The sequence below is a fragment of the Pinus tabuliformis genome, chromosome 5_2 (genome assembly GCF_031772625.1).
Source record: "Pinus tabuliformis cultivar Carrire ecotype Pingquan chromosome 5_2, CPIR1, whole genome shotgun sequence".
In the NCBI taxonomy this organism is placed as follows: Eukaryota; Viridiplantae; Streptophyta; class Pinopsida; order Pinales; family Pinaceae; genus Pinus; species Pinus tabuliformis.
The window spans coordinates 524,861,570-524,933,658 of record NC_142306.1 but is presented as its reverse complement, the minus strand read 5'-3'; positions in this window follow the sequence as shown (position 1 = coordinate 524,933,658).

Here is a 72,089-nt window from a genome sequence, read left to right as displayed (position 1 = left end):
TTGGTGCAGAACTTCTTGAAAGGGGTGATAGAGTTGAATCAGATGTAGATGTGGAGTTTTATTTAAGAGCGGGAGGTTAGAAACCTTCTAGGATGGAAAGGATTCCATATAAGATTGGGATTCGAAGGAAGGATATAGAGAACCAAAATGTTGATGATCCAAAGATGGAACCATAGAGACACAGTGTAACACTAAAATAGCCAAAATGGAAATCCATGAGTCTTACACACCACATGGTAGAATTGATAGCCAAGTTGAGCACAATCATAGTGGGTCAACTCTGTTGGAATTATCTAGTTATGAAGGAGACCACTCTCATGAGCCTTCACATGGTCCTAATGAAGGAGTTGAGGGCTCTTTAGTTGCACAATATTACTAGAATTGATGACATCCATGTTGCAGTAGATATGGGCTTATTGAATGTTAAATAGTGTTGAATGTGAAAGATCATTGGATTATAAGAGACCACTTGTCATATGAAACCAAGGGTCACTACACTCTTATTAAATTGTATATCGTTGTGAATAATATGCATTCACATTTATATTTTATATTTGGTTGCACTTTCCAACAGTGCTATCAAAGCGGGTGAATTCCTTCTCTCCTCCAATTTTGAGCCACTATATTTTGTGGTCATTCTATGCATGTCAACATTTTCTAGAGTCTTGAGATAGAAAAACGTGCAATCTCCTTGTATTCAATGTGAAGCTTGGGGAAGCCAGCAAGAAAAGAATGGTATGAGTGGAGCTTTGGCTCGTTATATGGATGATTGAATTCCTACACAGTTAATGCTTCATATAATGCTTCTTGTACCGTGCATTGAATGTTATTTATTTTGTCAGTGACTTTGTATTTTGGGCACTCTGCCTCTCTTACCCATTGCTTTGTATACCTGGTCTAGTGGTTTTGATTGGTGTGTCATTCCCAATCATAGAAAGACATGAAAGGCATGGGATAACATTGGATCAGTGAGAAGTTACCAAGGAATCATATTATAATTTCTGATGAGCCCCAAAAATGGACAAATATTTGGGCTCATCCAACCTCCTAATTTGGCTTAGTCCACCATTCTCATTTGTTTATTGCATGTTTTTGATTATTTTTATGTTAATAGAGTGAATTTGGTTAGTCATTATGCCAACAAGTCTAATGGGTGCTTTGTGTAGCCTTGTTGGTCAACTTGGAGACAAAATTGAAGGGTTTAATGAGCACTTGGCAGCCAAATTCGTGGGAGAACAAGCTAGAGGATTTGTAGGAAGGTGTCCCCCTCATTTATGGACCCTTACCTCGAATTCTCCACCATCAGCTCGGAGTTCAAAGGCCACCAAATTAATGAGCACAAGGGCAGCCAAGAAAGTCAAGTTGGACTGCTGTTAACTCCAAGTCTTGGGCAGCCAAGTCCCTAACTTTTAGGAGGACTGTTGGGTCCTCAAATTGTATAAATAAGAAGGCTTGGGGCCTCATTTGGGTTAGCTAGTGGTTGGTCATTTTTGGTAGCTAGTTGGTAGTCATTTTTGTAGCTAGTTAGTCATTTTGTTTTAGCCATTAGTTAGCTAGCTTGTAGTTCGATTTGTAGGCCATGGATTAGCTTTGCTTTCAGCTCATGTTCAAGCTCTCCTTATGGACAGTTTTGATGTACTTTTCATTTCTTGATTAATAAAGATGGATCCAGCTTTGCACCAGCTCTAAATCGCTCTTGGGAGGCTGTAGTTCTTGGGGTTGGGCCCATCTCAAGCGCCCAGTACCTCCCTTGTGTATCTTTATGTGTTTGTTGCGTTCTTGAAATAAAAATCTGCTCTTTAGATCTTGCTTTGCTATGGTAGTTGGTTTTGATGGGTAACGTAGCTTTTTATGCTTAGAATCGATTGGTAGGAGTTTGTTATGCATTTAGATCTTTTGGAATGCTCTTTCTCACGTGAAGTACATGGTTCTCTTTCCAAACAAAGCTGTTGTTCATTTATTTCATTGACAATTAGATTAAGTTAGCTAGGACTTGGTTTGTTTGCAAGAATTCATTGATTCATTTAAATGAGCATTGTGCAGGGCATCTCTATCATCTTCATCACCTCCTTGTTCATCTGAGCCTCGTTCAGATCAGCTCCTCCATCACCAAGTCTGCTCCCTCATCTCCCATCTTCTCTTTTGCCAAGTAACCTTACCTTCTTCTCCATTGTTGTCTCAACTACCTTCAAGCCAAGTCAGCCTTCCACATCATCTCACCACTCCATCCATCAGCTCCTGGATCACTTCAGACCCCCATCCTACCTCCATAACCATCCATGCATCTTCCATCAACCATCCATCCTCAAACTTCCACTTACAGCACATCCTGTAGAAGAATTACAGAACATCCTGTAGAAGACCTACAGGACTATCCTGTAGAAACCCCTGCAGACTTCCTGTAGAAGTTCATAAACACGGTTGCATGTCATCCAAACTTTGTGAAACTCTCAGAGAGAATGTCAGGTATCCCTTAGACCCTCTCTGTACCATCCCAACCTTTCCCAAAGCATTTCATCCCTTGATCCATCCCTGCACAGTGGAAAACTAGTTAGAAGCACATGCATGCTAATTTCAACAACTTAGTCAAAAATACAAAAAGATGTTTTCTTCAGATAGTGATAACGTAGACACATGCATTTTACCTTCCTAGAAGTAATGGCATCTCTTCTCGTAGTTTGCATTCTCATTCTTGCATCAGTAGGACTAGTTGGTAGAATTAGGGTTTCCTAGGTTTACATGCTTTGATTTGCTTTCAGTTCATTTTTGTCAAGTAAAGTAGCTTTCCTTTGAGCTTAGCTTTCGTCCATCAATTAGCAAGCTTCTTCTGAGAGCCTATAGAAGTTGGCTTGAGCCCTAGCGGACTTGTGCCAGCTGACCAAGTGACAGCTGCGACAAGAGCTAGTACTTGTGCATATAGCACCGCCGCTTCCAAGTTTGTACGAACTACCGGGTTGATAAAATTAAGAGACATGAAGCCCCAGGAGTTGTAGCATTATTGCTACAATACTGGATCTCACCAATTTCATATTTTTTTATTCATATATTTCACTTCGATTATGCTCCTCCTTTTGCTTCTGTATTGTTATGCTTTTTTTAGCAAAATTCATGAGATCCCATGCTACTATCCATATCAAAGAACAAAAACTTGAATCAATGGTTTGATGGGAAGTAATTGAAGAGAATATGTTTCCATTTAGAACAAATTTCACTTGGACATTGACTATCATAATTGTTGATTAGGGAATAATAATATAGGAAGACTCGCGCATCACCTTTATTATACAGATGAAGAACTCAAAGTAGTCCACATTGTCATCTAGATGCCTTCAAAGAAAACATAAGGAAACCCTCCCTACAAACATACAGGGTCACATTAGCCCGCTTTGTGGTTACAGATCCTCCCTACTTCCTCAACTACAAGGGTTTTGAGTTCCTTCTTATATTTTCCTCAAATGACATCAATGCAGAACTTGGATTGGATGTGAAAGTCGTACTTCTTGAAGGTTAACAACACATACTTTGCAGTCGTGAAATTTTATGTTGTGACAAAAACTTGAGTCTTATCAATGAGCCTCTATAGGTTTATTGTAATCATTTCATTGCATCCCATCTTCAGATAATCTTGACGGTTCACAATGCAATAGGTACCATTAATTTTTTTTCTTTGTTTCTCTCGTCGGGTTTTGATTTCACCTATAGTAGTATCAAGTTAACAAGTCGATATTACCAATAGGAATATTTTGAATCTTATTTATGACAATACAAGGTTTCACTTACAACCTATAAAGAATTCATGTGTAACTAATGATGAAGTGGAGGGTAGTTTCTCTTAGATCATTGGTCCTTTCCAACAGAAGGAACAAAGGGAGCCATCGCCAAGACTGAGCTTTCGAGGGATTCCTTGGTGTGGAGGAATCGCTTTGGCTACAATTATTCAAGCTCAATTTGGTATGAGCTTAATTATATTGAGGCCAAAAGACATATGTAACAAGGAAATCAGATTTGGAATATTTCATTTGGTAGTGGATTTAAGTGCAATGGTGTTGTTTGTCAAGAACTTCGAATAGTGAAACCACCAATTGATAATCCTTGGGCTAATTGCATTAATCAATACCTAGTAAAATTGATGATATAATAAGCAATGAGTGAAACTAATTGAAACTCTACTACATCTAATTCAAGCTCATATATGCATAATTTTTTTTTTACTTTAGTGTTCTACAATATTGGCTTTGAATTTCCAAACTTTACCACTTGGTGTAATTATAAATACTCAACTTCTCTACAAATTTGTTTTCAGATGCATGATTAGTAAGTCCAAAATCACTATTATATTTCTTCACTAGCCACATATTATGAAAAAATTGTTGAAATAGTTGATTCTCTTTAATAGTTGGGGTTTTTCTCTCCTTTTATAGCTTCCACTAGGACTATTGAGTATTTATTCTTGCTTATACAATGGAAAGACTTGATGATTTTTTTAATTTATTAAGCACTCTAATCATTTCCACTAGTGAATACATAGTGAAAATTAATAAGGGCACTCTCTTTTACATTTGAAACCGTTTGCAATATGAACATGACAAGATCGAGTTTCTGCTACTTGAGTCACAACTACAGTGAGATGAGTTACAACAGTGTTAGCATAATTTTGAACTTGTTTTGTTCCTAAAAATCCTCTCTTTGAGATTGAGACAGACTCCTATCAGCTTCCGAAAACTAATAAAGTCATTGAAAGAGAATATTTTCATGTAGATGTAGAAACTCAGCCTGCACTTCCCAAGACCATCATCATACCTTGGGATGATATTGTCAACAACAACAAAAAAAAAATTGGTATTGGATATGACAAGGATCTGCCCTTTCATATTCCAGATTATTCAAAGCCAATTCAATCTTAGAGTGTTGAATTTATTCAGAACGGTTTGTATTCACTTGTTCCATATCCCACTCCTTCACATTCACAGTCAAAAGTTGGCATATGCTAACATTGTGACAGAGTTGTCCATGTGAAATATCATTGTTTTGATCTTCACCCTTGTAATCATTGTGGTAAGAACACTCATCAGTAAAAAAGATGCCTCAGAATCAAGCCTCCTACAAGAAAAAAGATTCACCTTGGATGGATCACTTCTTAGCCATGGGCTTCAACAACCAAGAAGATATTTAGATCATATCACATAATTTTTTCACGAGTACTAAAAAGTCTTGCATTTTATTTTTCTTCATCTTCTCACCTTGTATATGACAAGGGGGGATTTATGGTCATCTATAAGTTTCAAAGATAAATCAAGCGATCCTGGACCATAACCTAAAAGCCAAAGACAACTATACCGAGATTCAAAATTATAGCCATAGATAACGTAATGTCCCAAGAGCATGACATTGGTTGGTGGCCTTCCTTAAACCACTGAAAGTTGAGACCTCCCTTTTTAGGTTGATTTTATCCCTTTTTTTCCATAGTTTGAATACCTCCCTTTTCCATGTTGATGGTCTCCCTCTTCAAAGCACTAAGGAGCACTTCCTCTAGCAAAGGACTTCAGCTATTTGCCAGATTTGGAGGACTTCCAAGAATCACACTAAGAATTGTAGGTTGAGACCCAAAGGTATCCATTTTCAAAACAATAAGGAGAAATTCCTCTAGCAGAAGACTTCAACTTCTTTCTAGATTTGGAAGAGTTCCAGGAACTACACTAGGAATTCCAGTGTTGGTGGTCATCCTTAAACCACCATCAATTGAGACCCCAAGTTCCCCCACCTTATACCTTCATTTGAGAGAGCACATTTAGCCTATTGTTTCCATACATCATTGTATTTTTGTATTATAGCTCTCTTTTTGGACTCATATACCCCTTTAGATTAAGGGGGGAATGTTGGACACCTAATCTGCTAAGGGTTATGGTGTCGAATTTGAAAGGTCATTGGAGTCCAACAGGCCACTTGGAATGTGAAACCAAATGTCACTACACTTGTATAAAATTGTATATCATTGTGAATAACATGCATTCATGTTTATATTTCATATTTGGTTGTACTGCTCAACATTTGAATGTTAAATAGTGTTGTCACCCAATGCTTGGAGGTGGCACTACTAAGTTGTGGAGATTCTTCTAGCTTATTCCAAGAGCTTTCATGAATGCAAGGATCTGGTGGGAGTGAGTTTCATTAGTCCAATCATAATTCTATGCATTATTCATGCGTAATATTTTTCCCCTTCCATTATCAATCATATATATGATTTGTGTGACTATAGAGTGGTCCTTGCTCTAAATTTTGTTGGTGGGTTGCAATGTCTTGCACACTCACAAGAGCATAAGAAATTGTTTTCTGTTAATAGAAGATGATAATAACACATTCCAAAAGATTGAACCCTCTGAGTTTGGTTCTCATATTTTGTATATAAAAATTGATACAAATTCTTGCTACTTTTTAGTGGTTCTTGCCAAGAATAAAGGATACAAACATTTTTTATTTATAGTTGTCAAATGTCTCAAAAATTATCACTTATCCAAAATAGAAACTAAATTAAAATGCATTGATACTCACATAAGTTTCAACAAAAATGGTCTCTTTTCTTGAAAAATATTTTGGATACAGAGAATCCTTGTAATATGGTTGTATAGATTGGTGTGGACTTTAATGTTGTAAAGAAAATCCTCAGTGTGGATACCGTCCAAGAGATTTTCCTAGCTTCATTATTGCTATCGAATATTTTTGTGACTATTCCTTTCACAATTGAAATCATAAAAGGGTGTCATGCTTAAAACCTGCAAACTCATAACCAACAAATGTTCACCAAAGCACGCAAAATTGTTAACTTATTATAAAAAAATAAGAAATAAAAACCTTGTTCATCACCACTAGATCCAATCACTCTAATTATGATGAATAAGTGGAATATGAATTGAATAAAATGGATTTAACAGGTGATTTTATAAGTATGGTGATAAAAGGGGTGTTTATTAGTGAAAAAATTAGCCCTCATAATTACCTCCCAACTTAAACATTTGCATGTCCCCTTTGTAACTAATCAGAATTGGAAGAGATGACTTGAGTATGTTGTTCATCACAAGCAGCCTAGGAGTCATAAGGAACTACATGTGTGCCAGTTTATTATGCATAGAATCCTACCCATACCTCAATCATTTACATTTTCTCCTTTCTCTTTCTTTGTTGAATATCAAATTTCCTCTATAATTTGGAACGGGATATAGTATTAAAGGATTTTTAAATTTAATACCAACTCATTCTAGTCCCTTAGTTCTCAGTGATTACACATATTATTTTCTCTTGTATATCATTTGTAACAACGTCGGGTTGATTTTCCATGTAATTGGAAGGACATTATAAAGGAAAAAATAAGATCAAGGTCATGGGACATGTATTCCAAGCTGAATGGAGGGAAAAACATTAAATTGGGTATCACTTATGGTTAATTAATGGCTATGGAAATTAGTAAAGGAAAAAGGCATTAAATGGTAATTAGATCAATGAATAAAGAAAAATGGGAGAAAAGGAAGATGAAGGGATAGGAATATGCATGCAAGGGAAATTAGAGAGAAAATAAAGGAAAATGGAAAAAAATGAAAAGGAAAGGAAGAGACACCAAACATCAATGATAAAAAGGAATTTGAGAAATATTTGATAGCTTGTGATCAGTTTTTAGATTTGCCAATTTTTAACTCATGTTTTGATCATTTTTAGAAATTGAACTCCAAGAAGAGAGAGAGAGAGAGAGAGAGAGAGGGAACTTGGACAAAAGAAAGCAGGCAAAGTAAACAAAGAGAGCATAAGGAAAATATTGGAGAAGTATCTACGGTAGGAAGATTTTACAGGTAACAGGTTACATGTGTGATTTCCTTGCTAGGATTTGAATGCAGGGTGCTTTCTTTTGGTTTACATTCTATTTTACTGTCATTGGCATGGGATTTTCCTAGATTGACAGTGGTTTCATCCTTACCTTTCCATTTCCTGGATAGCTATGGTGTGATGGGATTCATTCTTGGTTGAGCTTTGGGTTTCCAGAATATTTTGAATCCAAGAGAGGTGGTCTCAATAAAATCCCAAGGGTTGGGGGTGGAGATGGTTTTCTCTAGGAAGCCCTTGATAGGTGGGTGGAGATAGTAAAATTCTTCTAGGTATGGTGAAGAAATTCTTTGGAATCTAAGCTTGTGTTGGTTTGGTGATTTCTTAACCAGTTTAGGTGAAATAATTTTGGTTGAGGTTTGGGGTGGTTTAGCCTTTGTATTTCCTAGTTGGTTTTGTTTTGGTTTATCCCATGAGATCCCACATTCATGCTTGGAATATGGCATGGGGGTGATTGACTAAAAGAAATATTTTGTTCAGCCCAATATATGGCTGTGTGGTATGTGGAATTCCCTAACTTGGTTAGCATTCGCATATGTTATTATGTATTGATTCTTATTGAGAATAATGAGCACAAGTTCTGATTTTATTTATGATTTCATGATTGGTTTGTCAGGATTCTATTCTAGTTAAGCGTTGGTTATATGCATGGTATATTTCCTATTTTATGATGTGCTCTTGTTATGAATCCATTCCATGGTTTAATGATTTATTGGATACTTTATATGAATGAATAGGCTAATGTATGTTATTATAACTAGTAAGATAGGGAAGCAGGCCTTATTGGTGATTCTTTAATGAAACTATGAATTTATGACCTACAGATACCTTGACCACAACGTGTTTTTCTAAATGATGCTCGTGCATTTGAAAAGCTTGAGTAGGAAATGAGCCAATACCAGTGAATGAAGGTTTTTGTAGGTGATTAAGGAGATTCTAGAGAGTTATGGGTAGTTATGGGAAGATGGTCTAGAACTATCCCTAAAAATATGGAACATGGTTTCTAGTTACACCCATTGAACTGGGAAATTTCAACTACAATTACATAGAGAAAGGTATGTGTGTGCGCATGGAGCTTTCCAACCGCATGCATATCTTGGCATGCAGGTGGATGGAAGGTAGATTTTGGTAAAAAGAAAGTTCCATATCAAGGTTTGGTCACCAGTGGTTGTTGTCTGACACCTAAGTGATCTAGTGTCCATGTCAGGTTTCAGTAAGTTTCTGGTTAGTAGACCCCACTTCCATAACTAGAACTTTGTTGTCGAGTCATGTCATAGTAATTCTCAATGCATTTCTACCTAGGAAAGCTTGTGAAAGTGTGTAAATGTTTTAGGTCCCTATAATACTAGTGATTCCCCCATTACTATTGTCATTGTAGCCCTTATTATTATTGTTGTGACCCTATTGTCCCTATATTATTATTATTGTGCCTCATAGAAGCCCACTATTGTTATTGTTGTGCCCTTATATTATTATTGTTATGTTGACTCTGATTATTTTGTGACCGCTTAGACTCCCATATATAGAAAGGAGGTTTTGTCATTTGAATCATCCAAGAATTGTTCATTTTTGTAATGTAAAGGAGGTTTTCCCCTCAAACAAGCTAATTTTGAAGTCGCTGATATATCTTTTCTTCTATTTTGTGAGCTGATTGCATAACATTTGGTATCAAAGCTTTGGATTCTAGGGTTTCGCTACTCCAAATAGTTCATCATGGAATTTTCGCTACAATTTTTTTTCTACGATGTTTCAGAAGCTAAAAATAAAACCCATTTTAGCCGAATTCTTGATGAACCTCAAGTCTGAATTTCAAATATTTTCTCATGATATTATCGAAGATATGATCCAAGGAAGTTAGGGATTTTGCAGACTCCCGAATTACATCCCAAACATGTGACCTTCGGAAAATCGTCATAACTTTCTCTCTGAGCATCGGATTGAAATTTCATAAGAAGTTACAGAAAGAAGATGGACTGAAGTTTTATGTGTATCATTTTCAAGTCCGAAGGTCAAAACAATGACATGTGGTAGGTCGTACAAGTCCACTCTACTGAACCAGTCTATAATCAGGTCATCGTAGAAGATTTGGCATAACTCTTTCTTGAAGAATCCAATATTGATCAAACTAGTGGGGTAATTTCAGACCTTAGTGATCCAAAATTGCACAGATACAACAGATTCAATATTGATCTCCTACAAAGAAAAAAAAAGGTGTGTAGTTTTTTTTAAATTGCATAAGTTTGGTCTGAAAAATTAGTTTGAAGTGATTCAAAGGGCATAGTGAGGCATAATTACCATTAATTAATGCCCCAAAGAAAGAAAATGGAAACACCTAGTAAGCAACCTAAAATATCTACCATGAATCATGAAGAAGAGGAAGAAATGCAACATGATATATCAAAATTACGAGAACAAGTGCAATAATGTTCACTCTCACAAAAAGTAACAGAAGCTAAGATGGATGGATTAGAGAAAGGCATGGAAGGTAAGATGAATGGCATGGAAGCTAAGATGGATGGTGTGGAAGCTAAGATGGATGGAATGGAAGCTAAGATGAATGGTGTGGAAGCTAAGATGGTTGGCGTGCAAGCTAAGATGGATGGTATAGAAGAAAATCTTAAGGGAAACATGGACGATCTGAAGATAGATTTGACAAAGTTGCTACAAAAAATGCTTACTAAAGGTGAAAGGGTAGTAAAAGAAACTCATGATGAGAAAAAAAGAAATGTTAATCACGATTTCATAGACTCTAACATTGGATTGAAGACCCACCATCTTCCAAATATCGATATGAGGAAGTTTTATGGCAAGGAACTTGTAACATGGATACTACAGATGTAGCAATATTTCAATCTCCATAATGTGCAAAACACACAAAAGGTACGCATTACAACTTTATATTTGGAACCAAATAAGTTTGTATGGTATCGATGGCTTTTCTTTCATTAACAAATTGTCACTTGGACAATTTTTACAAAAGAAATGATAGCACATTATGATGATAAAAAAGCAACACCTTTTTTAGTCAATTGATAAATCTCAAAGAAAAGGGTTCAATGATGGACCACATTGATGACTTCCAAAAATTGAATATAAGGGTAAAATATATTCCACAGGAGCATAGGATTGATTTGTTCATAGGGACTTTAAAGAATAACGTCCAACATGAGGTTTGCCTTTGGGAACCTGATTCATTGGAGAAGGCATTCAGGTTGCAAGAAAAATTGAAAGCAAAATTATGGCAACAAGGAAGCCTACCACTCACAACTATAAATATGGAAGTGTTACTTCCCCTAGCATTCCACAACTTGCAAGGTTTTCACCACAAAAATTGGAAGAAAAAAGAGAAAAAGGGCTTTGTTACAGTTGTGATAGAAAATACACTAAAGGTCATAAGTGTGCTTAGAAGAAATTATTTTACATAGATTGTGAAAAGGATGATGAAAAGGGATAAGAAATATCAAAAGAAGAGGATATACATCGGGAAAAAAACCCTAGAGAAAGAAGAAATGAATCCGATCATATCTTGTAATTCATTTGTCGGAATTACCACTCCTCATACTCTCAAGATGGAAGGACATATCAAGAAGAAAAAGGTAATAGTGTTGATTGATTCGGGCAGTAGCCATAATTTTATTCATTGTAAGATAGCCAAGGAATTGAATTGCTTCCTATATCTAGCACCAGAGTGTCAAGTGATGGTTGCAAATGGAGGAACCATAAATTTCTTTGGAAAGTGCCATAATATCAAGCTATCCATGGGAGAATATTTATTGAATAACCCAATGCTTCCATTCCAATGGGTGTTGTTGATGTTGTATTAAAAGTCCAATGGCTACAATCTTTGGGTCAGATAGCTTTTAATTTTCAAGAACTTTTCTTGAAAAAAAATCGGAAGGAAAGGAAGTTGAAGTAAGGGGTATCACAGGGAAACCGAGAAAGATAATCATCTCTAACGTCATGAAAAAACTTATAAAGAAAGAACAATGAGGTGTAATTGCACAATTATGTTCGCTAGAGGTTCCCACATCAAAATCATCTATTTCTCTAGATCTCCAAAAAATCTTGGACAAGCATTCTGAGGTATTTGATACTCCCAAAGTCCTCCCACCTATTCGTGATCATGATCATGCTATTCATTTGATTCCAAGAAGCGTCCCTCCAAACATCAAGCCTTACAGATATCCCTATTCCCAAAAGAGTGAAATTGAATGTATGGCTGCAGAAATGCTAGAGGCTGGTATAATTCAACCTAGTCAAAGTTCTTTACTGCTCTAGTAGTATTGGTGCACAAGAAGGATGGATCATGGCGCATGTGTCTAGATTATAGGGAGCTCAACAAGCTCACCATTAAAGATAATCTTCGCATTCTTGTCATTGATGAATTATTGGATGAATTGCATGAATCAATTTACTTCATCAAGTTGGATCTTCATTCAGGATATCATCAAATCAGAATGAAGACTAAAGACATTCTAAAAACAACATTTAGAACTCATGAGTGTCATTATGAATTTTTGGTCTTGCCTTTTGGCATTACCAATGTACCTTCTACATTTCAAGGTTTGGTGAATTCCATTTTCAAACCCTTCCTTAGAAAATTTGTGTTAGTATTTTTTGATGATATACTAATCTACAACAAGTCTTGGAAGGATCATGTTCAACATGTTGACAAGGTGCTCAAACTATTGGAGGAGAAACAATTATATGAAAAAGGATCCAGATGTTTCTTTGGAGTACAAGGTGTGGAATATCTAGGTAATATTGTGTAGTATACCTGGGGGGATAATATGAGGTACAGAGGGAGGTACCCAAGGGAATAATGTAATAATGGAATGGGCCATAGTAATAAATAAGGTGGTTAACCCGTATCACGTAAGGGACCACAAGTAGTTAGCAATAATGTAATAAGCCCATGGTATTAGATAGATGGTATTGAGCGAACCATGGTAATGACCCATGGTATTGTATGAACATGCATATGGCTTGTGGAGTGTTCTCCTTCCTTAAGGAGTGAATGTATGGTGTTTCCCTACCTTAAGGGTTTGATTAATAAAGAAGCATTTCTATCTATCTATTTATATCTTATTATTTCTAGGTATATTTGTATTATCATATATTTTCATATCAGATCTATAACAAGTGGTATCAGAGCACTTTCTTGGGCAAAGCAGAGATTTTTTTTTTATTTTTTGCAGGAATTTTTTGGGCGGCGAGTTTTCAGATCATATCTGTACATTCTAGTGCAAAATATATAGAATCTAATTGTATATCTGAGTTTTTGATGAAAAAATACTCAATTGGAAAAAAAAATCAGTGAAATCGGAGTCCGGATGAAGGAGATATTGCTGATTTAAAAATTCAGTTGGGTTGCAGACATTTTTCGGGGTGGCGAGTTTGCGGAGCAGATATGTACATTCTGGTGCAAAATCTGCAAAAAATAATTGTAGATATGGATTTTTTGTGAAAAAATACCCAATTTCAAAAAAGAAAAATCGGTCGAATCAGAGTCCAGATGAGGGAGATATTGTTGATTTAAAAATCAGTTGGGTTGCAGGCATTTTTCGAGGCGGTGAGTTTGCGTAGCAGATCTGTACATTTTAGTGCAAAATATGAAAAATCTAATTGTATATCTAGATTGCTTGTGAAAAAATATCCAAGTTCAAAAAAAAAAACCAATCCAATCGAAGTTCGGATGACAGAGATATCTCTGATTTAAAATCAGCTCTTTTTTCAGAAATTTTTTGTGACGACGAGACAATTGAAGCTAGAATCTGTATTTCCAGTGCCTAGATCAGGATTTCTATCATATGGGAAGATGTAAAATGGTTATTCCATTTCAGAAAATAGGTCATAATAGGGATTCTGAGCAATATTGACTAAATTGTGGCCATTTCAAATTTTCACCAAGTAAGTGAATATTTTTTTTTAAAACACCCTTCATGGCGATTCTATATTTTACAGAAAAAGATGATGGTCCTACTATTGAAGAATACATAAAAGAAATAAAGTCAGTATGGGGAAAAAATTGGAAATTTTGGGTAGTGGACCAATTTAAAGATGAGGCAGCCACATGGTGGGAATTACTTAACAAAAAGGAGTGTTCCAACCTACCTGATGAAGAATTTGAAAAAGTCCTTTTAGATTGATGGTCTCATGCTAGAAAACAAGATAAGGAGAAACATGTGGGGTTATTTCCTACTGGTATATCCTTATTGTAGGTTCATGGATTGATTCTGAAGGAGAAAATCATTGTGTCTATAAATTTGAGTTGCAAGCAAAATCTCATAAATGTCAATTTGGCAAACAAATTACAAGTGCCACCAAAGCACATGGAGCACACACAGGTTAATAATGAGCAGGTGCAAGTTTTAAAGAGTTGAAGATTTCTATGAACAAGTATGTATTGCAATCTGATTTTTATGCTTCAGATATGGTGAATGAGGATGTTTTTTTGGGATACCTGTGGATGGAATTAGTGGGTATTATAAATATTAATATGTAGAAGAAATTCCTGAAGCTCTGGTATAAAAAGAAGAAAATTACATTACAGGATATTTCCATCAATAAACGGGTAGAGTCCAAGGAGGTTAAAGCAGAAGATGTTCCAGGGACTGACATATCAGATGATAAGCCATTGATGGTCGACAACCAAACACAAACATCAAACTAGGTACCAGAAAAACAGGTAGAGCCCAAGGCAGCTGAAGCAGAAAATGTTACATCAGATGAGGACTCAGTGGTTGAAGTAACATTGGAAGATAAGAAACAATAGTAGGCACCACAACATGTACTAGATACTAATCAGGCCCCATTAGGTGGTGAATTAAAGAAAGATACACCGTTGGTTAACACTTCAGCATATCACCACCCACATCACCCCGCAAGAAAACAACCAACAAGATGGCAAAGAATTAACCACATGGACAACAACCCCTGCATGACAGATAGAGAGGGGTGGCAATCCACCTACTACACATCAACACAGAAGAGCCGCCAGGGTCAACCTCCATCTCAAGCGATCGAGGCACCAGCTACATCGAGGGTTCACCTTTCTCTTGGATGGCTAGATGCACATGCATGGTACCAGTGGACTGCTCTTTTGAGTAGATCTTATTATTTGTGTTCTTCCCATGTTTCGAGGACGAAACATGTTAAAGGGGGTGGAATGTAGTATACCTAGTGGTATAATATGGGGTACAGAGGGAGGTACCCAAGGGAATAATGTAATAATGGGATGGGCCATAGTAATAAATAAGGTGGTTAACCCGTATCATGTAAGGGACCACAAGTAGTTAGCAATAATGTAATAAGCCTGTGGTATTAGATAGATGGTATTGAGGGAACCATGGTAATGACCCATGGTATTATATGTATGAGGCCTATATAGAGGCTATAGACTCCCCATTGAGAGATGTCAAGGATTATTGTATGAATAGGCATATGGCTTGTGGAGTGTTCTCCTTCCTTAAGGAGTGAATGTATGGTGTTGCCCTACCTTAAGGGCTTGATTAATAAGGAAGCATTTCTATCTATCTATATTCAGATCTTGTTATTTCTTGGGTTTATTTGCATTGTCTTATATTTTCATATCAAATCTATAACATATTGTATCTCATGAAGGTGTTAAGGTAGACCCTAGCAAAATTAAATCCATTAAGGAATGGAAAATCTCAGCATCCATAAAGCATCTATGAGGATTTTTGGCGTTGACAGGGTATTATCACAAGTTTGTTAAGAACTATGTGAGAATAACAGCACCTCTAACAACATTATTGACGAAAGATGCATTTCCATGGACTCTAGAAGAAATGAAGGCCTTTGAACATCTTAAAGAGGCAATGTGACAAGCACTGGTCTTAGCTACACCAGACTTCACAAAAACCTTTATCGTGGAATGTGATGCTTTAGGAAATGGAATTGGTGTTGTTTTAATGCAACAAGAAAGACCCATTTCTTTCGAAAGTCGTCCAATCAAAGGAAAGTATTTACAGAAAGCTATTTATGAGAAGGAAATGTTGGCAATACTACATGCACTTAAGAAATGAAACCCTTCCTAATGGGAAGACACTTAAAGGTAAAAACAGATCATGATATCTTGAATACTTTTTAGAACAAATATTATCTTCAAAAGAGCAGCAAAAATGGGTCACAAAAATGTTGGGTTATGACTTTGAAATCATCTACAAAAAAGGGAAGAAAAATGTTGTTGCAGATACACTCTCAAGAAAGGAAGAGGATGTGGAAGCATTGCTTTGTGCCATTTCTATTATCCAACCAGATTGGATAAATGAAGTAAGGGATGAATGGAAGAGTGAAGAAGAAGTGTGGGCACTCATTCAAAAGTTACAACAAGATCCCAGTACATCTGATACTTTTAGCTGGAAAAATGAATTGTTATGGCACAAAGATCACTTATACCTCTATAACAATTCCCAACTCAAAAAAAATATTCTTATGGAATTTCACACCTCTCCCTTACGAGGGAACTCAGGATTTTTAAAAACTTACCACATAGTTAAGAAGGAATTTTTTTGGGATGGCCTTAAATGTGATATTCAAAATTTTGTGGCGGAATGTTTGGTTTTCCAACAAAATAAAGTTGAAACAATTAAGACCCCAGGTCTATTACAACCTTTATCCATTCCAAGTCAACGATGGGAGGAGGTTGCAATGGATTTTATCACAAGTTTACCCAAGTCCAAAGGAAAGACTGTCATCATGGTGGTAGTTGAAAAACTTACCAAGTATGCACACTTTTGTGCATTATCTCATCCATTTAAAGTTAGTACAGTTGTTACTGCATTTATGGAAATAATTCAAAAGCTACATGAAAACCCAAAGATTATTGTACGCGACAGAGATCCCATTTTCACTGGAAATTTTTTGGACAGAATTATTTTCTTGTCTGGGTACTCAGTTAGCTCATATCTCATCTTATCATCCTCAATATGATGGGAAAACTAAGCTAGTAAAAGAATGTTTGAAAGGATATCTTCATTGCTTTGTATTTGATAAACAGATACAGTGGGTCAAATGTTTGCCTCTGGTTGAATAGTGGTATAACACTTCCTTCCATACTACAGCAAAAATGACCCCATTTATGGCACTTTGTGGATATCATCCACCATCCACCACATCATATTTAAGAGAAAATTGTAAGGTTCGAGCAGTGGAAGATCCTCACTTTGGCATATAATAGAATGAAACAATAGGAAGATCAACATCACAGAGAAAGAAGTTTTGATGTAGGTGACTAGGTATTTCTACGGCTACAACCATATAAAAAAATGTCCCTCAAGAAATTTAAGAAGGATAATAAATTATCACCAAAGTATTATGGTTTGTACAAGGTGTTGCAAAATATTGGTACTATGGCACACAAATTGGAGATTCCTGCAGCTTCCCGAGTGCACCTAGTTTTCCATGTTTCATGCTTAAATAATGTTATAGGTGACAAGCTCCCAGTTCAAACAAAATTGTTAGAACTTGACGAGGAAGGAAAAATCATATTGGAACCTAAAGCAGTCATAGAAACAAGAACTCAACAACTATGAAATCGATCAATTTCAGAGTATCTTATCAAGTGGAAGAACTTACGCGCTGAAGATTCCACATGGGAGGATGAGAATTTTATGCAGGAGCATCCAGAACTACTCAAGAATTGAGGACAACATTTTTTTGAAGGAGAGGGGCATGTTAGGCCCCTATAATACTAGTGATTCCCCTTGTTAAGTAACCAGCTCACAAAATAGAAGAAAATATAGATCAATGACTTCAAAATCAGCCTCTTCGAAGGAGAAACCTCCTTTACATTACACAAATGAAAAATTCTTGGATGATACAAATGAAAAACATTGTTTCTATATATAGGAGTCTAAGGGGTCACAATATAATCAAAACGGACATAACAATAATAATATAAGGGCACAACAATAACAATAGTTGGCTTCTATGGGGCACAATATTAACAATAGGGGCACAACAATAACAATAAGAGCTACAATGACAATAGTAATGGGGTAATTACTAGTATTATAGGGACCTAACATGTCCCTCTCCTTCAAAAAAGTGTTGTCCTCAATGCTTGAGTAGCTATGGATACTTCTGTATAAAATTCTCACCCTCCCATGTGGAATCTTCCACAGGTAAGTTCTTCCACTTGATGAGATACTCCAAAATTGATCGATTTTGTAGCTATCGAGTTCTTGCCTCTGTGACTACTTAAGGTTCCAATTTGACTTTTCCTTCCTCATAAAGTTTTGGAAATATATTTTGAACTGGGAGTTTGTCACCTATAACCTTCTTTAAGCATGAAACATGGAAAACTACGTGCACTCAAGAAGCTGCAGGAAGCTCCAATTTGTATGTCATAGTACCAATATTTTGAAACACCTTGTATGGGCCATAATACTTTGGTGATAATGTATTATCCTTATTAGATTTCTTGAGGGACATTTGTTTATATGGTTGTATCCATAGGAATACCCATTCGCCTACATCAAAACTTCTTTTGCTACGATGTTAATCTACCTGTTGTTTCATTCTATTCTAAGCCAAAGTGAGGTTATCCTTTAAGAGTTGGAGAACTTGTTGTTGATGCTCGATGTGATCTTCCACTACGTAACCTTAGAATTTTCTCTTAAATATGATGTGATGGAAGGTGGATGATATCCATAAAGTGCCATAAATGAGGTCATTTTTGCCGTAGTATGGAAGGAGCTGTTATACCACCATTCAACGAGAGGCAGCCATTTGACCCATTGTGTATGTTTATCAGATACAAAGCAACGAAAATATCCTTCCAGACATTTGTTTACTATCTCAGTTTGCCCATCAGATTGAGGATGACAAGATGATCTATGAGCTAGCTCAGTACCAAGACAAGAAAATAATTTTGTCCAAAAGTTTCCAGTGAAAATGGGATCTCTATCACTTACAATAATATTTGGGCTTCCATGTAGCTTTTGAATTATTTCCATAAATGTAGTAGAAAATGTATTGCTTTAAATGGATGCGATAATGCACAAAAGTGTGCATACTTGGTAATTTTGTCAACCACCACCATCATGACACTCTTTCCTTTAGACTTGGGTAAACCTGTTATAAAATCCATTGAAACCTCCTCCTAATGTTGGATTGAAATGGATAAAGGTTGTAATAGACCTCGGTTCTTAACTGTTTCAACTTTATTTTGTTGGAAAACCAAACATTCCGCCACAAAATTTCGAATATCCCACTTAAGGCCATCCCAAAAAAATTCCTTCTTAACCTTGTGGTAAGTTTTTAAAAATCCCGAGTGCCCTCCTAAGGGAGAGGTGTGCAATTCCATAAGAATATTTTGTTTGAGTTGGGAATTCTTACATAGGTATAAGAGATCTTTGTACCATAACGAATCATTTTTCCAACTAAGTGTATCAAATGTACTGGGATCTTGTTATAACTTTTGAATGAGTGCCCACACTTCTTCGTCATTCTTCCATTCATCCCTTACTTTGTTTATCCAATTTGGTTGGATAATAGAAATGGCGCAAAGCAATGCTTCCACATCCTCATCCTTTCTTGGGAGTGCATCTGCCACAACATTTTGCTTCCCTTTTTAGTAGATGACTTCAAAGTCATAACCCAACATCTTTGTGACCCATTTTTGCTGCTTTTTTGAAGATAATTTTTGTTATAAAAAGTATTTAAGACTATCATGATTCGTTTTTACCTTGAAGTTTCTTCCCATTAGGTAGGGTCACCATTTCTTAAGTGCATGTAGTATTGCCAACATTTCCTTCTCATAAATACATTTTTGTAAATACTTTCCTTTGATTGGATGACTTTCGAAAGAAATGGGCTATTCTTCTTGCATTAAAACAACACCAATTCGTATTTCCTGAGGCATCACATTCCACAATAAAGGTGTTTGTGAAGTCTGGCGTAGCTAAGGCCGGTGTTTGGAACATTGCCTCTTTGAGATGTTCAAAGGCCTCCGTTGCTTCTAGAGTCCATGAAAATGCATCTTTCTTCAATAATGTTGTTAGAGGTGATGTTATTCTCCCATCATTCTTAACAAACTTGCGATAATACCTTGTCAACCCGAGAAATCCTCACAGATGCTTTATGGATGTCGGGATTTACCATTCCTTAATGGCTTTAATTTTTATAGGGTCTACCTTTGCACCTTCATGAGATACAACATGACCCAAATATTCCACCTCTTATACTCCAAAGAAACATTTGTAGTTTTTTGCATATAATTGTTTCTCCTTCAATAGTTTGAGCACCCTGTCAACATGTTGAACATGATCCTTCCAAGACTTGTTGTAGATTACTATATCATCAAAAAATACTAACACAAATTTTCTAAGGAAGGGTTTGAAAATGGAATTCATCAAACCTTGAAATGTAGAAGGTGGATTAGTAAGGCCAAATGGCATGACCAAAAATTCATAATGACCCTCATGGGTTCTAAATGTTGTTTTTGGAATGTCTTAAGTCTTCATTCTAATTTGATGATATCCTGAACGAAGATCCAACTTGGTGAAGTAAATTGATCCATGCAATTAATCCAATAATTCATCAATGAAAAGAATGGGAAATTTATCTTTAATAGTGATCTTATTGAGCTCCCTATAATCCGGAAACATGTGCCATGACCCATCCTTCTTGTGCACCAATACTACTGGAGCAGAGAAAGAAATTTGGCTAGGTTGAATTATATCAGCCTCTAGAATTTCTGCAACCATATGTTCAATTTCACTCTTTTGGGCATAGGGATATTTGTAAGGCCTGATGTTTGGAGAAACCCTTCCTGGAATCAAATGAATAACATGATCATGATCACGAATAGGTGGGAGTCCTTTGGGAGTCTCAAATACCTTGGAATGATTGTCCAAGAATTTTTGGAAATCTAGAGAAATAGATGATTTCATTGTGGGAACCTCTAGCGAACATAATTGTGCAATTATGCCTCGTTATTATTTCTTTAGAAGCTTTGTCATTCCATTAGTGTTGATTATATTTCCTGGTTTCCTTGCGATACCACTTAATTCAACTTCCTTTCCTTCCGAAAAAATTCATGAAAATTTCTTGAAAATTAAAAGATATTGTACCCAAGGATTGTAGCCATTGGACTCCTAGTACAACATTAGCACCACCCATTGGAATGGAAAGCATTGGGATATTCAATACATAGTCTCTCATGGATAGCTTGGTATTATGGCACTTTCCAGAGCAATTTATGGTTCCTCTACTGCAACCATCACTTCCCAAATCAATCAACACTATTACCTTTTTCTTCTTATAGTAGCTCAATATTGAATCTATTATATCTCTATAAGTTTGGATCTCCAAGGTCTAAAATTACATCTTACAGTATAAATATGATTCCTCTTTCCAACCCCGCAAGTCTGATCCATATTGGATTCTCCAAGGAAGATTTGTGCCAAATATCCCACAATGGTTGGGTTATAGACTGGTTCAGTAGAACAAACTTGTACGAAGTTCCACATGACATGGCTTCGACCTTAGGACCTAAAATGGCTACACAGAAAACTACAATCCGTCCTATTTCGATAACGTTTTATGAAATTTCAATATGATTCTTAGAGAGAAAGTTATGACGATTTTCCCCAGGTCACTTGTTTAAAATATAATTTGGGAGTCTGCACAAACCCTAATTTCCATGGATCCTATCACTGAAAATATAGCGAGAAAAGATCTGAAATTCGGACCTGAGGTTCATCATGATTTAGTATCAAATTGGTTTTAATTTTAGCTTCTGAAATGGCGTAGAAAAAATATTATAGCAAAAATTCCACGATGACCTGTTTGGAGCAGCGAAACCCTAGAATCCAAAGCTCTGATACCAAATGTTAAGTAACCAGCTCACAAAATAGAAGAAAAATAGATGAACGAATTCAAAATTAGCCTCTTCAAGGGGAAACATCCTTTACATTACACAAATGAACAATTCTTGGATGATTCAAATGAATAAACCTTCTTTTAATGTATAGGAGTCTAAGGGGTCACAATATAATCAAAGCCGACATAACAATAATAATATAAGGGCACAACAATAACAATAAGGGCTACAATGACAATAGTAAAGAGGTAATCACTAGTATTATAGGGACTTAACACCCCCATTACTATTGTCATTCTAGCCCTTATTGTTATTGTTGTGCCCCTATTGTCCCCATATTGTTGTTATTGTGCCACATAGAAACCCATTATTGTTATTTTCGTGCCCTTATATTATTATTGTTATGTCGGCTTTGATTATATTAAGACCCCTTAGACTCCTATATATAGAAAGGAGGTTTTTTCATTTGAATCATCCAAGAATTTTTCATTTGTGTAATGTAAAGGAGGTTGCCCCCTCAACGAGGTTGATTTTGAAGTCATTGATCTATCTTTTCTTCTATTTTGTGAGCTAGGTGCATAACAAAATGTGGGGTGGGGTTTTTGGAAAGCGCCAGTATTGCAGCAAGGATGCTGCAACTCCTGGGCTACTAGCTTTACTTTATCAACCCGGGGTTCGTACAAACTTTGAGGTGACAGTGTTGTATACACAAGTAAAAGTGATGGTTCTACCTATTGTCACTGTTCAGCTGGCGAGAGACCATTGGGGTTCCATTCCAGACTTCTATGGAGTCAGAAGAAGCTTGATTCTTTGATGGATTAAAGGTAAATCTACTCTAAGAGAGAGTTACTCTACAGCAATAATGGAGAAGGTCAACATGTAATGCTAAATCACACCATTTCCTAAGTAACACTAAGAAACTATGCTTGGTAGAAATGTTGAATCAACATGAAACAAATTCTACTATCTAAGTCACATAAGTAACAAGCATCAAGCATCACTAATGTGTAAGTAAAGAGACTGAACTATATCTATTTTTGTTTTTTGTCTTTTTATGCAAAATCAAGTATGCAAACTAATTTCTTTTGTGGATGTGGCAGGTGAATTAAGCATGGTTGAGGATGGCTGGAAGGGTTATGAAATGGTTGGATGGTGTGGAAGACCCTTGGGAGGCTTTTGGGGACTTCCTAGAGGTTTTCCATCAATTCGGCCTTAAAATAGGCCATTTCAGGAAAACCTACAAGATGTACTAGAAACCTACAAGATGATCTTGTAGTTATTATAGTGAACCACAGGATACAGCCGAGAGAAAAATGTGAGGTGTTAGAGGTGATCGGAGGCCTAGGAAAAGTATGTGATGGGTGGAATGTAGTGGGAGAAGGTCTAGAATCACTCAGAAGTCAATATCCAAGATAGTAGATGGTTGGATTCGCTCAATGTGCTTGGAAGGATTTCTATGAAAAATGATGACAAACTAGTGAAGGTGATGGTGAAAACAAGGGATGGCTAAGGTGGATGGAGTGGAAGGTGGCTACTGGCTATGAAGTCTTAGTCTCCTCTTGAAGCACCTCCTCTAAATAAAACATGTGTTTCTTCCAAAAATCTATGCAAACAAGATACATTTTCATAAACTAGAAAAGTAGAATTAATGACTTAACTGCCTATACTATGCATGAAGAAAGTTGTTGAAAGGAATGAAAGCATGGATGAGATATACTGCAAAAATGGAGATGAAAAATATGACAATGGAAATCTACCTTGCAAAACTAACCAAATACTAAATTAAAGACAACAAACTTCAAAGCTCATAAAAGAACTAGAAATCTGTGTTTTTGGGGCTGCTTAAGGGTCCCTTCCTCAAGTCATGATCCTAGATGGAGGAAGTGAGGCTGAGACACATGCTAACAACATTGTGGTGATCCTTTTTATCCTTGTTAACTTGCTACTTGAAGTAAGGCACAAACAGAAGCAAACTAATAAACAACCAATCTAATCTACACTACTTGTAATGGAAATACATCTAAAAGCAAATTAACAATGAAGCTATGAAACTACACTAAACATACATGTACAAAAAAATAGGATCCTTGGCTGCTAGGGTTGGGCCCTAACCCAAGAGATTCAACCCTCTGAGTTAACTCAGTGCTGGCTCAAAACAAAACTCATTCTTATTACCAAAACATCAAATTTACATCAATGGAACATTCACAAGTATTGCAGCTCAAAAATAGCTTAGAGTTTTACAATAAAAATCTGAATCCTATTGAGGTCCTCAGCCTCTCTACTTATGCAACTGAATTCCCCAACGAATTCCTTAAAATTAGGGAGGCTGGACTCCCAAACTCGAGATAAACTAGTGCTTTGTCTCTCACTTGCTCAACTGCCTTCTAATCCTCATGATTTGGTTGTTTGCACTCTGATTTGATGGGATGAATGGAGGAATATTCGAATGGAGGAGTAGTAAATGAGGAGGATTTACCTCTTACAATCCCTTTCCCTTGTCCCATTTGAGTTTTGAGCTTAGTCTTTGCCAAAATTCCTTGATTTTCTCCTTTAATCCTACATTCAATGCATATTAGTCCACTAAGCATAATATCCAACTCTAACTCACCTCATAAACAAAATATAATAAAAAACATGTAATAAGTTATGAGAAAAGTTGGCTTGACTAAGCTAGGAGTTGAATTAAGGCCCATATAATTACCCAATGATGAGGCTCATCATCACCCCCCTACTGAAAGTGTTGCTCATCCTTTGAGCAACTTAATCAATATCCATATCCTTCACGGTTCTAGTGGCCTCTCTGAAATCCCCTTCCTCTATTGTGGTCTCCTCCTCTGGTTCATAGAAACCTTCTTTATTTTCTACCTCCTCCCACTACCTCTTTTCTTCTTCTTCCTTTCTTCCTTCTAGCATCCCTAAGAGTAGTGGTGGACTGAGTTTTAGGCCAATCCAATTGACTTTCAACCTTTGCATAGATTGCTTATACATGGGTGTCCTATTTAGTTCCTCTCTCAACCTTTGAGGAGAGTGATACTCTCTTATCTTTAAGTTGTATGGCAGTTTGTTCCATCTCCTCAAGCAAGCATGTATGATATCACCTCCTAGCAACCTAAACATGTCCTCAAAATGTGAAATTTCTTTCTCTTGGGCAGCAAGATATCTAGGTGCCAACTGAGGATCATTTGTAATCAAATTGTGGGTACTGATGAGGGCCATGGGATTTGATTATTCATCTCTAATCACAAGAGGTTCAATTTTCTCTCTTGCTAATATCATTTTCATCTCTACAGCCCTTGACTCCTCATGGTTCATCCATGATGCTAAAGCCATCAATTGTAAATCTCCTAGCTTGGCATTAGGGTCTAATACATTCATGTCTATTAGGGCCATGTTGTGAAAATAAAACTCAGCCATCTTGGCCCTATCTTCTAGCGTACTTTGATCACAAAGATCAATTAATTGCCTGTAGTCCTGAAATGGCATGGTTCCTCTCTGTGCTAAGGTATTAATCTGGAACTGTAGCCACTATTCTTTGAGGTATAGAGCATAGGATTTAGCTGGCATCCTACACTGGATTTCTTCCAAAGAGAGACTGGCCATGCATGCCAATTAATTCTCTCTTTCTTGCAGTTGTCCCCTCAACCATGCATTTTCTGTCTCTAGTTGATTTCTCATTATGGCCTCTCTGTTTCTCAAGCCACTTATCTCTCTACCTATCTCCTTGATTTTCTCTTCCATGTGCCTAATGTCTTCCACCCCATTTGATTTAGCGATCTGCATCCATCGGTGGGTCCTGGTCCCCTCCTTCTCAAGTTCAAAGAACAGTCGAATAGAAAATTATTGAGGTATGACCTTGCCTCCTTCAATAAATCGGTAGTAGGAGTCTAGGTTAGGTTGGGGGCTAGGTCCTTTTGTCTCTGGGTCATCTTCTTTAGTTTCTTTTTGGTCCCCTACGTCCCTTTCCAATTTTTGTGCCTCCTGTAGGTTTAGCAGAGTATCTTGTAGGAATGCTTCTGCTTCCTATAGATTTTGTTGTGTATCCTGTAGGATTGCCTTTCCCTTGGAGGAGGTTGATCTAGTACTAGGCCTTCTCATATAGGTGATAGGAGACTTAGGGGAAGGGATTTTCTCCTTTTGTGTAGGGGAGTCTTCAATCACAATAGGAGTTTTGGTTGATGTTTGGGGTTTCCCCTATCTTATTCTTGTGCTTTTTCTTGTCCTGAAATATAATGGGTTCTACCTCTATCTTTTTCCTTTTTGCTTTATGGAGGTGCTAAGAGTAGTGAGGGTAGTTGTTGCATCTCTCTCAGTGGCTTCTAGAGACGCCCTTGGTGACTCCTCCTTATTTTTTGTCCCCTCTTTTCCATTGCCTTCCTCACCTATGTCCTTCCCGTTTTCTTCCTCTTATGGATCTTCAACATCTTTATCAGTTTCCTCCTTAACATCCTCCTCTGTTTCTTCATCATCGTCCTTCCCTTTCCCCTCTTCTTCTTCATCTTCCTCATTTTCTTCTATTTCATATCCTTCTTCACCCATATCATCCTCATCTCCTTTTGTTTCTTCCTCTTCCTCCTTTACTTCTTCTTCCTCTGCTTCAGTCTTTATCTCTCCCTCTTCACTGACAGTAGGACTAACATCATATGTGAGAGCTTTGATGTCATCCTCTCCTGGCATGTCTCTGAAAAATGACCATGTTATAGGAATTTTGAGGTTTTTGAGGGAATCTTCTATAAGGATCCTAATTAACCCATGGTGAGCTAACTGTTGGGAATTCCCCTCCTGCACTTTGATGCTTGAGTCTATTAGTGATTGCAATGGAAAGTATGGTATGATGAGCCTTCGATGAGGGGTTTTTTCTACTCCAAATCTCAATTATTCAAGAATCCTAAAATGATATCCATAGACCACATTATACCTACCCTCACATGAAATGTATTTTATTAGTTGGTAGCTTACCTCATTCCATGGATATGTGTTATAGACATATTTGGGCACTGCAATCCCAAACTCATATGTCCATAAACTAAGGTCTCCTTAAGTCCCTAAAAGTGTTCTCTCATACCCTAAAGGATCATGGTCAACGGATTACATCATTTCCCAGAAGTTCCACCTGAAAAACTACTCAGAACTAGCCAAAATTGGACCATATAGATTGCTCCATGGGCAAGGTGCGAGGCATACTGACTGCCAAACTGGCCAGGTGTGATGCATACTGAAATGGCCTTCTGTGGGGTGTGATGAGTGAAAATAGAGAAATGGCAGAGACAGTTTTCAAGGTGGATGATCATGGAATCTTCCAGAAAGTTCTCCTGTGACACTTGCCTCTCTGAGTTCGCCCAGGGATGAGTAAGACATCAATTAAATCTCCAAGTGGAACCAAGAACTATCAGTGGAATGACAGTAATCAAAAAACCAAAGCTGACACACACCCTTGCAAGACATCTATAAATGGATCCCTCATTTGAGAGATCTATAGGTTGGAATTTTGTATTTTGTAAGGAAGTGTTGTTGGTTTGTTGGTGAGAAGAGACATTACATTGTTGGGTGATTTGTTTGTTCATGTGGTGAAGAGGGCTTCTAAAACTGGGAGGATGATGCTGGATCAGACAGTTGGGTTGTAATCCTCTCTTACATTACTATTAATAAAGTTCTTTGAGTTTTCCTCCATATAATCGTGTATTTGTAAACCTTCTTATTTATGAATCCAATTGTATGGTCAATGTGTTTCTTATTTTTCATTGTTTATGATGTTTTAGAAATAAATTCTTTGGTAGTATGATGTTACTTTGACTCTACAGGTACTCTTTGAAGTGGGACAAGTAGGAGAGGAGTGGAAAATTCTATCAAGGAAAGGAGAAATCAAGCTAGGATCAAAGCGGAAGATCCAGGTTGGTCCTCTTTTGTTCTCTTCCATCTATCACACTTAAAGGAACTCTTAAAAAGATTTCATTGTTTGTTTATAAGACAGCTACTCGTCTTAGCAGGACTAACAGTTCGAATCAACACTAGTTTTCCATGAAACAAAATGGCAACTCCACTAGGGACCGAATAGTTTGTTTTGTTTGTTTACTATTTGCTTTATAAACTACAGACGGAGCCTGAAGTTAACCAGCTAGCCTTCGAAATGCCTTTGCTATGAATTGTGAAGTAGATGAATGGTGCTTCAGCCAATCTCTGGGTTGGTTTATGAACTGAACATCTGACTTACAAAACATTCTAAGGGCCCTTATGGTAGCTCAGAACCTCATCAGATCTTACCCTTATGCTTTGTTTTTACCGTTTATCATTACTCAGCCTAAATCACTGAACATAGCTGCAAATTTTGAGCAAAAACCAAGCTCAGTTTTGCTCCCTGGTCCATCGCACTATCTGTAACTATGCAACCTGGATGCATCACACCTCCCTTGTGTTACAGGTGAGATGCATCCTTGTTTCCCTATGTTGTAGGTGGGATGATTGAGTGATACTGCTTTCTTCTCTGAAAGTTGGTTTTTTCCTCCTTGTGTTCAGCTTTATTAAATAGTTTTACTATACATGATTAGTACCTTCTTGCTGAAACCTTCTTCCTTCACATATTTTAGCCTCCATCAGTTAGGAATTGTAAATGTTTTTGTGTATTTTTCAATCATTTACAGTCTTCCTTTTTCGAAAGTAGCCTAATCGAACTGTCGTTTTTTATGAAAGTGTCGTAATTGACATTTTAAACCAAAAGAAGAGTGTCGTAAAGTCTTCCTCTTCTAGATAGTTGATTGTAATTTTTTCATTGTACTTGATTTTGAAATTATTAGTATTTGAAGTGTTGAAAATAGTTTTCAATTCAAAAATCGAAAAGTGTCATCTTAGTCTTCCTTTCATTTTGAAAAGAAAATTGTTAGTAATGTTGCTTTGAAAGAAAGTAGTTTAGATCTGTACTTAGATTTCCTTCTTGTAATTCACACATTAAGAAAGCGGAAAACAAATACATGCATGTGCATCTGCATTTTGACTGCATGCGAAATTTGATTTAGGAAAGTGAATTTAGTGTGTGCTCTATGCTCTCTGCTGAAAGAAAAATCAGAATCTTCTTTCCTTTGTAGCTAGGATTTTCATTGCTAAAAGAACATAAACAATTGTTTATCATTTTAGATTGCATATTTAGGAATTTCACATCTACATCATGCGGTGAACCTTGAAAGAAAAACTTCTAAGCAAGATCAACTCTAAAATAAACCTCAATGAACATAAAAATGCTTTGGAACCTAATGTAACACATCTAGAAGTCTAGGCTAGAGACGTGTTTCGGCATCGTAAAACCTGATAACTATCATTTTCATTGAAGGTTGGGTGATTCCTCGTCTTTGATACAACAACTGCTAGTACGGAATTGTGCTCCCCATACCGTCGAGTATATTTTGGGAGGCCACAATAGGCTGATATCCTTTATCCTTAGGAAGCCGTGTCTGTCGCCCTCTCAATCGTAATGCACTGAACACAACATTCAGGAAGATTGACTGCCATACATAAGTCCTTGGTAATTTCTCTATCATTTATCACCAAGTTGTATTTTGTAGTTTTACAATCAGTTTGCTAACCCCTCTCTCTAGATTTCTAGAGTAGTCACTTTCATTCCTTTTCGACTCCTTAAAAGAAAAGGTCCATCTGAGCACTTGTCACTTTAGGCTCATTAAAAATCGAAGGTGACTAGAGTCACCTTTAGCTTTTTCTTGACTCCTAAAAATTGAAAAAGCAAGTTGCGTTAAAGTGTCTTAAAATTCATTTAAATCAGAATAACATTTTTCCCCTTTAATTTTTGAGTTTATCAAGTAATCTGCAATCGTGGAAGAAAGTCAATCAAAACCCCGTCGTTCACGGAGGCTAGCGAGTCAACCATCTTTGACCCCCGAAAACAAACCATCATGGGAAAAATGATCTCATTTAACTAAGTCCTATTCACCTGATTTATTTGAAACTTGTGTTTCAACATCATCAGAGACTACAGTTACTCCAATTATCTCTGCTACATTTTCCTTTAAAGAGAAAGTTCCGCAGTTACAAGAGTACATTAGAACTGATCCTAGTGTAATGATAGACACCTCTATTCCTGAAGCAGCTCCACCTAGGACTAATCTAGAAACTGAAGTTCACTTGCCTGAACATCTAGAAGTTGAGTTCCAGAATTCAGAAGGTGTCACCCTTGCAGTATCTGTTACTGCAGAAGCTACACTTTCATGGCTCCAGAAATATTTTACGAACCTAACGGTCTACCTCTTCCACCTGGATTGATTACTATAGAAGAGATAGTAGAGGATCTTCTACCCAGTACTCCAGTGCATTTTGGAACTGGGATCCACCTACATCCCTCTATTACAGAAGTTAGTCCTTGTAATCATCCTTCATCGCAAGTTCCTGTCGAATTGCTAGGAAATGTTTTGGATAGACTAAACATGTCTAAACAACCATCAACATCTAGGAGTGTGTCAACTGACATAGCTGCGATGGAGATTCCTGCTGCTGTTCCTACAACGTTTGCTAGTATACCATCTGTCCCGACTAGTTATCAACAACAAGCCGAAGTCCACTCAGGGACTGTTTCGATGACATGGTCTATTCCTATTTCTTCATCTGGAATCTCATCTAGTATTCCTTATGTTGAAAATCAACAAGTTGATCCAATGTTTCTTCAAAGGCCAATCTACCCTTTAAGTATTGGATTGCCACCATATGGGGGGCAGTATGCCTTTTCATTGTTCCCTCCTGGAGAACAACCATATGAGAGTTTACAAAAAAATTCAGGTCAAATTGGAATTACATCCAGTGGTTGGGTACCAATACTGCCTCAACAACCAAGGGATGTCTATTCAATGCAACCAATCCATCCTATGTCCAATATTCCCATTACACCTGCTATTGTGACTGTATCACAAGTACAAGCACTACCTGTTGTATGTCAACCTCAAGTCTCTCAGGTCGCAATACAACAGCCTCTCGTCTCAGTGATTCAATCACAACCTCAGGTTAGTGCCTCATTATCTAGAGCGACTCAGGCTCAAACAGGTACTATCACTCCGCATCTTGGTCAATCATCCAGTATTGGACAATAGCAAACGGTTCAACAACCATGGCTGGTGCAATATCAACTACCGCAATTCCAGCAATCATACCAAGGACTTGAGCAACAAGGCTTTGTAAGTAACAAGAAACCACATTTCCAAAGTTGTTATCAACAACCATACTATAATGGTTATGCCCATCAACCTTATGAAATTTACGAGCATCAAATACATTATGCTGGTATGCAAAGACCTACTACTCAGGTGATTCCATCTTATCCTGGGTATGCTTCGTCTAACCTGAATCAACAGTTGCCTTTTGTAGCAACTCTAGAATTACTAGATCTAAACTGACTGGCAAATGATCCAATTGCTTACACCCCTTGGTGGCCTGCGATTCCAAATAAACTTCCCTCTGATATTCCTAAATTCAATGGAAATCCAAGTGAAGATCCATCAAATCATGTAATGACATTCCATTTGTGGTGTTCATCCAACACCCTGAATGATGATTTGATTAGGCTTTGCCTTTTTCAGCAAACGTTAATTGGTCTGGCAGCTAAACGGTATATAGAATTGCCTAGAGCTTCATTTGATAACTTTAGCACCCTTGCCACTACCTTTTAAACCCATTTTCAGTTACCCATAAGGTATGAAACAGGGACAAAACTCCTTACCAACTTTAAACAAACGACAACCACTCACATATCTGATCATATTCATGAGTGGTGACATCATCGAAGAATGGTGAAGACGTATGTTCCTAATAAGATTTTAGCTGAATGGTTTATAAAGTCATTATTACCCTCTATTACAAAGGATGTTTCCAAGGGAGGAGTTGTCACTGAAGAGCAAGTCATTTCTCATGCGCAATATTTAGACTTGATCTATACTCAATCTGGCATGCTCTCTGACAAAATTCGTGATGCTCCTACACTTGAATTTTCTGTTCCTCCCCCTCCTAAATCAAACAAAGACTCTCATGTTGGCTATGGCGTGATAGGTACGACAAGCACAAAAATCGCAAAGGCTACATCCAAAAAATCTCGTACAGTTTCTAGTCAAAAAGCAGATGAAGAACCTCCCGCCTCGGAGGTTAATTCTGTGTCGACCAACAAGGGCAAAAATCCTAAACAACCAGGGGGAAAGAAGAAAGGGACAAACAAAAAGAAGAAACAGGAGGATTTGACACTTGAGAAACCTTCTGGAAACCCTACTAGAAAGAAGAAACCTAATCAGCCATGCTTCATATGTGATGAGGACCATTACACAAAATATTGTCCACATCAAGCTGAAGTCAATAAGTGTTTCAAAAAGACTTCAAATACCTCAACGGTATTGACTGATCCATTTCCAAATCCAGAAACTGACCTGGTTGCTAGTGATCATGCTTCCCCATCCCAAGTGCTTATGCTATCCATCTCAAAATAGCAAAATGATTCTTTGATATCTACAAGGAATAAAGATTATGGAAATCCACAATCGTCGAACAGCAAGGCTACAGATCAACCCATCAGTTCGACAACAACTTCATCAGAAGTTGTTCCACCAATCATTCCTGAATTAACAATAAAACTACCTAAGGGAATAGTACATAAATCGACATCTAATCCTTGTGCTTGAGTAGCACAGAATTATAATATAATGGAAGATCTGGCCCAATCGCCATCCGCTATGTTGACACTTGAATTACTGCAGAATTTCCCATCCCAAAAACAAGCTTTGTTATCAGTGATAAGTGGGATTGATCCAGCAAATTCCAATCTAGTGGCCTTTAATCATAAAGGATACAAACCTCAGTTACCAGCACAACTCGCTTTCCTCATACAGGTAAAAGCCCTCAACAAAACTATTCATCAAACAATCATTGATGAAGGAGCATCTACCTATATTATGTCAATGAGTTGCTAGAAAAATTTTGGCTATCCACCCTGTCATGACCATCAATGATATTATAAGCATTCGATGGAAGAACATACATGCCATATGGGATATTAAGTAACTTGCAAATTGAACTGTGGGGCAAGACAGTAGAAATTGAAGTCGAGGTCATCGATGGAAACCTTGACTACAACATCCTACTAGGCAGGCCCTAGATTTATGCTATGGCTTATGTTGTGTTAACATATTTTGGAAAGATTACATTCCCCTTTCAAGGTGGAATCACAATCATTTACCAACTCACATTCCTCCCCAACAGTTCTCAAGTTACCGAAAGCATTCCTCTGATCCATGGAAGCTCTCAATTGCTTCAAAATATCAGAGTAGGTCTCCTAAAAGACCCCTCCTTAATGGGTACTTTTGCCCTTCTGCCTCCGAGTAATCTGGCAGAAGTGGCCATAGTGGAAACCTGTCACATGATATCTTCTACATCGTCAAAGATTAAGAATAATTCTGAACATTTTGTTAGCATGGATCATCACCAGGTGTTACCCCCAAGCCCCATAGAATTGTTGTAGCAATCAATATTCTGGGCATGGACGGCAAACCCAAATCAACGCTCGGCAAGCATTTGGATAGATAGGTCTCTAGAGTATGGTACCTCTTCTGATCCTTGGTCTCATGTACATTCTACAGTCAAAGGAATTATTTAGTCGATGATGATAGGAGAAACACCATGGGAAGATCACCACCATCATTCCCGACCTCAAGATAACAACGAGGGTTACTCTAACGACCTTAATCATCCTTCAGTTTTTAATTTTCTATCAAATAATATAAATATGGTGGATTCAGAGAAAAATCTATCCAATATTGAAGAAACTATTGCCATTAATATCTCGACCAAACCGAATGTTGTAGAGAATATTCATGTTGGCAAATCTTGTTCTCCTTCAGGGCTGGAAATATATTGCGCTCTCTTTCACGAATTTAGAGATGTCTTTGCTTGGTCATATGAAGAAATGCTAGACGTCGACTTGAGCACCGTTGAACATGAAATCAAGATGTATCCAGATGTCAAACCAGTACGACAATGGCTTCGACCGGCTCACCCGAAGAAAGCTGCTGCCATTAAGGCAGAAGTTGAAAAACTTTTACATGCTAGTTTCATTTACCCCATTCCTCTCACTGATTGGGTATCGAATATTGTTCCTGTGATGAAAAATCAAGGAACGATTAGAGTGTGCATCGATTACAGGGATGTAAATCAAGCTTGTCCCAAAGATAACTACCCTACACCCTTCATCGACCAGATAATTGATGAATGTGTTGGATGCAAAGTCTTTTCCTTTATCGATGGATTTTCCGGATACAATCAAATCAATATCTGCCCACAAGACCAGTCAAAGACTGCATTTATATGTCCATGGGGCACATTCACGTACTACAAACTACCTTTTAGAGGGAAATTAACTATGCCTTCCACAACATCAAACACATCATTCAACCGTATCTCGATGATTTACCCGCTCATTCCCAAAAGCAGACTAATCATCCGCAGGATTTGAGAGCTATACATCTACGTTGCCGACACTACAAGATACGACTCAATCCACACAAGTGTGTGTTTTGTGTTCGTTTTGGTCAGTTACTTGGTTTCGCAGTTTCTAAGGATGGAATACAAATCAACCCATATAAGGTTCAGGCAATCATCGACATGCCTCCACCTTAAAATTTGCTTTAGATTTAGAAACTCAAAGGGAAAGCAAACTTTCTAAAGAGGTTCATTCCATATTACACCGAACTTGCTAAAGGTTATACACGTCTTTTGAAAAAAGAAGTATCCTTCAAATGGGATTAGGTTGCACAAGCTTCCTTTGATGCTTTGAAAAGTTCCCTAGTAAAAGCATCATTAATGTATGCTCCTGATTATTAAAAAAACTTTAACCTGTTACTCGTCGCCACAGATATAACCATTGCAATGGTTTTAGTACAAGAAGACAATGGAATAGAAAACCCTGTGTATTATTTAAGCCGCAACTTAAATGATATGGAAAGCAAGTACTCCTATGTTGAAAAGTTGGCTTTGGCAGTTGTTTAAGCAGCATAGAGATTTAGACACTATATACTCTTTCGCAAAAATACCATCTTGTCAGATTGCAACCCTATGACCTACATCCTGTCGCGTCAATTTCTAGGGGGCAAGTATTCAAAATAGATAGCCATTTTGCAAGAGTTTGATTTGGAATTCACCAAATTCAAATCAAATAAATCTCTAGTCTTCACAGAGTTACTTTGCGACCTCCCATCATCGTCCAACGATTTAACATCTAAAGCATCAATCATGGATGAAACATTGTTTCCGATATCATCAAGCAACCCGTGGTACGAAGATATACTAATCTATCTCCAAACTCAAATCTTTAGGCCTAACACCTCTCACTTAGAAGAACGACGTACTCGATACCAAGCAAAAGACTACATGATCATCGGTGATACACTTTACCGTCGTGGTGTTGATATAGTTCTGCGAAGGTGCCTCACGCATGAGGAGGCCAAAAAAGTCCTGAATGAGTATCATTCAGGTGCATGTGGGGGGAATCTATTTGGTTACGCTACTGCACAGAAAATATTGCGAGCTGGTTACTTCTAGCCTACTATCTTCAAAGATTGCATAACATCAATAAGAAGTTACCATGCTTGTCAAATTTTGATCGCAAAACCAGATTACCACCTCCACCACTACAGCCAGTAGTTGTTGTTGGGCCATTCACCAAATTGGGCATATATTTCATGACATGTAACTCCACCTCGGCCGGGAGGCATGGGTATATCATAGTCGCTATCAACTATTTTACAAAATGGGCTGAGGTGATGCCTACATTAAACAACAGCGGTGAAACGACTGCTCTTTTCTTTTTTAATCATGTAGTCTCTAGGTTCGGTGTTCCATAGGCTATAGTCATAGATCATGGATCACATTTTCGCAATGACATGATGGTTGATTTGACTGCCAAATTAGGACTACCCCACGATAGTTCTACTCCATATTATCTGCAGGCTAATGGATAGGTTGAAGCAATCAACAAAGTCATTAAGCGCATGCTGCAGAGAATGATTGGAGTCCACAAACGGGATTGGCATTTAATCATGCACTTAGCTCTGTGGGAATATAGGACCACGGTGAGAAATGTGACCGAATTTACACCTTTTCAGTTGGTGTATGGCCTGGAAGCTGTCTTACCAATTCAGTGTGAGATTTCATCTCTAAAGCTCGCAATCGATCTACTTCCCAAAACTTCAGAGGAAGAGGCTTGTTTCTTGGAACTAATCTGCTTGGATGAAACTCGTAGTAACGCCACGCTGGCTAACGAAGCACATAAGAAATGTGTCAAGGCGCAATTTGACAAAAACGTCAATCCTTGTGCCTTCTCAGAAGGTGACCTGGTCTTACTCTATGATCAAGACTCTGATAAATTGGGAGTAGGTAAGTTCCAATCATTATGGATGGGCCCCTACATTGTTAAATGGGTATTAGCAAAAGGAGCCTACGAGATGGTATATTATGATGGAATTCCACTGTCGCAACCCCGAAACGGGTTGTATCTTAAGCAATACTATGTTTTAGCAAGTGTAGTAATCTCTTTATAGATATGCTTTTGTTTCATATTTTTTCATCAAGAGTTGTCATTTTGGTTAAGTAATCCACTTTTCGTTCATTGCAGATGTTGGAATTTTTGGAAACATTCATTGGGTACACCGACGGAGCTAGTCATAGAATGCAGAACCTATCTTCTGTAGCCTGGTCCATCTTTGATCCAAGCAGCGAGTTAGTGAATTTTAGAGGGATATGTATTGGTTAATCAACGAACAACATCACTGAGTATAGCACGTTGATAGAGCTTCTCTCTGATGCCATTTCACATGGCATACACTGACTTGTTGTCAGGCTAGATTTGTAACTCGTCTTCTACAACTTACTGGCGTCTATTCAGTTCGGAACCCAACTATCTATCGTATGTTCCTAAGAGTCAATATTTTGGAAGGGTAGTTTGATTCCATTCAATATCAACACATTTCCAGAAACTTAAACACTTATAAATGATTCATTAGTGAATTATGTGTTAGACAGACATTTGCAACATTTGTAAAGAAAAGCATTTCATATCAACATTTGCAACTGGATCACATAACTTAACCAAAATAAACTTCTAAAATCAAAAATATATAATTGTTTATAGTTTCACATAATGTTTTGTGTACAAGGAAAAATTGGTGATGTGACCAAGAAACTCAAAAGTAAATGTAGAAAAGCATCCTATACTAATGATGTTGGTGATAACATGTCACCGCCTATGCAATCATACGCAGGAGCCTAGTCCATCGACACGGAATACCATTAGTATGGTGTTGTAGCCTCAGAGGTAACTCGTCAGTCCTCACATCCTGAATACCAATGGTAAGACCCTCGATCTAATCCTGCAATACTACCAGGGTCTCTGCTATGTCCAAATCACGAAGGACAGCCCTCCCTACAGCCTCTCCTGCTGGAACGCCCACTGCCGCCCTTGGGCGTGCCACTGGTCGCACTGGCCCAACATCTACACAAGTACATGAGTTGAATTAGTCTTGATAAATCACAAAAACATTATAAAACTGATAAACAAAGATATTTTCAAGTCATCTTTACCTATCACACCCCACTGCTCGCCAGCCGGCAACACCAAATCCGGGTCACCTCGGAAGTCCATCCCGACATATGGATACTCTGAGAAGACCATCTCCTGATGGTCAAACCACTCAAAGAAGGCATTAGAGAAAGTAGTTTGTGGCTGACCAGCATGTCTGGCCATGAGATCAACCCATCTCTGCATCCTGGGTTCCCTCCGTGCTGGCAGTCCTAGTGAAATATGCTACGGCCACATCAGTGGGATCCTTTCTAAGGCAAAAGCAGTCAAAATGGAATCGTAGCCAAATTTCTTGGATCTTCGATTCTTTACCTTAGATATTTGTTCTTTTATCACCGAAAGTACTACCTCACACCAGTTGAATACCTTTGGTTCGCCAAATGAAGAGCTGCCCTACCAGCCAAACTTGAAAAGGTGAATAAAATGGTCCTCAGAGACCGATCAGTGATGTCCTGGATATTTATCTCTCCATCTCTACTAGACTGAGATCCATCTCTATAAAGCTCACAGATACAATCTCTCACCGATTCGCCCCCACGGGCAAGTCCCGATAGTGAAAGAGGGGCACCACACCTAGATAACCCCGTCAAAAAGTAGATTTCCTTGACTTTCAGGGGGATAGATTTACCTCTAATCTGGAATACATGGTTGATCGGATCCCATGCATCGAGGAAATACTACAACAAACTAATTTGTTGCCTCATGCTAGATATACGAAAGAATTTGAGCAAACCACAGTTTCGCAATGCAGTAACAGTACCCTGATCATGTAAGGAAACCATGTCTTCTTCTTTATGTTCATGGTCACGCCATGTGACAACCATCACGATCCAACAAATATCTGAGTCACAAAAAAAAGATGAATTAGGATCCAAATTTGAGCAAAAACAGGAAAAAATTTCATGAGAAATTGTTGTGCAAAGTTTCCCTTTTGCACCCATCGCACCCTACCTTTGGACTAGGTGAGATGCATACTGACTGGCCAATGAATAGCTTAGTATGCATTGCACCTTTTGATATAGGGAAGGTGCGATGATGGGAGAATGATTTCTTCAAACCCCAGGGGCTTAGAAGGAAGGGAAAACTTGCTCAAAATTAGAAAAAGATGGGATGAAAATGAAGAGCTCAGGGTTAGCTCCTACCTGGTCCTGACGGCATGGAGAATAGTCCATCAGATCTCTCAGAATCAGCTAATGAAGTTTGAGGGAGAAAACCACTCCAAAGCTCCAAATCCCAAATTTGAAATGAAATGGTAAAAATGAGAGGTAAAACTACTTTTTATGTTACTATTCATGTACTTCAAGTAAAATGTTAGTTTTTAATTCATTTTTCAGGCATATATAGTGTATTTCTAATTAGTTTGATGGAGCAATTGAGCAGGTTGAACGACCAAAGAAAGAATCTAACGTGTTAAATGGTAAACTGAAATCCATTGACTAATATCAAAGAGAAATGTTCCGGCAAGGTTCAAGCTCGTTAAAAAATCAACCTGCACTGAGCACATGTTGGCACAAGGTTCAAGCTCATTAAAAAATAAACCCACCTTTGGTAAATAACCTTTCTGATCACTTTGCTATCAACCCTTTTGAACCTTGGTTTTGTTCCTTCTGTCACCTCCATTTCATTTGGCCGACCATATGCTTCCACTTGATTGTTTACCCTTTTGAGGAACATCTACAACGAGTGATTCTAATTGCCACCCTCTTCACACTACCATGTTTTGAGAAGTTCTAAACTTACCTAGAACCAGCTGCTACCCAGAAATACCACTCGTTCCTCAAAAATGAGTCTCTTTTAAACTTTTTTTAGACTCGTTAAATATAAAAATATTGTCGAGCTATTGGCCTTTCCAGCTCATTAAAGTAAAGGGAACGCCATCCCTCTCATATATTTTAATCTTTTTGGACTTGAGGGATTATTAAACAAAAATATTGATCGCTTGTCTTTGTCAGCTCGTTAAAGCTATCGAAAAGTCATCCCTTTCGTATTATTTTATACGTTTTTGGACTTAGGGGATTATGCCACGAAAAAGGACTATTGGAGTCTCCTTTTCGTCCATTTTAAAACTCTCTAAACATGAAAAGGATCGAGTTATCTTTTTTGTTAAACTCGTTAAAACAATAGCGACAAACTTGTCCACCTAGACAAGAACGAGTCTCATTGACACTAGGCTCGCTAAACATAAAGCGACAAGTTTACCCGAAGGGTAAATTATAGACCAAACATATGTTGTCCTCCTCAAGCTTGTCAAAAATAAAGAGGTACTGGTCAACAATGACTAGGGAAAAATGGGAAGAAAAATTGAAGAACTCTATTGATAGCAGGTCACTCTTGAACATGACACTTTCACTCCATCACCGTGATTGATTTGGGTTTGGTTTTTCCATTCACTGTCACCATTGGTCCTCCATACCTTCCATGGGGTTAATGATACCAAGTCCATATCAGTGCTGCCAATATGTTAAAGAGAATTCATTCAGAGAATTTACCATCCAGAAAACGCCTCATCCACTGCATTACATCCACTCTTCATTTTTCATGGCCACTATTCCTAAACTTTATATCATCAGATCGTTTTCACCTCCACAAAAATCATTTTCTCCATTTCACATCGTAGATGTTGGATACATCAAGGCCCTCCTACGATAGGTCACTTCTTGTCGACATCAGCTCATTATCCAAGAAGTTGACTTAGAAACAACCCTTTCAGTACTTTGAAGCTTGCATGCCTCAATGGCAAGTTTCTCACTTCCAGCGACAAGTTTACATCAATGACCTTCGATCAAAAGACTTTGCGTGGTGTTTGACATCGGCATGTATATTCACACCACGTGAATTGTACTATAGTACCTTGAGGGTCATCATCATTATCAGTGACTCCTCTTGCATCTGTTAATAGCTTACATTATTGGCTGGTAATCAAGCGATGTCTTTCCATGTTCGACTTCAGAACATCTTTTCACATGGATTGACTTGTACATCGAGCGAAGATTGGATGAGTTTTGAAGACCTCAGATCTAGTTTCATCCATCCAGGCTACAATATATTTAGGAAAATAAAGACATCAATTGTACACAGAAGCTGCACAAATAGTCATCTAAGCTAGGGAAGATGACTCTTCATACAAAGGATCACCAGTCTGCAACAGCAGACGATTGTTTGTCCTATGTACATGAAAATGAATTTATAAAGTTGAGCATGGGAATTCCTGCCTCAGCTAGATCATGAAAATAATATGATGATGATGTATTTTATTGTATCTTATACAGGTCACCTTCTAGTACGAATACGTAAGATCCTCATGATAAAGCATTTCACTTGACATCAGAAGATTTATGACCTCATGCTTTAGGGGGCAACTGTTATAGACATATTTGGGCACTGCAATCTCAAACTCATATGTCCATAAACTAAGGGCTCCTTATGTCCCTAAAAGTGTTGTCTCATACCCTAAAGGATCATGGTCAACTAATTACATCATTTCCTAGAAGTTCCACCTGAAAAACTACTCATAACTGGCCAAAACTGGACCATACAGACTGCTCCATGGGCAAGGTGCAATACATACTAACTGCCAAACTGGCTAGGAGTGATGCATACTGAAATGGCCTTTTGTGGGGTGCGATGAGTGAGAATAAACAAATGTAAGAGACAGTTTGCAAGGTGGATGATCATGGAATCTTCCAGAAAGTTGTGCTGTGACACTTGCCTCTCTGAATTCACCCAAGGATGAGTAAGAGATCAATGAAATCTCCAAGTGGAACCAAGAACTATTAGTGGAATGACACTAATCAAAAACCCATAGCTGACTCACACCCTTGCAAGACATCTATAAATGGATCCCTCATTTGAGAGATCTAGAGGCTGGAATTATGTATTTTGTAAGGAGGTGTTGTTGGTTTCTTGATGAGAAGAGACATTGCATTGTTGGGTGATTTGCTTGTTCATGAGGTGAAGAGGGCTTCTACAACCGGGAGGATGATGCTGGATCAGACAGCTGGGTTGTAATCCTCTCTTACATTACTATTAATAAAGTTATTTGAGTTTTCCTCCATATAATCGTGTATTCATGAATCTTCTTATTTATGAATGGAATTGTATGGTCAATATGTTTCTGATTCTGCATTGTTTATGATGTTTTAGATAGAGATGCTTTCATAGTCTGCTATTACTTTGACTCTACATGTACTATTTTAAGCGGGACAAGTAGGAGAGGAGTGGCAAATTCTATCAAGGAAAGGAGAAATCAAGCTAGGATCAAAGCGGAAGATCCAGGTAGGTCCTCTTTTCTTCTCTTCCATATATCACACATAAAGGAACTCTTAAAAGGCTTTCATTGTTTGTTTCTAAGATAGCTACCCATGTTAGTGGGATTAGTAGTTCGAATTGACACTAGTCTTCTCTGAAACAATATGCCAGACTTTCCCTCCTTAATCCATTTTTGTCCTTGGTGGGTTCCTCACCTTCTAAAAAGAATTTCCTTTTGGCAACCTGGCTATCTCCTTTGTCCTCTTTCCTCCATGGTATTCCTAGGGGAAGTATGGTGTGTAACAGCCTCGAAATAAAAACATGTAATTAATTAGATTAATCATGTGATTTATAATCAATACGCAATTTATCAACTAATTAACATCAAATTTCAATAAATGAGTGTGAGGAGAGAAAACTTATCTGTGGAATGCTAGTTGAATGCTAGTTGAATTCTGCTAACTGCAACAAAATCTTGGGGACGACTCTCCACCCAACCGTAGGCTTAGTTGCACAAAAACTTGCTACAACTAGCCACTATGTAACAACCACGAAATAAAAACATGTAATTAATTAGATTAATCATGCGATTTATAATCAATACGCAATTTATCAACTAATTAACATCAAATTTCAATAAATGAGTGTGAGGAGAGACAACTTACCTGTGGAATGCTATTTGAACACTAGTTAAATTCTCTTAACTGCAACAGGGTCTTAGGGATGACTCTCCGCCCAACTGTAGGCTTAGTTGCACAAAAACTTACTACAACTGGCCACCCCCAAGCCCTAAATCAACGTACTACTGCCAGGGAATCCTTTGTCTGACAACAATATTCTCCCAAGAGAATGGATGGTGGAATCATGGAATGATGGAATGCCTCTCATCTTCCTCCCCATCTATTAAATAGAGCAAACATTGGAAGGGTAACCACATGCACACATTCCATGTGTCAATATGCAACTTTACTGCTTTCTTGTTTTATTCTTTTGTTTTTACTTTTTGATAGCTTTATTGATTTTTACTGCTTTCTTGTTTTATTTCTTATTTATATTTATTTAGAGCATGTAATTAAATTATTTTATTATTATTTATTATTTATTTACTATTACTATTTTTTATTATTTATTTAATATTATATTATATTATTTTTATTATTTATTATTTATTATTAAGGGACATTACATGGTGACTCTGCTGATGAGCTCATGTGTGAGTTCTATAGAGAGGCCCCTTATCACCACAATGGCACGGATGGTGGTGAGTGGAGTGAGGGAGAGGGAAAATTCTTGAGGTACCTCATCATCGTGCCCTCTGAATTTCTCGAAAAACCCCATCCAATTATGTCTTGTGAAGATTTCAAGAACTTGGGGGTGTTGTTGGATTATCACAGTGTTGATGGGCTCCATCCTATTAAACCCTCCTGTCATCTTGGTTGGTGAAGTTTGAGGATATGAGAGGGTTGAGACAATTTTCAAATGTAGAACCAAAACAGAAATGACTGTGTATGTAATTCCCTTATACAGCTGCTAAATTCACTCAAACTTAGAGGATTTCTAGTTCAATTACTTTGTAAAGAGGTGTTACACAGTAATTTGTCACCGTTGGTCACCGTCCCTGTTATCCCTTTCCCGCACGGTGGAGGACTCATTCCGGGACCTGTGAGCAGTGACATAGCCTAAAAACACTTGCAATATGTTCCCCTCAGTATAGAATTCATTTGCCTTGAAGACACCTCCTGTAAAATATCCCTAAAAAGTGCCTCTTTTCCATTAGCGTGGGTCCACAGAGTAACACCCGCGACCATTGGCGCTCTGTCATAGAGAAATACTCGCGCCAACCAAATTTGGGAAAGATTTTTGGCAAGCAGAAGCCCGGATGTTTTTTCCCTTCATTGTCATTCAGTCTTTTTGGGATAAAGCTGGCCTTCTAGATGTCAAGACTCATCATCTATCATCATCATGTATCCACAATGGCTTTTCGGGGATAATGTCAATCCACAATGAGTGTCTGGATGCATTGTATCTTCTTACCTTCTCCATCTATAAAAGTCCATCCTCATGCACTTGACAAGCTAGTTCTTGAGTTCTGAAGTATTGATGATAGTGCTAGTATTGATTATACTTGTCTTGAGTGAGGTTATGCTGCCGGAAGTCTGAGCTGTATCCACAAGTAAAGAGAGAGAGAGATCTATTGCAAGGCATATGTAGCTGCCCACCCAGCCAGAGGAGAGATTCAACGTCAGAACATTGGTTGTACTTTTCTCTGCGTGTTCATTAATAAATGACTATTATTATGGTTCCAATCTTACTGTTCATAATGATGATGATTGATTTATGTCCTTTCTGACTGACATATAGTTGTATATCGTGGATTTTATGCTTGTATTCGCTTCGTTCTTTGCATGTGCAGGTGTCCATATGCGGAGATCGCTAGGATTGTGACCTGCCGGAGCTAGAGAATAGGGATATCAACTCGTCTACGACAATAGCGTTGGATTCCAGGTTGGTTCTTCTTATCCACTTTCGATTTACAACTAGGAACTTGCATAATAGCGTGATTGATTGTTGCTAGACCCATTTTGAGCTAGTGGGATCGCCTCTGTCCGCAGAGGGGATTTACCTCTCCAACAATTTGGTGACTCCACTGGGGAGGAGCTATTTGTTGTTTGATTCATAAACCTTGGACGAAGTCTGAAGCACGGCTAGGTAGCCTTTGAAACGCTATTGCTTTGCATTAGCGGAGTAGATCAATGCCACTTCAGTCAATCTCCGGTTTGGTTTATGAACCAAACAACTTGGAGTTTGTCTTGCATGTTAGTTTTCTCTCGCTTGCTTGCGTAAATGAGCTTTCTGGGTCAGTTTTACAGTTGTTTCTTGCTGTTGGATCTGTCTTAGTACTGTTGACCAGACACTGGGCTGTTTTATTTATTTTTTGGGCCAACAAACTATGTTGGCGCGTTTTTCCCTCTGACAGTCGCGCCAGTTGGCGCATGTTGCACACCAGAAACTCGCGCCAATTCTTTAATAGCGCAAGTTACAGGCTGACAGTCGCGCCAGCCCTATAAACTTTGCCAGTGTGTGTGTTGAAAGCTCTTCAAATTCAGATTTTTGTCTTCTTACATATTTTGCAGCTTCTGGAAGTGTGTAGAAGCTTTGTTTGACTGGTTTTTTATCTTTGTCCTTCGGTTGTTTTCCTATTTCTATTGATCTTGTATCCCAGCCCTAGTGCATCTAGTGGCTTGGCACTTCTAGCCTTCCGTGGGGCTGTTTATCCAGTCAGCTCTTTGCTTGTTTCCCACACTTGTCTAGTGGTTGATAAAACCTTTTTGTTGCGTGTTTGAGCAAACCACTTGTTGAGAATTTGGAGTTCACTTGAAGTTGTGTTGGACTTAGATCACATAGTTCATTCGAGTATTTGTGAGCTTTTTGGGCAAATTGTCTTGGTGTTTCGGATTTGGTTCTACTTGCATTAATTAGATTTGTTTGTTTCCTTGTGTGATCATCTCTCAAACTTGTTTATATGCATCATGCCATTTTTAAAAAGAAAGAAAAACAAATGATCTTGTTGCATTACATTACTTAGCATTTTGCATTATCTTTGGCAATTATTCACTTTTAAAAAGAAAAGAAAAATTTTCATTTCTTGTTATTAGTTGCATTAGGATCTTTGTTAATTTCTTTGTGATCATTTTGTTTGTGTGAAAAGATCTCAGCTCTTCTGTAGATAGCATTCGTTGAACGAAATGATTTATTTTGGCATATAGTTTGCATGCAGGAAATTGTTGAGAGATCACATATGGTAGGACCTAAAAACTGAAACGTAATTCAAGATAAACTATAAAATGTACTCAATGAAACGCATTGGAACCTAACGCAAACATTCTAGAGGTCTAGGCTAGAGACGTGTTCCGGCGTCGTAAAGCCTAGTAGCTTACCGTTGAGTGGTTGGGTGATTCCTCCACTGTGAAACGATAAGTGCCAGTACGGATTGTGCTCCCACGTACCGTCGAGTATATATTGGGAGACCCCTATAGGCTTACAACCTTTTATCCATAGGAATCCGAGTCTGCCGCCTTGCAAGCCGTAATGCACTGAACACAACATTCAGGAAGATTGACTGCAGTACGGGAAGTCCTTGGTTTTCATCTGATTGCCAAGGTGTATAAGCAGTTTTACGGATTGTTTGGTAAACCTCTTACCTAGTTCTCCAGAGTAGTCACTTTTGATCCTTTTCGGACTCCTTAAAAGAAAAGGTGCTAGTGAGCATCTTGTCACTTCGTGCTCATTAAATATTCGAAGGAGACTAGAGTCATCTTTTTGTCCTTTTCTCGACTCTTAAAAAATGAAAAGGTCAAGTTCAGTGTCTTAAAATTTATTTGACCACGATAACATATTACCCCGTTAGATTTTTCTTGCGTTAGTCTGAGTAGGGTCTTGTCTCGTTAGATTCCCTAGGGTTTTGTGAAGTCCCATCCTAGCAAAATTACCAATTTGGTCTTCCGAGATACCGATTGTGAGTGAAACTCTTTCTATTGTTCCAAGTATACAACCGCTCAATTCTCGTGCTCCAGGCGACGAGACATACCAGTTTCATTGGAACCCTGTTTGGGAACCTTCTAAAAACGGTATCCCTTTTTGGGAATACACTTCTCCTCGGGTTCCACCACCACCATTTTCTTCCGATATGGAAGACACATCCCCTACTACGACTGATGAATCCGGTGCGCCAGGTGGTGAAATTCCCACCACAACGGCATCTACACCTGTTAGTACTCCTGCTACCGGGGGACTACCTCCCGGCTATAGAGCAATACGCAATGTTATGTCGTCTCCCTTCTTGGGTTCTATCTGGTCACACCCTACTTTTTCCAACACGGAGCCTTTGACTCCACAATGTCGCGGTACAACTGTTACCTCAGTCACAACCCCTCCAACGGTATCTGTGGCTTCTTCAACTCCTATTTTTAGCCGACCTTCGGCCTCTTTATTCGGAGGTTTTGATCCTACATTGAATGTCCCACCAGAAGGCCAACACGATCAGTATCTACCACCTCTTGGGTATTTGACGGGTCAACCGAATGTTGAGGTTTCAGTTCCATTGTCAATTGATTGGAGTTCCACCGTTTTTCATCGTGGTCAAGCTTCGTATGCACAACCTGAAAAACCACCTCAGCAAAACCTACAAGGACAATCCTTTCAAGGAAACCCTTTTGCCTCTGGTGGTCCATTTTTCGCCTCTCATACTCAACCTACTGGTAATCCAGGTCAACCTTCTGTTCAACAGTCTCAACCTGGTATCCAGCAAGGTTCTCCTACTAGACAAACTGGTCAATCATTTGTTAACCCAAATCAACCCAATATCCAGTATACTCAACCTTCTGGACAAGCTGCCCAACCACTTGGTCAGCCCACTGTCCAGTATAATCAACCTTCTGGGCAAGCCGATCAGCCTCAAACACAGTTAGGCCAACCAACTGCCCAGCCCAGTCAGCCATCTGGTCTGTTAGGACAACCTTCCGCTGCGCAATAGCAACCTCAGTATCAACAGGTAGGTCAACCTCAATATCAGCAGGTAGGCCAACCTCAGTATCAGCAAGGTTATCCTTCTGGCCAGATAGCCCAACTTATAGGACAGCCTACTGGCACTACTCAATCCGGTCCTTGGCCCCAAGTGGGACCCCAAAACCCATCTGGTCTTCAGATGCAGGCTGGAACTCAATCCCAAACATTTTATCAAACTCAGCCTGGTTCTCAAACTCAATTTGGAGTCCCACCACAGTGTGGCTACCAGCAACCTCAAGGGCAACCTTTGTTCGCCCCATATCAGAATTACCAACAACTACAGGCGAATCCTTTGCAGAATTATCAACAACCATATGGCGCATCTGCAGCATCGTTTGGTAATCCCTACGCTGGGGGGCAAAATACAAATCCCTATGGCCAATACACTATGGGGCCAAATCCGTCCGGGCAAAGCCCATGGGGGCAACCACCACCTGGTTGGAACCCTGGTGCTCCATCCTACCAGCAGCCCCAGATGTCTTTCAATCCTTAGTTCCCATTCTTAGCGACTTTAGAATTACCGGATGTGTTCAAACTGACAAATGATCCTATTCTTCATAATCCTTATTGGCCTCCGGTTCCAACCAAAATTCCTGGTGACTGTCCCAAATTCGACGGTAAAGCTAATGAAGATCCACAAGCTCATGTCATGACTTATCACCTGTGGTGTTCATCCAATTCATGGCTTGATGATTCAATTCGGCTTCGCCTTTTTCAAAGGACTCTCACTGGCTCTGCCGCTAAGTGGTATATTGAGCTTAATGGCGGATCCTTTCAGGATTTCAACTCCTTCGCTATGGCGTTCCTCACTCATTTTCAGTTGCCCATTCGATATGAAACGGGCACACACCTCCTCACATCCTTAAGACAAACAACGGCTACGCATATCTCTGATCACATCCATGAATGGAGACGGCGTAGACGTATGCTTAAATTTTGGATTCCCGACCAGCTTCTTACAGATTGGTTCACGACTTCGTTCATTCCTCCAATCACTCGGGACATTGCTATGGGAGCATGTGTTACTGAAGAGAAAGCTATTGCGTGAGCTCAGTACCTTGACTTGGTTTATTCTCAGTCAGGTACATTGTATGATTATCTGCCTGATGCCCCGAGACCAGGGACATCCAAAGCCCCACCAACACCCACTGTTGACGGTATTATTGGGTCTGTTAGTTCATCCACTAAGAAAAATTCTGCAAACCCCGGGAAGCAGAAATCAAATGCTCCAATTGAAACCACTTCTCAGGTAATGCCTACTTCTAATAGTACTTCCGAGGTCAATGTCGTTCAGTCCACCACGGCAGATAAAGCCTCGAAGGCAAAAAAGAAAGGGAAAGTGAAGAATAAGCCAGATCAACCTAAACAGGAACCCCCTAAACCTCAACCTGAGGAAGCTGCCAAGTGCAAACCCAAGTATCCTTGTCTTATCTGTGATGAGGATCACTACACCAAAGACTGCCCTCGGCGGTCCGAAGTTAGTCGTTTGTTGAAAGGCACTCCCGGGGTCCCTGCAATGCTTAAAGAACCTTTTCCCTCACAGCAAACTCAAATGGTGGCTGACCCCTCTCAAGCCCCCTCTTCCTTCGTTTCCCAAGTGTTTATGGCTGGAACGATACCTATTAATATCAGTACTCGAACAAAGGATTATCCATCTGCCGGGAAAGAGCCTGAAGTCCCCTCCAGTGCTCCCCCGTTCAGTTCAGGCCCGCTCCATATTGAGAGACCTAATACTGAAACGCCTCTTCGACCCCCTCAAAAAGGAGTACTCCGGAAATCTTCTTACAACCCAAATGCTCGTGCTGCACAACACTACAATATCGTTGAGGACTTGGCCCAGACTCCATCGGCCATGTCCGCTTTAGAAGTTCTCCAGAGCTGCCCTTCTCAGAGGAAGTCCTTTCTATCCGCTATCGATGGCATAGACCTGGCTGACTCAGATTTAATCACTTTTGACTTAGAACGCCATACGCAGAGACTGCCTCCCCAAATCGCATTCCTTATACAGGTAATTATTGATAAGAAAACCATCCATCGTACAGTCATTGATGAAGGTTCTTCCACTTGCATCATGTCTATTTCCTGTTGGAAAGCTATTGGATCTCCTACGCTGAGCCAGTCTCCTACAACCTTGGAAGCTTTTGATGGAAGAGCATCCCATCCTTATGGTATACTCCAACGTTTACCCATCTCTTTGGAGGGGAAGACGGTCGAGATGGAAGTTGAAGTTGTTGATGCCACTCTAACCTACAACCTCCTTCTCGGACGCAGCTGGATATACGCGATGCAAGCTGTCGCTTCATCTTTCTTTCGTATCATTCGTTTCCCTCACCAAGGGAAGATCGTTACTGTGGACCAGCTGTCATTCTTCGCTTCCTCTTCGGAAGGAACTATTCCTTTCGTGGAGCATACCTCCAAATCGACTGAGAGTCTAGGTCACGGGCTTTTCAAAGATCCCGCCCTCATGGGTGTTTTTCCAGCCCCACCTCCTAACGTCGCTTCCGTCAATATGATTTCTACTTGTTCTGATCCGTGGATCCTCCCTCCCATCGACCAAGTAGATTCTTGGGGCGACCAGATGCCGTTGAGTCCTGCCGAGCTCAACTACGTCGAAATCGTTGCTGCATCGGCTCCCTCTTCTGAACTTGCTCCTTCGAGCAAGGTTTTCCACTCGTTCGCTCCCTCCTTAGGGCTTGTAGATGAGACTTCTTCGGATCCTTTAAAAGAAACATTTTCTTCCGACGAAGCCATTATTGAGACTATGTCTCTCGAGGAACCTCCTTGGCATGATACTCACCATCGTTCCTCGTTTTTACCTGCCCATGAGGATATGCTTACTTGTGTTGAGCGGTTTGCTCCTCGTTTTCCATTTCCAATCCTTCAACCACCTATTCCAATTTATCAAGTGTCCTTTGAAGGAAATATGGCGAACATTACGCAAACCCAACCTATCGACATCTCTGTCAAGCTAGGGATTGTCGAACACCTTCATATCGGAGTCACTTGTACTCCAGAGGAGATTCAACTTTATTCCAACCTTTTTCGCGAGTTTCGTGATGTTTTTGCATGGTCCTATGAAGAAATTCCCGGCATTGATCCTAGCATAGTGGTGCATGAGATAATCACGTACCTAGGTGCTAAGCCTATTCGTCAACATTTACGTCCTGTACACCCTAGAAAGGCTACAGCGATTAAGGCCGAAGTAGAAAAGCTTCTTAAAGCTGGTTTTCTTTATCCTATCCCACTCACAGATTGGGTTTCTAATATCGTACCTGTGACTAAAAAACAGGGTACAATTCGTGTTTGTGTCGATTATCGTGATATTAATCGGGCCTGTCCTAAAGATAATTTCCCCACACCATTCATTGATCAAATTATTGACGAGTGTGCGGGAAGCGAAATGTTTTCTTTTATGGATGGTTTTTCTGGTTATAACCAGATCAATATTGCTCCCGCTGATCAACACAAGACCGCCTTCATCTGTCCATGGGGTACTTTTGCCTATAAGAAGCTACCTTTCGGTCTCAAAAATGCCGGTGCTACCTTCCAACGTGCAATGTCCTATGCTTTCCATGACATTCGACACATTGTACAGCCATACCTGGATGATCTTCCAGCTCATTCAGCTAAACGTCAGGACCACCCTTCTCACCTTCACGAAATCTTTCTTCACTGTCGACACTACCGAATCAGACTTAATCCTCACAAGTGTGTCTTCTGCGTAGAATCAGGTGGACTTCTAGGATTTGTCGTCTCTCGGGAGGGCATCCGATTGGATCCCCTCAAAGTCGAGGCTATAGTGAATCTTCCTCCCCCTGCTACCTTACATCAATTGCAGAGCTTGCAAGGTAAAGCAAATTTTCTACGTCGTTTCGTTCCAAACAATGCCGAAGTGGCTAAAGGTTTCACACGATTAGTCAAACGAGATGTCCCTTTTCATTGGGATACCATGGCTCAGGAATCTTTTGAGCGACTCAAGGGTCTCCTTGTTTCTACTCCATTGCTTCGCCCTCCGAACTACCATCGTGACTACACCCTATATTTAGCTACCGCTGACACCACTATCGGCATGGTTCTTGTTCAAACCGACGACGATGACACTGAGCATGTTATCTATTATCTCAGCCACAATCTTTTAGATACGGAAACTCGATATGCTTATGTCGAGAAGTTGGCGTTAGCCGTCATTTGTGCGGTCCAACGTTTCCGTCACTATATTCTGCTACACACTACTACCGTGATTTCTAATTGCAACCCCATGATGTATATCTTGTCACGCCAGTTGCTGGGGGGCAAGTACTCAAAGTGGATTGTCATCCTCCAAGAGTTTGACTTGGAATTTACTACGGCCAAGTCCAAGAAATCCCTTGTCTTTGGTGAGTTAATTTGCTCTTTGCCATCTTCTTCCACACCCTCTCATACAGAGGATCAAATTCCGGATGAAACTTTGTTTCTTATCAGCACCCTCGACCCCTGGTACAGTGATATCATTATATATTTGTAAACATCCTCCTTTCGCCCTGGCATTTCCAAAGACGCTCGGCGGAGGATTCGTCATCAGTCTCAACCATTCCGTATCATAGGGGATACACTGTATCGCCTCAGCGCCGACTCTATTCTCCGCCGTTGTCTTACTCACGAGGAAGCAGAACGAGTCTTGAATGATTGCCACTCTGGTGCTTGTGGTGGTCACATGTCCGGATATGCAACTGCCCAGAAAATCCTCCGTGCTGGCTACTTCTGGCCCTCTGTCTTTAAGGATTGCATTCTTGCTGTCCGTTCCTGTCATGAGTGCCAGATATTCAAGCGGAAGATGTGAGCGCCTCCTGCTCCATTGCACCCTGTTGTCACCGTCATCCCTTTTGCAAAATGGGGCATTGATTATGTGACCTGTAACCCTCGCTCGGCCGGGGGGCATGGGTTTATTATCGTTGCCGTCGATTACTTTACTAAATGGGCCGAGGCGATGCCTACATTGACTGAAGACAGTCACACAGCAGCGCAATTTTTATTCAACCATGTTATCTCGCAATTCGGCGTCCCTCAAGCCATCGTCACTGATCACGGGAAGCATTTCCGTAATCATATGATGACGGAACTAACAACCCAACTAGGCTTAAAGCACGATAGTTCCACTCCATACTACCCTCAGTCCAATGGCCAAGTTGAAGCGATCAATAAGATTTTGGTTACAATGCTTCAGCGTACCGTTGGCATGCATAAGTCTAACTGGAATTTGATGTTGTTCCCTGTCTTGTGGGCTTACCGAACCTCCGTGAAGGATGCCACTGGTTTCACTCCATTCCAACTAGTCTATGGACTAGAGGCTACCCTTCCAATCGAGTGTGAAATCCCTTCGTTAAAATTGGTTGTCGAGCTACTTCCCAACACTACCCCAGTAGAAGAACGCCTACTTTATTTGGAACGGCTAGATGAGACCCGTCGCCTAGCCTCTTTGGCCATCGAAACACAGAAGAAGCGAGTCAAAGCTCACTTCAACCAGACTGTGCATCCACGTTCTTTTATTGAGGGAGACTTAGTTCTGCTATACGATCAGGCAAACGATAAGCTAGGAGCGGGGAAGCTTGAGTCTATGTGGTTAGGCGCTTACATTGTCAAGAAAGTTTTGCAAAAAGGGGCCTATGAGCTAATTGACTATGAAGGGAACCCTCTCGCGCAGCCCCGAAACAGGCTGTATTTGCAAAAGTACTATGCGTGATGTTGGTACACTTCATTTTGTATATACATGTACTCTAACAAGTGTGTTGTGTGTATGGGTGTTAGTTTTAATAGGCGTGATTGTCGCTTATTGTGTCTTTCGCTTCTTGTGCAGATGTCTAATACACCTTATATTGGTTTCGCTGATGGTGCCTGCCGCAGTACTGGCAACTTGTCCTCTGCGGCATGGGTGATCTATGATCCTCATGGCGAGCTGATAGATCTTCAAGGTGTGTGTTTGGGTCGTACCACTAATAATGTCGCCGAATATTGTGCTGTAATCGAGCTACTTGCTGAAGTAGTTAATCTCGGCATACGGGCATTGGTAGTAAACCTGGACTCTCAACTTGTCGTCCTCCAGCTCAATGGGCGTTATTCCGTCAGAGACCATCATATTTTGAGGTTGTATTTACGTGTGAGATTGTTAGAAAGGAATTTTGATTTCATTACATATCAGCATATTCCACGACAATTAAACACATTATCTGATGCATTGGCTAATCATGTATTAGATAGACATTTGCGTAATTTGTAAATAAAACATTATACAAGCAAGCACATGAAAACACAATAATAAACCATAGGCATATGTATATATATACATGTGTGTCAAAATGTTTGCGCCCCGCACATTACATAATCCAAAAAAATAATACATGTCCAAAACTCATATGGCCGCTGACAACATGTCTCTCAAAAGCATGCAAAAATGAAACCTAGGCGTCTAATCACGGTGATGCTCATGATAGCATGACACCGCTCGCACCAAACGTCTCAACAGACGATGGACACGAGTAGATACTCCCACCGTGTGCCTCTGATACGCTCTGGGCATGTCTGCCAATCTGCCATAATGTGGAATCCCTCGAGTAAGTGCCTCTAGGTTTTGTACTAGATCATCGTCCGCGTCACCCCCTACCTGAGGGTCGGCTGCCGGTTGTGCCCTCCGTGCAATGTGAGACAAGTCAGCTGGCTGCTCAGCACCAACATCTGCATACATATATATATTTGTTGTCAGAGACTGGCATGTATTACAAAAAAATTAAATACATAAAAACATCAAAAACACAAAGAGTTCTTACCTAGCTCCTCGTCGCAGTCTGCTCCCGCAGGCAATGGGAGATCTGGATCTCCAGTGAAATCCGTGCCCACATAGGGCCCGTCCTCTATGACGATCATCTAGTGACGGAGCCAAATGAAGAACTTGGGCCTCCAGGCCATCTGCTGGCCCCCTCCTCCTCTGGGCATGAGTGCTGCCCATCGAGCCAACCTTGGCTCCCGTGGCACTGGATCTGCCACCATACCACCCTGAATCTGAAATATCGGCAGTCGCTCCAGGAAGAAAGATACAATGATAGATCCGTATCCGAACTGTTTGTTGCCACGCTTACATTTGGTAAGCTGCCTCTTGATATTTGTCGTCACTGCCGTGGCCCAATCAAACAGTGTAGGTTGGAGACACTCAGTGGCCAGCAGCAAATGATTTTTGCTGGCCTCATGGGGCGCCTGTACCCCAGCTGTCCATGTGATAGTGAATAATATCACTCGTAGCACCAGGTCGGGAACCGTGATAATATCTACTTTGGCACTATTTGATCCAAACCGTGCCCCAGGACAAACTCGTTCCATCACCTCTCCCATCTTCTCCCCGGAAGGGCTACTACCAATCAAGATGGGTCGTGCACCTCGCCATGATAGACCAGTGATAAAATAGACATCGGAAACATCTAACTCCAATGTCTGATCCTTCAGGTGGAATACCTGATCCTCTGTATCCCAGGCATCCACGATGAATCGCAGCAACTCAGGTTGTGCACGTAAGTATGAGGTAAGGAAGAATTTCTTCAAGCCACAGTCCCTCAGAGCATCCATGCATGTATCATCCTCTAATTCCATGGCATCTATGGCATCATGCTCTCTTTCTCTCCATTCCACATCCATTCTAACCAATCCCTGCAACCAAAAGTCGAAAATGTCATCACTAGATCAATGGTGAAAACAAAAACCAAGAAAAATTGCAAATTCAACGGTCAAAACCATGTGCATAATTTGTTCGCGCCAATGTCATGCCCCCTTTTAGAAAGACAATCCCATTGGCGCGAACCCGTGCGGGAAACTCGCGCCAATGGGCGCCACCCTAGTTTTTGCAATCCCCCTTGCAGAGGACCATTCTGTGGATGGAAAGCTGAAAAAGTGGAATGAAAATGAAGCTAAGGATGAGGCCTCTTACCTGCTTCAGACGGCGTCTCGAATGATCTCCTGGATTGACCACAATTAGCAATTGAAGTTTGCACCCAAAACCCTCCAATGGTAAACTCACAAGGTAAAAACTGAAAAGTAAATTTATTTTTTGACCATTTCACTATTTATAGCATTTTTTGACCTAAATTTCATTAAAATTATTATTTTTTGGGTTAAAATAATGTCAAAGTGGGTTTTATGCTGTTTTTGTATGATGACAGGGATCGGTGCAACTCAAGCAACGAAATGAGCTCCTTTTTCTACTTTTTTAGGCTCAGTAAAATATGAGAAAAGGTTATTTTAAGGTCTGCTTTTAGCTCTTTTCTGGCCGTTTAAAGAGGAAAAGATTGCCGAGTTACTCCTCTTGACTTGTTAAAACGTTAAAAAGGGGCGGTCGTTTTAAGTTATTTTTGTCGACCGTTAAAACATAAAAAGATTACCGGGTTCTTGTCGTTTCAAACTCGTTAATGGTTACGAAACGACGTGGTTTTGATCGCTTTTTAACTTTTTCAGGTCGAAGTCACTATTTATGAAAAGCACTCCTCGATTGTAATGGTCGAGCAGTTCTTTCGGGCGTTGTTTTATACTTTTTCGGGCTCGAGAGACACAACCTTACGAAAAAGGACACCCTGGAGTTTCCTTTTCTGCTGTCTTTTCAAACTCTCTAAACATGAAAAGACGTCGAGTTCTTCCTTTGTCAAACTCGTTAAAACCTGATGACATCGGATTCTGTCGAAATGATACACTTCAAGCACATGCTATCCCCATCAAGCTTGTTAAAAATAATTGGGGTACTCGCGAGAAATGGTGGGGAAAAAAGAAATTTTTGGAACCATAACTATTGTCGTGTCGGCAGTATGTCGCTCTTGAACATGGCACCTCTCTGCTTTCGTGTTTGGGTGGGGACATCTCATCTTATTTTTCACTTGCCTCTGTGGACTTGGGTAATCCTATTTGACCTGTCATCTGCTCATTGCCTTGTCATCATGACCCCTGATCCATTGATGTCAAATACTACCAACTCCACTGTCGTGCCGCCGATATGTTCAAGAGAAGTTGACCTTTGCAGAAAAACAACCTCTGATAGCTCTATAATCGTGATTCACAACATTATCTCTCCGTCTCGTGTCGATGATGTGGGAAACATTATGGCCCACCTTCGATCAAGGTCACTTCCTGTTGACTTCAGCTCGTTATCCAGGAAGCTGATCTAGAGACTCCCTTCCGGTGCCTTGGAGCCTGCATACCTTAATGGCAGGTTCTTCGTGTTCGACGTGAGGTTTTCATCATTGGCCTCCGATCGAATGATTCTACGGGTGTTCGACATCAGATCACTAATTCGCACGCCGTAGATTGTACCTATAGTACCTTGAGGGCCATTGTCATTATTGGTGGTACCTCTCGCGTCTGTTAACAGTTTCCATTATTGACTAGTAATCAGACGATGTTCATGCATGTTCGACGTCAGCTCATATATTCGCATGATTGAACTTGTACTTTCGTTCGGGTCGAGATGGAGTGCAAGACCCTGGATTTTGTTATTGTAATCCAGGCGTGATTCTTGATACATGACTCAATAACTGGATGGCTGCGCCCATACTATGGATCTAGATTATCATGTACTCTCTTATGGATGGCTGCGACCATACCGCATACATCATGTACTTAAGCTATCAGTTGTATCTCTCGATGCAGATTCTCCGCGGCAGCTACATATGTTCTTGTAAAGCATTTCACCCCTCTCTCTCTCTCGGGCTTCATGCTTTGGGGGGCATCTGTTATACAGTAATTTGTCACCGTTGGTCACCGTCCTTGTTATCCCTTTCCCGCACGGTGGAGGACTCATTCCGGGACCTGTGAGCTTTGACATAGCCTAAAAACACTTGCAATATGTTCCCCTCAGTATAGACTTCATTTGCCCTGAAGACACCTCCTGTAAAATATCCCTAAAAAGTGCCTCTTTTCCATTAGCACGGGTCCACAGAGTAACACCTGCGACCATTGGCACTCTGTCATAGAGAAATACTCGCGCCAACCAAATTTGGGAAAGATTTTTTGCAAGCACGCACCCGGATGTTTTTTCCCTTCATTGTCATTCAGTCTTTTTGGGATAAAGCTAGGCTTCTAGATGTCGAGACTCATCATCTATCCTCATCATCTATCCACAGCGGCTTTTCGGGGATAATGTCAATCCACAATGAGTGTCTAGATGCATTGTATCTTCTTCCCTTCTCCATCTATAAAAGTCCATCCTCATGCACTTGACAAGCTAGTTCTTGAGTTTTGAAGTATTGATGATAGTGCTAGTATTGATTATACTTGTCTTGAGTGAGGTTATGCTGCCGGAGGTCTGAGCTGTATCCACAAGTAAAGAGAGAGAGAGATCTATTGCAAGGCATATGTAGCTGCCCGCCCAGCCAGAGGAGAGATTCAACGTCAGAACATTGGTTGTACTTTTCTCTGCTTGTTCATTAATAAACGACTACTATTATGGTTCCAATCTTACTGTTCATAATGATGATGGTTGATTTATGTCCTTTCTGACTGACATATAGTTGTATATCATGGATTTTATGCTTGTATTCGCTTCGTTCTTTGCATGTGCAGGTGTCCATATGCGGAGATCGCTAGGATTGTGACCTTCCAGAGCTAGAGAACGGGGATATCAACTCGTCTACGACAATAGCGTTGGATTCCAGGTTGGTTCTTCTTATCCACTTTCGATTTACAACTAGGAACTTGCATAATAGCGTGATTGATTGTTGCTAGACCCATTTTGGGCTAGTGGGATCGCCTCTGTCCGCAGAGGTGATTTACCTCTCCAACAAGAGGGATGTAATTACAAAGCCCAACTCTTTAGATTTTTGTAGTGGCCAACTTTTGTGTTATCCCTTTTGAAACTCTTCTCGGCCAATCCTATAGACAATCTTTGTGTATCCTATAGGAATTCCTGTGCATGATCCTATAGGAATTCCTCTGCAATCCTGTAGGAATTCCTCAGTAGTAAAATGATGGAGTTTTTCTTCTGGTGGGTTGCCTGGCTATGAAAGCGACCTGTGAGAGTGAGCTTCGAGGAAGTGAATGCATGAATGCATGGGAATGGTGATTATTTCCTCTTATGGTTATTCGAGGTGAGGTGGTGTGCTGGAAGCAAAGGTACGTTTCCATTTTTGGACCATTGGTCCCCACTACCACCTCATCATTCCCCACTCCTCGTAATCAGCTCCCACCATATGCATCCATAGTTTTAACCGCTCTTTCCTACTCCTTCTCTATCTTTAAGTTGACTGCAACTACGTGTGAGAGGACACCCTATTGTGTATGTGTTGATTGAATGAAGGTGACCAAGTTAACTGGCCACCTTTTCCCTTATAAACCAACTTACTCATAACCCTTACATTTTTTTTACTACATGATGCATATGAGAGAGCTAGTGGGATACTTACTTGTGGTGCCAATGCTTTGTTGTAGTTGTCAAAGACCAGAGGTGTTGTTGTGTGTATTGGTTGCATGCTATTCCTTTTCCTCCTCTTGTTGTTTGCTAATGACTTCTTTGTTTGTGTAGGTACCTGTGGTTGAAGATGGTGATGTTGCTACTTTGGAGCTCCTGGATCATCATGCTGGAGGTTTGCTGCTGTTATGATTGGTATTCTGTGGGATAGGCTACTACAGGATGTCCTGTAGCTGCTTCTCCCTCATAAATCTTAATCATTATCTTTGTTGGGGTTGTGAGGATGGTGACATGGATGGATAGAAATAATAGGAGTGTGGAGAGCAAGGAATACTCAGGTGATGCTCTTTATTCCTCCCTGTTTCCCTTCTTTTTTAAGACTGGAAAAAAATACTCTTGAAACTCTTTTTTTTTTTAATGGTGAGTGTAGGGTTGATGATGGTGGACAAGGTATGGTGATTGAATGATGAAGAGGGTGAATTTTATTGGCCTAGCAAGTCATTCATTTTCCTTAGGATTGCTTCTTGTAGGATTTTTGGGTCACTGTAATTCCTATAGGATCATCTTGTAGGTTTTGAGGGGATCCTGTAGGTTTACAGGGGATCCTATAGAAACACAATCTCTTTGTAGATTGAAGCAATGGAGTGGAAAGAATGACAGAAATGGTGGAGGAATGAATGGTAATGAGTGGAAAAATAAATATGTGAGTGATAGGGGTCTCCTTTCGATCCTCCTTTGCTCCTTGACCATCCTTCTTGTTGACCTACAAATGGAAATTTCATGATTTAAACATTTTTTTTTGAAAAACAACTAGGCTGCCTCTGAGAGGTTTTCACCCTAGCTGTTTTCCCTGGGCGCCTCAAGAGAGGTTTTCACCCAGGGATCCTTATTTTTTTTCTTTTTTTATTTTTTTCAGTGATTTGATGAGCGAGGCATTGTAACTTTCTCCACTATCATCATTGTTTTATTGATATCATTAATGAACTCTTGTTTTGGTAAAGGTCTCTAGTAAATTTTCAATCAGTGTCCATTAACAAGCAAAGGAATGGCCTCTTCATATATGGTTCTAATTTGCACTGAACCATTATCATGGCATCTTTCCACAACATAAGGTCCTAGCCATCTTGTCCTTAACTTTCCCTTGAAGTATCATATAGCAACACCCAATCGCCTTCCTAAAATTGCTTCTCCTTGATGTTTGTATCATGCCAGATCCTCCTCTGAATTTGAACTACCTTTATATGTAGGAGGGACTACATTCTAAATTCATCCAAACCATTCAACTAGAACAATCTCTCTTTCTATGGACTGCTGAGATCTAGATCTAGTTGGGCTGTCATCCTTAATGTGTTATATTCAAATTCAATGGACAACAAGGCCCTTTTCCCATAGACCAGCTCATAGGGTGTGAATCCAGTGATGGTCTTCTATGTGGTATTATAGGCCCAAATGGCCTCAACTAGTCTATCTACCCAATCCTTCCTGCTGTTGCTTACCACTTTGGTCAAGATGCCCTCCAGTGCTCTATTGGTCACCTCCACTTGCCCATTAGCTTGTGGATGATAGGGAGTGGAGGTTCTATGCTTGATCTTGTGATGGTTGAGCAAGTCTTCAATCATGTTGGAGGTAAATTGGCCGCCTTGGTCTATGACCAGCTCTCTATGGTACCCAAATTTGTAGAATACTTTCTCCCTTAGGAACTCAGCCACCTTCTCCTCTGTTGTTGCCTTAATTTCCTTAGTTTCAACCCACTTAGTCAAATAATTAGTGCACACAATAATGTAATGTGTTTTCTTGGAAGGAGGGTCAATAGGCCTAATGAAGTACATGCCCCACTTGTCAAATGGCTTGAAAGTCACTTGTGGCTATGGAGGCATTTCATCTCTTGGAGTAGGCCTTCCCATCCTTTAGCACCGATCACACTGAATGATATATTTTTTCACATCTTGATGAAGAGTGGGTCAATAATAGCCTACTTGTAACACTTTGAATGTTGTCCTCTTTGCTGCAAAGTGACCTCCACAAGGCCTATCATGATAGGTCAGAAGGATGTCAAATACTTCCTCCTCCCTAGCACACCTTCTCAAGATTTGATCTGGGGCAAGTTTGAAGAGATTACCCCAAATCCAAGTGAAGGGGGTGCTCTTCCTTACTATCTTGTTATTTTCTTTGGAGGACAAGTTTGGTGGGAACTATACTGATACCAAATAGTTTGCTATATCAGCAAACCATGGAGAGAGAACTGAAATAGCAGATAAGTGCTCATCCGGTAACTGGTCATCAACTATTCCTTCTTCACCTACAGGAAAATTTTCTCTAGACAAAAATTATGCAACAACATTTTCCTTACCAAGCTTATCAACATTGCTTAGATCAAACTGTTGTAATAAAAGTAACCATATTATAATTCGAGCATTCACATCTAGTTTGTTCATTAAATATTTGATTGTAACATGTTCAGTATGCACAAATGTTTGATAGCTTGTAATATAATGCCTGAATTTTTTCAATGAATGCAGAATATAATTCGGCCTTTGACAAATTCTTACTGGTAAAATAGATAGCATATGGAATTTTTTCATCTATCTGACCTAGGGTTGCTCCTATGGCTTTGTGTGAGGCATCGACATGGATATGAAAGGGGAGGGCCCAATTTGTGCCTTGGAGAATCAATGAAGTGGTTAACTTGTCCTTTAGGATGTCTAAGGCCTCTTGACAGCTTTTTGACCATATAAACTCAGATTCCTTGGCCAACAAACCAAATAAAGGAGAGGCCAACTTGCTTAAGTCCTTTATGAACCTTCGGTAGTATCCAACTAACCCTAGGAAACTTCTGACATCTCTCTATTTTTGAGGAGGTGGGACCCTTTGGATGATAGCTATTTTGTTTGGGTCCACCTGCAATCCTTGCTAAGATATTGAATGACCTAGCACGGTCCCTGCAGTCATCAAGAATTCACATTTTTTGGGACTAAGAGATAGGTTCATCTCAATGCATTTGTGCAGTACTTTTCCTAGGTTAGATAGAGCTTCTTGAAAATCATAGCCATAAGGTGTAAAATCATCCATATAAATATCCATTACATCATGGACTAATTCGATGAAAATACTCAGGACTACTCTCTAGAAAGTGGCAAGAGCATTGCATAGGCCAAAAGGAAGGAACCTATAAGCAAAAGTACCCCAAGGACAAGTGAATGTGGTTTTATCCTGGTCTTCCAAGTAGATCTAGATTTGGTTGTACCCACTGAATCCATCTAGAAAGGAGAAAAACCGTTTCCCTACCAGGCCATCTAGCACTTGGTTAATGAAGGGGAGAGGGAAATGGTCCTTCCTTGTGGCTTTGTTCAACTCCCTGTAATCGACACAAATTCTCCAGTTATCATTCTTATTTGGAACTAACACAAAAGGAGAGACCCACTCACTCTTAGAGATAGGGTAAATGAAGCCTTCATCTAGCAGTTTTTGCAGTTCTTCCTTGACTATATCTTTAAGAGCTGGATTCATCCCCCTTTGAGGTTGTCAGACTGGCTTGCAACCTTCTTTGATGTATATGTGGTGAGTACACATTGAGGGGTGTACTCCCTTAATTTCTTTGTAACTCCAAGCAAAGGATTCTAGATTTTCCTTTAGCATGTTGCATAACTTCTCTTCTTGGAGAGCAGAAAGAGATGTATTGATTTTCAAGGTTCTCTCTGGACAGAATTCTATGGTTTTGATATGGAGTGGGTTGGAATCAACCAAGCATAAGTCAATTGGATGATTGTTCTAGGTTTCCTTTACTGCTTCTTCTAAGGGCAATGAACTAGGAGTTAGACTTTGGAGTAGGTGTTAAATCAAGTCATCCTATCCTGTTGTCCTTCTCCGATGGTTGCTTCTAAAGTATAAAGTTGCAGAATAAAATTCATCTTCTTCCTCCTCCTCCAACCATAAAGGTAATTCATGCTCTAGAGAAGGTTGAGTTGAAGGGTATAGGACTAATTTCTTGGACATATGCCCATTCTTGATGGTCATATTCCCAGCTCTGCAGCTAATGTAAGCATCGGCAGTGGCCAACCAGGGTCTCCCAAGGATGAGAGGGTAACCAATAAGCTTAGCCTTAGTCTGGAGAACTAGGAAATCTAAAAGGTAGTCCCAGGAGTCAATGGAGACCATCACATTCTCCACAATCCCCTTAGGGGTTACTGTGGAACAGTCTACAAGTTGTAGAACCATTGTGGTCTTCCTCAATGAGCCTTGGAGGTTGAGCTTGAGTGTCGTGTCCTTGGTCATCACATTAATGGCAGCCCCAAGATCGATCAGAGTGTGTGGGACAATGGTGCCATTGATCTACACATCGACTACAGGGCTTCCAGGGTCCAAATTTTTTGGACAGATTATCTGCCCCAGCATTAAGTCGGACAGCTGCCCAATGACATTAATGGTAGGGGCATCCCTTCTTCACCTCCATGGATTCTTCAAGCACTTCTCCTTAATCAACTTATTGTAAATAGGAACATCTTTTATTGCCTAGAGAAGTGGGATCTTTACACATAGATTTTTCAATTCTCCCAGAAGTTCAGTCTCTTCTAGGGTAGGCTAGAGTGGTTAGGCTAATCTCTCAGGAAAGGGTGGATTTTATTTAAGATTGCTTTCCTCTCTCTCCTCCTCAACCTCCCTAGGTGGAGGTGGAGGTTGGTTATCTAGGAGAACTCTCCCAGATCTCAGTCTAATCTCCTGGATTTCCACATCATAAGCTAGATATGATGTCTCTCCACTGTATACTTGTTGAGCTTGCCTATTGTTTGGGTTCAGATTTGGTTGGGTAGGCATTTGGGGTTTCTTGGGTGGAGCAAAGTGTAGCTGTTGTCGTTGCGTAGGTGGTGGAGGCAACAAAACTAGATCATTGTTGTAATGGGGCCTCCACCCCTGGGGCAGTGCATTCCACTGAGGTTGTGGCAGAGCATAAGGTTGAAATGACTAGTTGGTTGGTTGGGAGTGATACTAAGATGCAAAGGACCAAGGAGGGGCTGTAGATCAGGAAGGATGAGCAGGTGGTCCCTAAGAAGGTATGGATGTGGTTTGGTTGGGGTTGTATTATGCATGGGACGACCCTTACATGCCCTGCTGGTATGGTCTAGGCCCATGAGGTCTCCTTTGGTTAATGTTACAAAGCTGCTTAGTGACCTCTTCAGCTCCTTGATATACAACTTTGAGTCCAGGCAAGGAAGGGCACTTGTCTGTGGAGTAGTTTTCTTCACAAACCAAGAAAATTTCAATAGAGTTTAATGGACATTCATTCCTAGGATGCCTCCTGGTGCATCTAGGACAAAAAATGGCCAAGGCTCTCTCTGCTTCCTCCTGCTTCCTCTTAATGTGAATGGTGTCCATTTTCAAAGAAAGGGTTTGTAGCATCTCACTTTTGAAATCTTCTAGCATGTTTCCTATTTCACCCTTGATGGATGAGTTGGAAGATGATGTACTGACCATAGGTTAACTACCCCTACCCTTTTTCCTAGCTGCCCTAGAATGGTTTCTAAAGACAGTCTTGATATCCTCATAGGGTACTTGGTAGATATCTCCTCCTGCTAACAAATGTAGGGTATCCAGAATATCTTCCCTTACTGCCCTAAGCAGGACCAGCTTTAGTGACTCAGGGTCAAGTGTGTACCTGGCCCTTTTGTAACTAAGTTGGAATATTTCTTCGTAATCCTCTAGGGATTCATCATTGCCTATGGTCATCCTGAAAATTTCTTCTTTAGTATCATTTGACCAATAGTAGTCCTGATATTTGTTGTTAAAGGCTTGCTGAATCTGAGCCCAAGTTGTGATGCTATCTCCAGGTAAACCCATGAACCAGCACAATGTTGCATCCTTGAGGGTAGATTGATATAGTTTTAACTTTTTCTCATCATCTGTATAGTCATAGGTTCGGTATATAACAACAAACTCAAATAGGAAAGTGTCGAGGTCCTCTGTGGTTAGGCCATGGAAATGAGGTAAGGTAGAGGGGCTTATATTTTTCATCTTAGTGTCCCCATTGGTTTCCCTAATGGGGAAGGCACCCACAACTCTCTCTCTCTATTCCCTCTATCATTTATGTTTTCAACCATTGGTTCAGTAGGAATGGGTTCTTCTTCTTCTTCTTCCCCTGTAGGTCCTTTAAATATGTCAGGTTGCTCACCTAAGGGTTCCTCCAATTCATAGCCACTGAAGAAGAGGGAAGGTTTGTTGTTTGATGCAGTGGGGGTATTTGGAAAAAATTTCCCTAGGCTATCCCTATTCCTACGAGGCATGAAAGGAAATATTTTTTATTTGGTTTTGTATTTTTTTCAAAATTGGAAAGTACTTGCAGAATTGAAATTGCTGATTGAATGAAAATTAATAAGAGAATGAAAAAGCTACCTTCTGAATTGCTTGCAAAATGGAAAGGAAAGCAGAAAATGTAAAATGGAAGAAAGGAAGCAACTAGATTACTTTTGCAGAAATAAACTAATGGTAGAATATTGAAGACAAGAAATAGAAGAAAAGAAAGCAGAAATCGCATTTTACTTAGACATCTCCATGGCAACAACGCCAAAAAGTGGTGAGCACTAGTATTGCAGCAAGGATGTTGCAACTCTTGAGCTACCAGCTTTACTTTATGAACCTGGGGTTTGTACAAACTTGGAGGCGACAGTGTTGTATACACAAGTAAAAGTGATGGTTTTGCATGTTGTCATTGTTCATCTGGAAAAAGACCACTGGGTTTCCAAGCAAGACTTCTATGGAGTCAGAAGAAGCTTGATTCTTTGATGGAAGAAAGGTAGATCTACTCTAAGAGAGAGTTACTCTACTGCAATACTAGAGAAGGTCGACATGTAATGCTAAATCACACCATTTCCTAAGTAACCACTAAGAAACTATGCTTGGCAGAAATGTTGAATCAACATGAAACAAATTCTACTATCTAAGTCATAGAAGTAAGAAGCATCCAAAATCACTAATGTACAAGTAAAGAGACTGAACTAAATCTGTTTTTTCTTTTTTATCTTTTTATGCAAAATCAAGTATGCAAACTAATTGCTTTTGTGGATGTGGAAGGTGAATTAAGGATGGTTGAGGATGGTTGGAAGGGTTATGAGATGGTTGGATGGTGTGGAAGACCCTTGGGATTCTTTTGGTGACTTCCTAGAGGTTTTCCATCAATTCATCCTTAAAACATGTCATTTCGGTAAAATCTACAGGATGTACTAGAAACCTATAGGATGATCCTGTAGGAATTACAGTGAACCTACAGGATACAGAAGAGAGAAAAATGTGAGGTGTTAGAGGTGATGGGAGGCCTAGGAAAGGTGTGTGATGGGTGGAATGGAGTGGGAGAAGGTCTAGAATCACTCAAAAGTCAATATCCAAGATAGTAGATGGCTAGATTCGCTCAATGTGCTTAGAAGGATTTCTATGAAAAATGATGAAAAACTAGTGAAGGTGATGGTGAAAGCAAGGGATAGCTAAGGTGGATGGAGTGGAAGGTGGCTACTGGATATGAAGTCTTAGTCTCCTCCTGAAGCACCTGCTCTACATAAAACATGTGTGTCTTTGAAAAAGCTATGCAACCAAGATACATTTTCATAAACTAGAAAAGTAGAATTAATGACTTAACTGCCTATATTATGCATGAAGAAAGTTGTTGAAAGAAATGAAAGCATGGATGAGATCTACTGTGGAAATGGAGATGAAAAAGATGAAAATGGAAATATACCTTGCAAAACTAACCAAATACTAAATTAAAGACAACAAACTCCAAATCCCATAAAAGAACTAGAAATCTATGTTTTTGGGGCTGCTTAAGGGTCCCTTCCTCAAGTCATGATCCCAGATGGAGGAAGTGAGGCTAAGACACCTACTAACAACCTTGTGGTGATCCTTTTTATCCTTTCTAACCTTCTACTTGAAGCAAGGCACAAATGGAAGAAAACTAATAAATAACCAATCTTATCTACACTACTTGTAATGGAAATACATCTAAAAGCAAATTAACAATGAATCTATGAAACTACACTAAACATAGATGCACAAAAAAAGAGGAGCCTTGGCTGCTAGGGTTGGGCCCTAATCCAACAGCTTCATCCCTTTAAGTTAACTCAGTGCTCGCTCAAAACAAAACTCATTCTTATTACCAAAACAACAAATTACATCAATGGAACTTTCACAAGTATTGCAGCTCGAAAATAGCTTAGAGTTTTACAATAAAAATATGAATCCTACTGAGGTCCTAGGCCTCTCTACTTATACAATTGAAGTCCCCAACGACTTCCTTAAAATTAGGGAGGCTCGACTCCCAAACTCGAGATAAACTGGTGCTTTTTCTCTCACTTGCTCGGTTGCCTTCTAATCCTCATGATTTGTTTGTTTGCACTCCGAGATGATGTGATGAATGGAGGAATATTTGAATGGAGTAGTAGTAAATTAGGAGGATTTACATTCTACAATCCATCTCCCTTGTTCCGATTCGATTTTTTACCTTACTCTTTGCCAAAATTCCTTAATTTTCTCCTTTAATCCTGCATTCAATGCATATTAGCCCACTAAGCATAATATCCAACTCTAACCCACATCATAAAGAAAATACAATAAAAAACATGTAATAAGTTATGAGAAAAGTTGGTTTGACTAAGCTAGCAGGTGAATTAAGGCCCATATAATTACCCAATGATGAGGCTCATTAGTTTTACAGGGTGGTATCAAAATAGTTTCATTCCCTGTAAACCTTTCTTTGGTACCAATGTTATAGAGTGGTATCAAAGTGATGTTTTCAGTACTGGACGTTAGGGTAAATACAAATCATTATGGTTATCATGCATGTGGTTATTTTTATAGTTTTGTATTATTATCATGCATGAATCATGATGTTAATAGGTTGTTTCTATATATATATAAATAGTGCTAATCTGGACTAATTTCTATAGATGTGATAGCCTCCCTTTAGATGCATTGAGGTATGATCTTGATTATGTCTTCTATTTGCTTTATATAACATGGTATGTTTGCAGGAAATATAAGGTCAAAAAATGAAGAGAAGAATGTTGGATTACAGTTCACATGACTCGCCATACAATCCTGAAGTGAAATCAATGGAATGGGAAGTTAGTTGAGCAACAAGAAGAGGAATATTCTCTTGATCTAGAAGATACATTGAGGAGTCTGAGAGAAGAGATTAGGAATTTCAAAGTATATAATAATAGGTTGATTAAGGCACAGGAAGGTCTTGCAAAGGTTAAGGAAAAGTAAGTTGAAGTTAATTCATTGATTTTTCAAAGCCTTTCATACTTAAATAAGCAGGGGAAACTACGGATTGGTCATGGAGATAGGCAGGAGGAGAAGATTAATGGAGAAAATGGTAGCAGATATCATAGAAGGTACAAGTTGGATAGGTATGACACTGTGAGGAGTGGCAGACTCTTGGATACACCTAAGAATAGGATTGGTACACATGGGTTTTATTCTAGTTCTTCTTCTAGATGACATCATTGTCATCAGCACAAGCATCATTAAAGGAGTGAGTATTTTCCAGAGGATTTCAAGAAATCAAAGCCTCCTAATTTTAATGGGGAAATGAATAAATCAAAAAATGCAAAAGCATGGTTGTTTGGGATGGAGAAAATCTTCAGATTGCGTGACTACTTAGAGAACATGAAATCCAAGATAGCCACCTTCACTCTCAAAGGAAATGTAGACATCTGCAAGAAGACATTAAGAATGTAAGAGGAATTAGAGAAGAGACGCTGACTTGTGGTGAGTTCAAAAATATCTTCAGGAAGAAGTACCTATCTGAGAGAAATTATGACATAAAGGCCAATATTTTTTATGAGATTAGGATGGGTTCCATGACGGATGAAGTACAGTACACTTAAAAATTTATATATTTTTTGAGGTATGTTCCCTACCTCAAGGATGAGAAAGCAAAGATCCAAAGGTTCATCAATGGTTTTCCATTATCATTCAAATATTGGATCGAGTTTGATGAGCCTTTCTCATTGGAGGAAACCATTAGGAAGTTAAAGAATTGTTATGAGCAGTCAAAGAACAAGCCTAAATTCAAGTGTGAATGGAAAGGTAATGAGAATACTAAAGTAAAAGGGACCAAGAAGTCAAGAAGATCTCAAGATGCAAGTGAGAAAGAATAAAGGCAATGGTATGGAACCGAAGAAGTGTTGGATTTCTGGTAAAGACCATTGTAAGAAGGATTCTCCATTGTACCAAGGTTGCAAGACATAGATCTATAGTTCTCACAATGCATTGAGATTTGGGGATGTTGGTCAAAGAATTCCCCATATATATGCAATGCTTGATAATAGGTAGGTAGACCATTAAGCATATATTATTGAGATGGAAGGTAAGCTTCATGGTCAAGTTGTTTCCATTTTGATTGATCATGGATCTAATCATAGCTATGTTAGTCCTAACCTAGTGGATCGGTGTCATTTGAATAAAGAAGTGCACGTAGAATCTTGGTTGGTTGAGTTGGTTATAAGGACCAAGAGAAAAGTTCATCATTGGGGAAATCTAGTGCATCTGAGCTTAATGGTATGCCTATGACAACATATATAAATGTGCTTCCTTTGGGTTCATATACCATGCTTTTGGGCATGGATTTGTTTTTTATTCACAGTACCAAGGTAGATTTATATGACAAGGCCATTGAGTGCTTGAATGATGGTGGAGAAAAGAGAGTCTTGTAGGGAAAGAAGAATCCTACATTAGTGAGCATGGTTACATCTATGCAAGCTAAGGGCAGCTCCAGAAAAGGGTCTGTATTGTTTACAATTCATATTTCTAGTGAAAAGGGGAAGGAAGATGAGGTCGGTGAGGTCTTGAGAAATTATCATGTCTTGCAGTAGTTTCTAGATGTGTTTCCTACAGAGATTTCAAATTTTCCTCCTCATAGAGAGGTGGATTTCTCTATTGATTTGATGCCAAGAGTAGCACTAGCATCTAAGACACCTTACAGGGTGAGCACGCCTGAATTGGTGGAACTGAAGTTGAAAATTAAAGAGATTCTTGATAAGGGATACATAAGGCCAAGTGTGTCTCCTTGGGGTGCATCAGCGTTATTTGTAAAGAATAAGGATGGTACTCTCAAATTGTGCATTGATTATAGGAAGTTGAAAAAGGTGACTGTCAAGAATGGGTATCCATTTCCTCAAATTGATTATTTGTTTGATTAGCTGAAGGGAGTTATAGTATTTTCCAAGATTGATATGAGATCATGATATCTACAAGATTGCATTGGGAATTATGAGTTTTTGGTAGTTCCTTTTGGTCTCACAAATTCTCCAACCACCTTCTTTTTTTATTAATAGTGTGTTTCCCCCTTAACTGTATAAGTTTTTGATAATATGTGTTGATGATATATTGGTGAAGAATGAGGAGGAGCATGTAGAGCACTTGGAAGAAATGTTGATTTTGTTGAGAGAGCATGAGTTGTATGACAAGCTTAGCTAGTGTAGTTTCTTTCAAAATCATATTCATTACTTGTGACTTTTTGTTTCCAAGGAAGTGATAGTAGTGGATCTGGAAAATATTAAGGTTGTCATGGAATGTCCAAATCTAAGAAATGTGGAGGAAGTCAGACCATTCATGGGACTAGTAAATTATTATAGGCAGTTCATCACGAAATTTTCCAACATTGGTAATCCTATTACATATTTGCATAGGAAAGGGAAGAAGTTTGAATGGAATGAGTAGTATGCATCTATTTTTTTCCAGTTGAAACAATTACTTACCAATGCTTCGGTCTTGAATATTTCAAATCTTGATAAGGAGTTTATGGTTTGTACAGATGCATGTAAGGAAGGACTTGGTGGAGTCCAAATGTAAGAAGGGAAGGTGGTTTTCTAGGAATCAAGGAAGTTGAATGAGCATGAGCAGAACTATGTGACTCATGATCTTGAGTTGGAAGTGATAACTAATGCATTAAATATGTGGATACATTATCTCCTTAGTACGAGGTTTGTCTTGATGAGTGATCATAGAGGACTGAGATACTTATTTGACAAACGAAATATAAATGCAAGGAGATGGTTGGATACTCTAAGTGAGTTTTATTTTTAGATCAGGTACTCAAGGGAAAAGAGAACAGAGTTGTGGATGCTCTCAGTAGGAGAGTGTATGTAAATCATATTTCAGTTGTGAGCTCTTATCAGACAGATTTGTAGGATTGGATCTTATAGGTAGGATAGCATGATGAGAAGTACCATAAACTAAGCAAATATTGCAACAATAAGGTGAAGGTGATATGGATGAGGAATATCACCTCACACCAGATGGCTTGGTCATATTCAAGAGTAGGATTTATGTGCCAATCCTACAACACATCAAACTCAGGCTTAAAGAATGGAACAAAAAAGAGTTTGGAAATATTTTCAAAGACAAAAGAGAAGTTGAACAGAAACTTCAAAGAATTAGCCAAAACCTCATCAGTGAAGGCTTTACTGAGGAAAGGAAAATGAAAGCTGACTCTCTTCAACAAGAATGGGAGAACAGATGCCAGCAAGAGGAGGTATTCTGGAGACAGAAATCAAGAGTGCAATAGATTAAAGAAGGAGAAAGAAATACAAAGTTTTTTCACAAGTCAACCATGGTTCCCAGGGCTCATAACAAGATTGTAAAACTCAAAGATACTCAAGGGAAGGAGCTAAGCACCCACAAATAAATTGAGTCTATTTTGGTACAAAATTTTCAAAGTATAACCGAGGAGCCTCTCTTAGACAGATTAATTTATCAGAAGCTTCACACAACACATTCCAAAACTTGTAACCATGGAAGACAATTACAATCTCAATAGGCCAGTGACTGAAGAGGAGGTCAATGAAGTCATCAAAGAGATGTAGAATGGGAAAGCCCCAGGCCCAAATGGGTTTAATATAGACTTCTTCAAAACATGTTGGTAAATAGTCAGACAAGATATCCTTGATGTTGTGGAGGATTCTAGAAACTCAAAAACAGTTTTAAGGGCGTTCAATGCATCTTTCATAGCCTTAATCCAAAAGCAGGAAAAATCTATGACACATGATAGATACAGACCCATAGCTTTATGCAATGTGGTGTATAAAATCATTTCTAAAGTGATTGCAAATAGACTCAAACCCCTTCTTCCAACTCATGTTTGAGGAGAAAACTGGATATGTGGAAGGAAGGAAAATTATCAATAACATCATTCAAGCTCACAAGGTGGTTCATTCTCTCAAGAGAAATAAGCATGCGGGTATGATCATATAGCTTGACCTAGAGAAAGATTATGATAAGCTAAGCTGGTCATACATCAGGGAGGTACTAAAAGCTTATGGCTTCGACCACAACTGGATAAGATGGGTAATGGCCCTTGTTACCACAGCTAGTTTTTCAATACTTCTTAATGGCTCTCCATCCAAAACTTTCAGGCCTTCAAGAGGCCTCAAACAAGGAGATCTACTTTCCCCCTTCCTCTTTATTCTCATGATGGAAGGTTTGGGTAAAGTGATCAAATCAGCCAAAGAGGAAGGCAAAATCCAAGGTCTCAAACTAACCCTGAATGGGGACACCTT